Source organism: Anarhichas minor, unplaced genomic scaffold, assembly GCF_050575085.1.
Source record: "Anarhichas minor isolate MPS153535 unplaced genomic scaffold, ASM5057508v1 ptg000003l, whole genome shotgun sequence".
NCBI classification, from domain to species: Eukaryota; Metazoa; Chordata; class Actinopteri; order Perciformes; family Anarhichadidae; genus Anarhichas; species Anarhichas minor.
Window position 1 is genome coordinate 13,522,511 of NW_027466449.1, and position 71,097 is coordinate 13,593,607.

At 43.6% G+C, this 71,097-nt stretch overlaps 4 protein-coding genes across 6 annotated transcripts in view; 3 read left to right on the plus strand and 1 right to left on the minus strand.

Moving 5' to 3' along the window:
• Positions 1-4,025: 4,025 nt before the first annotated feature.
• Positions 4,026-18,071, plus strand: LOC142957304 (IQ motif and SEC7 domain-containing protein 1-like). Its single transcript, XM_076099028.1, is given in 15 exon segments — positions 4,026-8,520; positions 8,681-8,984; positions 9,109-9,426; positions 9,699-10,756; positions 10,866-11,027; positions 11,297-11,419; positions 11,555-11,721; positions 12,541-12,680; positions 12,762-12,887; positions 12,987-13,086; positions 13,405-13,566; positions 13,746-13,925; positions 14,165-14,214; positions 14,518-15,582; positions 15,585-18,071. Coding segments are annotated over 15 exon segments (4,299 nt in total). The 5' UTR covers positions 4,026-8,470; the 3' UTR covers positions 15,879-18,071.
• An 854-nt stretch (positions 18,072-18,925) lies between these two features.
• On the plus strand, positions 18,926-37,214 carry kdm5c (lysine demethylase 5C). 2 transcript variants are annotated; one of them, XM_076099008.1, is made up of 29 exons: positions 18,926-19,279; positions 20,940-21,087; positions 22,050-22,127; positions 22,236-22,358; positions 22,458-22,628; positions 22,859-22,993; positions 25,262-25,318; positions 27,625-27,748; positions 28,039-28,313; positions 28,407-28,565; positions 29,184-29,303; positions 29,401-29,559; positions 30,569-30,750; positions 30,907-31,069; positions 31,162-31,281; positions 31,390-31,584; positions 31,711-31,892; positions 31,998-32,122; positions 32,222-32,369; positions 32,444-32,534; positions 32,617-32,999; positions 33,117-33,255; positions 33,372-33,551; positions 33,818-33,946; positions 34,040-34,792; positions 34,946-34,988; positions 35,078-35,277; positions 35,874-36,056; positions 36,142-37,214. In XM_076099008.1, the coding sequence occupies exons 2-29, from the start codon at positions 20,944-20,946 to the stop codon at positions 36,148-36,150; spliced, it is 4,770 nt and encodes a 1,589-aa protein (XP_075955123.1). In that variant the 5' UTR covers positions 18,926-19,279; positions 20,940-20,943; the 3' UTR covers positions 36,151-37,214. The 2 variants fall into 2 exon arrangements, with proteins under 2 accessions (XP_075955123.1, XP_075955131.1); XM_076099016.1 differs by lacking the exon at positions 25,262-25,318.
• Positions 37,215-38,975: 1,761 nt separating this feature from the next.
• On the minus strand, positions 38,976-52,736 carry LOC142950114 (PDZ domain-containing protein 4-like). The gene is made up of 8 exons (XM_076092016.1): positions 52,677-52,736; positions 45,292-45,345; positions 43,804-44,114; positions 43,555-43,642; positions 43,369-43,467; positions 43,222-43,284; positions 42,753-42,854; positions 38,976-40,979 (listed from the first exon to the last, which is right to left on the minus strand). Exons 1-8 carry the CDS (start codon positions 52,734-52,736, stop codon positions 38,976-38,978), a joined length of 2,781 nt encoding a protein of 926 aa, XP_075948131.1.
• Positions 52,737-65,055: 12,319 nt separating this feature from the next.
• The window catches only part of LOC142957312 (protein-serine O-palmitoleoyltransferase porcupine-like), a 12,382-nt gene continuing 6,340 nt past the window's right edge, over positions 65,056-71,097 (plus strand). Inside the window, exons 1-7 of one of the 2 annotated variants that reach the window (XM_076099050.1) lie at positions 65,060-65,427; positions 65,524-65,611; positions 65,858-66,008; positions 66,133-69,651; positions 70,363-70,505; positions 70,630-70,822; positions 70,966-71,009. In XM_076099050.1, the coding sequence (XP_075955165.1) occupies positions 70,370-70,505; positions 70,630-70,822; positions 70,966-71,009 (373 nt within the window). In that variant the 5' untranslated portion in view covers positions 65,060-65,427; positions 65,524-65,611; positions 65,858-66,008; positions 66,133-69,651; positions 70,363-70,369. Of the gene's footprint in view, positions 65,428-65,523; positions 65,612-65,857; positions 66,009-66,132; positions 70,506-70,629; positions 70,823-70,965; positions 71,010-71,097 lie in introns of both variants that reach the window. The other variant, XM_076099041.1, reaches the window with a different exon arrangement.

Below are 71,097 nucleotides of genomic sequence, written 5' to 3' on the forward strand. Positions count from 1 at the left end.
GCCTTCATGATTACATCCTTAAACGCTCTCGTTCTTACCTCTCTTCTTCCCCTCTGTTTAGAAATCCTTGAACTTTTGCTGACAGCTCTGTTTCGTGTGCCAGACTTGTCTTCTTTGAGTCAATCCAGTCAAACATGAAGTGTATTTCAGTTTATGAACAGTAGGTTTAAAGGATAAGGCTGGTGATATTCTGTACTTTTGTGATTTTTAGCAAATCCCATGAAAAGGTCAAAAACAAACAGTGTGTTAAGTCTTTCTCTCAATATTTCCAACTTCCCTGTCAGTGGTTCTCAGGCCTGAGCCCATTTGTTTCTTTGCGTTAGTGAGTATTTAAATGAGCAGGAGGGTGTATGTAGGTTTGACTGAAAATAAACCATAGTGCCCATGTTCATGGTGATGAAGCAACATGTCACCCAGTGGAACAGTGAGTCTAATTGATTCGCTTTTAATAGCTCTTGGACAACAATAGAGCTCTATGGCACACAGACAAAAAATGAGCTGCATGAAACTTCGGCTACGAAGGCAACACTTCGTTGGTTTGTCTTTTCATTGACAATGAGAACATTAGGTCTTTTATTCAACCATTGTTTTGCAAGTGAATACCACATTCTGAAATTCAGTTCTCAGTCTTCCGCAGCTGGCAATGAAACAAGCTGGTTTACTACAGTGACCTGCTGAAGTGTTTCACTCACTTCCTGTCTCGCTCTCTCTGCTGCCGCGTCTAGCCTCCGAGTGTCTCCGTGCTAAAATGACCACGACTGCATGTCCTTGACAGCAGCTGGCTCCAGTGAGAAACCAGCCATTTACATGCTAATCCCAACCACTGCTCACTCTTCAGCTGCAGTTGGAGCATCTCTAATTCCTGCCGGAGTAGAGGGCTAGCAGAGAGGCTTTTGTGTTATATGTGCACTTTTGCGTGCATTATAGAAAGTGGTTTCGATGAACCCTGCAGTAGACCGGTACGGAGCTGTTATATAATCTCTCAGAGTGGTTGGAAGTTTCTCGTTTAAGAACTCTGGCTCTGAGCATTTTTGTTCAGTTCGCTCTTAAACCTTCAACTCTACTCTCCATCCTACAAGACACCTGCAATATCTGCCGGGAGTTGATTTCAACTAAACCTGTGGTGTTTGTGACGGTGTGTCTCTGGAAGATGTTTGTCACCTTGCTGTCACACATCTACCTCTCTTTCTAAATGTGCTCTTCATTGTACTACCATTGACGCTGTATGATTTGTCCCTATCAATGTGCAGCTTCAAATCAGTGCTCTCTCTCTCTCTCTCTCTCTCTCTCTCTCTTACTTGTTCTCTCTCTCTCTCTTTCTGCTTTGCCGCTGACTGTTTGTGTGTCTCTGCTTTCTCCATGTCTCTATTTGCGTGTCGTCCGTCTCTGGTCCTTCCTGTCAAGTGTCCGGCCGCTGTCTATCTCAGGGCAGCCCGTCTCGGCTCCCACCACTCCCACGGTGGCGGGCGGCGCCGCCCACGCCGCTCTGTTCCCCACCAGTCTGACTGTTCACAGCTTCGTGAGTCTCCATCAGTACTGCTGCCCCTCCACTGAACAAAGCTTACAGCAGGAGGACAGGTAAGGGCCACCGCAGGGCCTGAGTACAGTGAGTACGGCACAGTAAAAAAACAAACAAACACCCAGTCAACCATCAGACGCCTTGCAATTCACCTACAACAACCTCCAGTTCTCTCACGCAGTCACCATCACTTTCTGTACATTTCATCCTTTCCTGCTTTTACCTTTCTACCCACCCCCCTCCTTTCAATCCTAACTAAGCGCCAGTCTCCTACCACTCCCAGGTGTGAGTAATATCTAGGCTTGAAAAACACATAGCTGCCTCACAGAGAGCGGCATGATTGCAGTCGTCTTCAATAAGCTGCGAGACCGAGGTGGACTGAGTCATAAGTGAACCTGGCGAATTCTCACAATCCTTTCTCTCCTTCCCCTCATTTATCCCCCACCTGATGCCGTTTCTCAGACACATCAGCGCATGACGCTCCAACACTGCCACCTAATGGCATTATACAGCTGTGATGTGCACACATTCGGTGTATGGTAAACACCATGTTTTTGAATAAAGATGCCAGTTATGTCACTGTTTTAGCGAAAAAAGTGCAGCCTGCTTTAGGCTTTTCTAGTTCCCAGCTGTTTTTGCTTTCTGCTTTCTTTCTTCTTCTTTTTTAGATGTCTCATGCTTGTTTTTCACTCTGTCCTCCTCTTTCCTTCTCTCTCTCCCTCTGCCTTGTCCGTCTGCCTTCCCGGTGTTCCTTTCTGTGTTTTGTCTCGTCCCGCGTTGCTTTCCAAGAGAGGAGGGTGAGGATGAGGGTTCCCATCAGTTCTGTTGTTCTGCCTCAGGCTGCAGCAGCCCGTCCTCTCGCTGAGCCGAGGTGCGACTGACCGCGCAACGACTCGCTCGCCCGTTTACCTGTGAAAAGACTATCACAGTTTAATGCTGCCAGAAAAAATGGAGAGACCTCACTGTGAACCCGAAAAAGGCAAAGTCTCGCTGCATTTTAGCGGGACATGATAGAAATGCATGCAACGTGTAGTCTTTGTGACAGTTGTGCTATCGTTGGTTTATTCATGTATCATCTGGTTTGTGCATTCATTACCATTTTAAGGAATCTCGATGTTGTCTTCTCTCTGTATTCTTGGCAGTTTGTTTCTTTTCTTGCAGCCATAACAAGCTGTCGGAACGCATCACCATCGTCTGCTCATTACCGTCGCACTCATGCTTATCTCAAAAACCACTCGTTGAGTCATGTCAGTTCGGGTGTGCTCAGTATTCACCGATTCATATCCTCGCACATAGTTTAAATTCCTGTCACCACCCATTATGAAATGCCATAGAAGCTGGCCTCCTGTGTGATGTAAAGACATTAGCTGTGTGCAGTTTGTATGACATGTTACTTTGATTGTTCCTACACGTCTGATAATTACTGTCTCATCTACAATCATGTTTATTCATGAAGAGATTTATCTTGTTGCTTTAATTCTTGAGCAAAATAAAAAACCTCTAGTTCCTGAGGACACTTCATGTCTGTCTTTTAAAATGGAATTTAAATAATTGTTGCTGTAATTGCTCTGTGTTGTTTCAGCCACGCTGGAATGTTTGCTCGTACACACCCACCTGACTCATCTCCACCTCGAGCACCACACATTCCACAGGCCAAAATTGATTATCAAAAATTCTATTTCCATTTATGTATTGGTTGTTTTCTGCGCATAATCCTTGAACGTTAAGCTTTCCCCCTCATAACACACAGTATGTACCCCCTTTTGTTTAATAGCGTTATTGCTATTTGTTTTTAGCCAAAAGTGCTTCAACTTTCTCAATGTAGAAGTGTGTGTGTGGGGGGGGGGGCAGGGGGCGGGGTGATATGTAATTCCAAAGTAAATCACAAAACCTTTTGTACTCGTTGTTTCTCAGGACATTTATTGACTGTGTCTCCAGCAATATGAACCACCGAACCACAAAAAGCATAATTGACTTACAACTAGAGTTTATAAGACTTGTTAATATTTTATATTGCAGAAAATTATCATTTGACAATAGTTTCGAGGTTAACCACAAGCAAAAGATTAAAAAAACAATCTTATATTTCTCAATCCTCTTTTTTTCAATAAATGAATGCACTTCTTCTGTGTGTCTCTTCGTCTATTCCTGTTGCCGTGACATGTTTTTTTTTTTTTTTGGGGGGGGGGGGGGGGGATGTTATGTAATAAAAGTGACTGTGCTTGTGTCAGTGATCTGGTGCAGAGGGAGGGTGGAGGGGAAAAGCTGGCAGAGGGACGTTCGTAGCTGTCAAAAGACTGTCAAGAATGTAGCCTGTACAGCTTTGCAGGGCGAACAAGAGCCAATGCGAAAGTGTGCGTGTGTGTATGAAAGAGTGCAAGAGAGTGAGACAGTCAGAGAGCGAAAGAGAGAGAGAGGTTGTGTTTGTGTTTCGTTATTACGCTTCTCCAGTTAGAGTGGGACCTTTCTCTGACAGTAGCAGCATGGTAAGAAATCAGCTTTTTTTTACTCCCACTTTTATTTCACTTGTAAAACTGTCACAAAAGAGCAGTTAGTTTGGCACCGGCGACAGATGACGGTGCTTGCTACACTGCTGTGTTTGTTTGGTGGCCCACGCTGCAGTGATGTAGTGCCTGTGATATGTGGTTCGTGCTGTAGATCGCCAGTCTGTGTGCTGAGCATAGGTCGATTGCAACTGAATCATCACAGACAGTAATAAGTGAGGTAAACTTATTTTTGATATGTAATTTAAAAGATAAATAGTGTCTGTTGAGTGCTGATGATTATTCAGGGTAGTTTGTACAACGTGGCATGTGTTTTTAAAAGAAGGAAACAACGCATTAAATGGAAGGAGCGGTGCCTGTGTGACAGAGTGTACATGCCATTCACATGACGGATCACATACCTTTCAAAGTGGATAATCTGCCAGACTGTCATGGATGTCACTCAAATGAATGTACAAAACGTACACAAGTAGAGCATAACTGGTTCCTTGGTTAGAATAGGAGGATTTGTCAACTACAATGGAAGTCTGCAGTCAGCAGTTTGATACGTGAGCATCAGGCCAAATCAGCTGTACCAAAGCTGGAAGTGAATCTATCACAAAAAGGTCAAAATAAAGCATTGGAACCAGTCTGAATATTGTGGCTCTTATCACTGAGAAAGGATAAGTCATTTTCCAGTGTACATTACTTTGTGTACCCGCCTGTTTATATAAGACTTATCTCTTCATTCTTTCTTCCTTCGTGTGCCAGAGATTATCTGATAAGAGTGTGCTTACAAAACACTGCTGATTTTTTCAGATACATAACTCTGCAGCCCTGCAAACAATACAGGTGTACAAGGACTTTTTATCTCTTAATCCACTAACTGGATTCAACATGAAGTGCCATCGTCCACCGACAAACCCAGAGAAGCCATGTTTGAGCTTTGAACTGGAGGGTCACAGAAAGAAATGAAGTGTGTGTGTGTGTGTGTGTGTGTGTGTGTGTGTGTGTGCGTGTGCGTGTGTGTGTGATGGGAAGCTCACAGCTTGAGACAGTGAAGTGGCAGAAGAGTGTTGGCGGTGGAGGAATGCGCCGATCTGACCCATGAATGATTTGATTGTTTCCTTTCAGTTTGGCCATTTGAAAGAATGGGATCACATGTGACAAAGAGAACACAGATTGTTTTCCGGGAGTGGATTTATTTTCATGGTGAAAAACATCACTAACACTGTTTTTTTTTTTTTTGTCTTTGTTTTAATCTCTTCAAGTCTTGACCCTGATGGTCAATATTGTCACATCACCAAAGTAGTTAGGGTAGATCTCGCTGTCGGCCCTTCTGCTCCATTATTTATTCACAGTCCACATTTGTGTCGTATGGGGTTTCCTATATTGGCTGGTAAAGCTTGGGAACAAATGGCAAAATTGACACAAAAGTTGGTAGATAAAGAGATTAGACAGGATATGAGATAGCTGCTCTGAGTCAGTGCCCAAGTGGAAATGAGTCAACAGACCGATGGATGCAGTTATTGGCCTCACCGCGGCAGGCGGCATGAGAGGTTAATCCCCCAGTCTCCTTGTCCTGCTGCGGGTTCGATGGCACAGCCAGACCGACTGCCGCTCTTTCATACACACACATACACGCACCGTCACGCGCATCAATATTATATGAGCGAGGGACAGGAGGCAGGGGACTGCATGGAGTTGACATTGTACTTCACACACTCCACTCACTTTTCAATTTCTCTGCAGCTCGTCAATTCGTGCCCTCGTCTTTTATTCTCATAACACCGCCAGCGATAACTTCCCTGTTTATTAGATTTCAACCATCTGTTTCGGCTCCAATTAAATGGTTGGCGGTATTGGAGCTCTGGGCTGGTCTTCGTGAGCGAGCCTCTGGAGAGGACCTCTCTCTCTGGCACTGTAACAGGAATACAGGTTTTCTTCCATAAGTAATGAGGTGCAGATGCCAGCTGCGATATGGTCACACTCATGTTTTTATACAGCAAACTTTTTTACTCGTATATATCATCCTCACCTCGCCTCTCACTTTGCAAAAGCAAATGATAGTCTTGTTTAATGCGTGCATGCTTGGAGGTGGGTTGCGAGGCCTCGCACGAGGGGGGAAAAGAAAATCAATGGAGAATTAATTTATTTTATTTCAGATACTTCACCAAACTTGGAGAGTTTTAATCGGCATCTCTGAACTTGACGATCTTCCTCCTAAAGCTCAGAGGAAGAAATAAAAAAATGCATATAGACTGCGGAGATGAAAACCACTGATTTCTTCAGAGGTTGTAGAACCAGTATTTTGACATTCCGTCTTCATGAGATGTGAACAGATGACGGCAGGCGCTTATAAGGATTATTATGGAGGTATAAAATCAATCCAAGGAACAGCTGTGAATATTCAGAGACAAACTCATGCGACCCAGCTTGTGACTCCCTAATGTCGCGTTGCATGTATTCTAGGTTTCTGTGACTCAGTTGAATGAAAATACCATCTGCTCCTGCTGATGTGGAAGTTACAGTGAAGCTGAGTCCCTGCTTGTGGTTACCTGTTGGCACTGCACAGAGGCTAGTTTCCATTCCTTAATAGGAGCAGTTTTAAGCAGCTCTGACGATGACATCATTTTCTATTCACAGTTTAGAGAAAATCGGTACAAAGAGTAGATGAACTCAGGCTTCCATTTTCAAAAGACGAACACGTTGAGACAACGCGTTCTTTTATCCGTTTACAAGAAGTATTATGCAGACTGTCATTCACAACCTGTGGAGCATCTTCATCACCCACCTCAGTGGTGATAACAGTCAACACATTGTCATGGCAACTACGCTTCTCATCCTAACAACTGCCTCGCCGCCCACAAAGGTCCCGCAGCAACCGTCACCAAGCAACCCCCTCCCGCTTCTCAGTTTCTCTATTTAAGGAGCAGAGGAGGAGGAATGATAAACGACGCTGCACAGAGAGCGAGAGAGGAAGAAAAAACGCATTTTCAAGAGGAAATGAATGCTGTGCCCAGTAACGTGTTGCTCATTATTAATTTGCTCAAAATGGAAACAAAGCAAAGTCAATTGTTAATGTGATGAATTCCCTGCAAACAGTATATATACATATGTGTTGTTGCTGTTGATTTTTTGCAACTTAATTGTTGTTATATGTGCTTTCCTGCAGATGTCAGAATTGTATCTTTTTTTATTACTGGGCTTTTGCATGACTCTTTTGTGTTATGCAACAAAATGGAGTTGTCCTCCATGGTGCTGTTAGACTCAACAATAATTCAGCCCGGTCATGTGTGGCTTGGAGGCACAGGATGTCCTGCTGAAATGCCTTTCATTGTACAACATGTTGCCCTCCGTCCACTCCAAGGAGTCTTGGTAAAGGTACACTGACATGTGGTATGCTTGTGTTTCAGCATCACATAAAGGATCAAATCTAACAAATTTGAAATACCGACAAGTTATTTCCTTCTTTCATGAGAAGCTTTTTTTTTTCTACATGTCCTTTTTTTTAGCCGGCTAAACACTAACACAGGAAGTCCGGTGGAATAGCAGCAACACAATGAGGGAGGGAGGGAGGGAGGACATGAGCTGACCCACTCAAACCCGAAATGGTTACAGTCACCAAGGCATCTATTTCATTTTCACCCTTTTTGTCATCTGCATTAATGTGCAATAGAAAGCCCAATGCAAGTTTCCATGTGATGAATGTAATGCTCCCACACATCCCTGACCCTGGCTCTGCACTCTCTGCCTTGTTATGGGATGGCTAACAGAAGGGGGCGTGGCTAAACAAGGAGGATATGTAGGCAGGAGCATGTGACTGTAGTTGTCCTCCCAAACACACACTCACAAATTGACTTAGCGTGGATTTTGTCTGCAGCAAACGTGAACAACAGGACACTGGAGGCTCCCTGGACTTTATTGAATCCTGAAACGTTTTGGGTTTTATTGCTTTGGTGACTGCAAATAGGATTGTTTCCACTTGAATTGTGATTTGCTGTGTGACAGACTGGGTGAGAATGAATCTGGGAGGTGATGTGCTTTGACGCGTGTTTTGTCTCACAATATTTCACGTGAAGTGACGCGAAGTGGCGCGTAACAACCTGGTTTTTCCTGTCAGTATGGTGTTGCTGGTATGTGGCAGTGGAGGACTGTGTTTTAGTGGTTGATGACTCCTCTAGGCATGCTATCACTGTTGTGTGTCAGACATACACTGAGAGACCGACAAGAGACTGAAAGAGGGAACAAGAAAGTGAGAAGCAGACGAGGGCAGCGCATGAGCACGAGTAGGCTTGGCTAAACGTTGTAGTATATTAACTCGTCCTCTTGACTCAATAAAGGAAGGAGATAGAGGGCAGAGACCTTTATGCTTGTTGGGTCATCAACTCACAATGCAGATAGTTAATGTTGTCAGATCTCTGGCAGCTTTGGCACCGCTGAAATAATAGGAATTTACAAGTTCACCATGAGTTCCACCAAGAGATGGTTAGCTCCTCGCCGCTCTAAACTTTACATGTAAGTCCTTATATGTAAACTCTTAAGTTATATTCTTTGTAATTCAGTGACGCTGAACTTACTCAATCCTTCAATTTGCACTTTAAAATGTTTGGTGTGACATTTTGTCAAGCTACTCACGACTCATCGTAAAAAGCTCCTGCTCATTTTTCTCCTGCAGTGTGGAAGGGGACTCCCAGTGTCCAGAGACGGGCGCTCGCAAAGACATCCAGACACCATTCAGCCAGAAACCTTTCTTGCGCGGCTCGGAGCGCTACACTGACAGCAGAACCAGCAGCGCACCCGCCGGATCCAGGGACCCTTCATGCGTGTCTGCCTCCAGTTCAGCCAGCCTGGCCTGGGCTCTGCGTACACGCCACCAACCTGCGAGCCTGGCCCTCCGCAAGCAAGAGGAGGAGGAGAACAAGAGATGCAAGACCCTTTCAGACAGCTATGAGCTCTCAACGGATCTGCAGGATAAGAAGGTACCAATGCTGGATGTTCGTGTTCTTTGGCGTTTCCTAGAAGCCACTAGCACTAGCAAACGTGATATAGATGACGGATTCCTTTCAGTTACCTGTGTTCTTCTTTTCTCCCACCTTTTGCCAGGTGGAGATGCTGGAGAGAAAGTACGGTGGCTCCTTTGTAAGTCGCAGAGCAGCGAGGACCATTCAGACGGCCTTCAGACAGTATCGCATGAACAAGAACTTTGAGCGCCTCCGAAGCTCTGCGTCAGAGAGCCGCATGACACGCCGCATCATCCTGTCCAACATGAGACTGCAGTATTCCTTCGATGAGCGACAGCCTCAGCAGCAGGCCCAGACGCAGACGAACTTCACCCACAACGTGGCCATAGGGCCTCCTCATTCCCCCAACCCAGACCGCCCGGGAGACTACACGCGCTTAGAGGACTCCTTCTCCAAACAGGTGACCGTGTTCATGTTTTTATAGGCTATAACTCTTTATGACATGAAAGTCTCAAAGGTCTTCACGGTGACCAAAAGAAACACACAAAGTAGATTAGCTAAACTTTAAAAAAAACTCATCAAACAACAGGACAAAGCAAAATAAAAGACAAATCTTGGCACCACACGCCTTTGACCCGCAAAGCATGCTCTAGAAACTGAATTGTATGTTTAAGATGTGTAACAACTTACTTTCTGACATGAGGGATGCTGAACTCGTTGTGTCCCCTGCAGGTAAAGTCCTTAGCTGACTCCATAGACGATGCCCTTACCTGCCGCGCGGGTCGCGATGACTCCCAGGAGGGCAGCAGGGAGGGTGGAGGCCTCAGTGAAGACTTTGGGGAGTGTGTTTGGAGCAGCAGCACCAACCCCTCCTCCCAAAGAGGTTTGGGAGAACGAGCCAGGGGAGCTGGCGGGGGACTCAGTATGCATGGCGACAGCACCGCCACCTCCTACAGTGACGTCACCCTTTACATGGATGATGGCATGCCGTCGTCCCCACTGTCCCTGGATCGGGCGCCCAGCAGCACAGATACAGAGTACTGGGGCCCCGGTGGCGGTGTTGGAGGGCGTGAGGACAGCAGGGACACTGAGGGAGGGGGCAGCAGTAACAGTCGGCGCAGCACCCCGTGCACCGAGTGCAGGGACTATCGTCTAAGAGGCGCACATCTGCCTCTCCTCACCATTGAGCCGCCGAGTGACAGCTCCGTGGACATGAGCGACCGCTCAGATCGTGGCTCTCTGACCAGACAGCTGGTCTACGAGCAGGAGCCTGGGGTCGGGGCTTGCTCCCCTCAGGGAACCCTCAAACACTCCCCCACCACAGGTACCCGCCCTTCCTCCACAGCAGCTGCCCAGGGTCAGACCCGGGCCCCCGCCCGACCCATACCCACACACATCCCTCACCAAGTGGCGGCACACCACCACCATCACCACCACCCTATCCACCACCACCAGTACCCTGACACGCCGCCGTCGTCGTCGTCCTCCCCCCAGCAGCCCCCCACCACCCCTCTGTCCTCCTCCTCCTCCACAGCTCTGCCTTCCGACGGTCTGGAGCAGCCGTGCTGCTCGGACGGGGACAACGACTCGCTCAACTCCACCACCAACTCCAACGAGACGGTCAACTGCAGCTCCGGCTCCTCGTCTCAGGACAGCCTGCGGGAGCCTCTGCCACCTCTGGGAAAGCAGACCTACCAGAGAGAAAGCCGCCACAGCTGGGACTCCCCGCCCTTCAACAGCGACGTGGTGCAGAGACGCCAGTACCGCATAGGTCTCAACCTCTTCAACAAGTAAGATGCTTGTACTATTAATACTCAAAATGCCTATTAGAGACCATTTTCAAGGTGATAATACAACTGGCGAAGTTGCAGTGAAAACGTTATTTTTCATTGACGATAGGAAGCCAGAGAAGGGGATCCAGTACCTGATAGAGAGAGGTTTCGTATCGGACACTCCAGTTGGGATCGCTCGCTTCATCCTGGAGAGGAAGGGCCTCAGCAGGCAGATGATTGGAGAGTTCCTGGGAAACCGACAGAAACAATTCAACAAAGATGTCTTAGAGTGAGTGTGGGAGTACGGAAGAGGTCATCAGCAGGGATTTTTTTTGACAATTCAGATGAATGTTTAATCCAAACACAGATCAGCATAAGTGCACACCACATTTCGCCTCACATATTTCATACCAAGTCTAAATGGATGCAACCTTGAGGCAAACCCAATGCCCTCCCCCCACACACACACACACAGATGCAGACGTGGCATGTGGCATATGTGCCATTATGAATGTTCCAGGAGAGGTTAGACTGTGACCTCTGCTGTGTGTGTTTCAGCTGCGTGGTGGATGAGATGGACTTCTCAGGAATGGACCTGGATGATGCTCTCAGGAAGTTCCAGGCTCAGATCAAAGTTCAAGGAGAAGCCCAGAAAGTGGAACGGCTCATAGAAGCTTTTAGGTTTGTATGTGTTGAATACAGGGTGTTTAAAATAGAGAAAGGCCTGAGTGATAGTCAGCTAAAGACACACTGAAAACTGTGGCTGTGATATCAAAATGTGAATGTTTGAACATGCTGTTTCTGTCTCTTATGCAGCCAGAGATACTGTGTCTGTAATCCAACGCTGGTTCGGCAGTTCCAGAACCCAGACACCATCTTCATCTTAGCCTTCGCCATCATCCTCCTCAACACAGATATGTACAGTCCCAACGTCAAAGCTGAGAGGAAGATGAAACTAGAGGATTTCATCAAGAATTTGAGAGGTGCTACAGGACAGAAATAAGTCACACACTTGATTTACATATTAGGCTGTTTTAATGATCTGTTTCTATCATGTTGTCTGTATGGATGTTGGTATGCATTAGATTAGTAAGGAGAAGTGTTTGTCCAGCTGAGATCAAATAGATTGTTTTCCCACTACATACATATCTGCTCGGTAAACCACTTGTCCTGTGTCTCCTGTGAGAAGAAATCTGAAACCAAAAGGGAGAAATTTATATTATATATTTTTTTCATGATGGCGCCCTTTAGATTTTGCATGAATTCGACCGAATCGGTATCCATCTACGTAGATGGGGACCTTATTTTAATACAGCCAATCAAATCTGGCATATAGTAGTAACGTCAGTGATCTATCAAAGGCCAAGCAGACGGTTACACTGAGCCAGACAGCAGCCTGCTCCGCAAAACCTGAACAATAATAACCCACATTAGTTTTCCTGCAGCGGTCGTTGTTCCTGCTCACATTCACTGTGGAAAAGTGCTCTGCTAATGTCAATTTGCAGGCTTAGATAGCCGATCAACTGCTCAGCAGCAGCGCATTAAACAACATGATCGGTCTGGTGTGGTGCTTGCTCTTTAATAGCAATAACAACACGCTGTCCAGCCATGAAAAAAACGTTTTTCCTCTTTTTAATAATAAAAGCAACTATTAACAATACATCTGGTTGCCGATTGTGTGTGAAAACTATAAAAATCACAACAGTTTTTACATCAGATACACTATCATTTTGTGATTTGTGCAGTGCAGTTGCGATAAACATCGTTTCCTAAAACCCTCCCTATCATTGTCTCCACCCAAGGCGTAGACAATGGTCAGGATATACCCAGGGACCTGCTGGTTGGGATCTATCAGCGGATACAGAAGTGGGAGCTACGGACCAACGATGACCACGTGTCCCAAGTGCAAGCAGTGGAGAGAGTCATTGTGGGCAAGAAGCCTGTGAGCAAAATACAGGGCTTTGTAATATGTTGCCACTACTTGTTAAAAGTTTATTCATTTGTACTGTATTTTTCTATATAGGTGCTGTCCCTTCCCCATCGTAGGCTGGTATGTTGCTGCCAGCTCTATGAGGTCCCCGACCCCAACAGGCCGCAGAGGACCGGGGTGCACCAACGGGAGGTTTTCCTCTTTAATGACCTTCTGGTGGTAAGACTCGCATGCATCACTTTTTAACACATGGCAGATAAGACATCTATTTAATTCGAAAGAGCCTCTAAAATATATCCCATCTATCCATCTCATCAGGTGACCAAAATCTTCCAGAAGAAGAAAACCTCAGTGACTTATAGTTTCAGACAATCGTTCCCTTTGGTGGAGATGCAAGTGCACATGTTCCAGAACTCTTGTAAGAACCCATTTTTCCTTTTGCACATTTCAACTATTCTTTATTTCCCTCTATGATTATTATTATTGAAGCGGCAATCCTTAACATTTCAGTTCTGGGTGATTTTGCATTTCTATTTGAGTGGAAACAATGGAATTGTCGCAGTAGCATTCTGGAGTCAATAATATTTGAATATTGCAATACTCAATCCAATAATTTCTATCACCGGTGTGTTGCCTCCCCCGGTGATAGACAGTGACTTAACAGACATTTATTTAAATGAAAATCTTCAAAACTGCCACTTTAAGTGTTTTATTGTTCTGTGTTTGCATCTCTTAGACTACCCACATGGTATCCGCCTGACCTCAGCAGCCCTGGGTGGGGAGAGGAAGGTTTTTATCATCTTTATGGCACCCAGTCAGCAAGACCGCACCCGCTTTGTTAGCGACCTCAGGGAGAGTATTGCTGAAGTGCAAGAGATGGAGAAATATAGAGTGGAATGTAAGTACCCCATCTGCTGGTCATTACTGTGAACTATAACTTTAGTGGGAATGATGATTTGTACAGCTTTCTACATCAAGAAATGGAGTGCTGGTGGCATTGCTATATGGCTTATCCTTCTCTGCATCGTGTCTCCTTCTCATTTTTAATTCCCCTGTGCCCTTTGTGTTTATTTACAGCGGAGCTGGAGAAACAGAAAGGTGTGATGCGGCCCAGCTTGCTGACTGGCGGCGTAGGTGTGAAGAGCGATGTTGTGAATGGCACTCTGGGAAGGACAAGTTTTGATGACAACTGCTCCGTGGGTGAGGGTCTCAAACGCACGGCGCTCAGCTCATCTCTCAGGGACCTATCGGATGCAGGTGAGGCAACAGCACATCAGAGATGGCGTTTAATTCCGTTTCCTTTCTGTCTGCTGGGTTGAATTGGGTAGCGCAGCTTTTACATGATTCTTTTTTTAATCCACCGCTACATACTGTTCCTCTTTCTCACTGACGTTAAGACACAGCTTATGCAATTCCTATCTTTTGCCAAAACACATGTGAGCAAACTTTCCAATCTTCGGCTCTTTGCTAACCTGACTCTTCCTGGTGGGGTGCAGGGAAACGTGGTCGCAGGAACAGTGTTGGTTCTCTGGACAGTACCATGGAAGTAAGTCTCAAAGACTAGATGTTGTCCTGTAACACGTCCCCTTACCGGTGCTTCGTCTTCCCGAGCACGCTCAGTTTGTGTACGGTGTGCATATAGATGGTGTGCGTGTGTACTTGCATGTGTCCACATGTCTGACCTGCACTGACACCCTTTGCATGGCTGTGTGTGTTCAGTCCTGCCCAAGCATGTCCTTCACCTCCAGATACAAAGGTGTCCTGTGTGTGATGATGTAAGTGGAAACAGAGGCATTAGTGCCATGCTTCAGGGATGTTTCTAAAACATGATGATGCTTTATTCTCCCAGGGCTCCATCATTAGCAGCCCACAGCCTCACCAGCGCTATACAGTGCCAGGCGTGGTGCCCGGCTGCTACGCAACAGAAGACTTTCGGCCTCACCGCCCCATCCTGAGCCCCGGATCGGGGGTGGGGGGTGGGCCGGGGCAGCAACACACCACTGCTGGGACAGGAATTGGGGGAGTCTCCAGCAGTGTAGAGAGAGCAGGAGCGGGGAGCGGGCCTGGGGGGAGCAGCAACAACAACAACAGCGGCTCCTTCCTGGGGTCCCTATTCGGCAGCAAACGTGCCAAACCACCAGGGCCCCTTATTCCACCGGGGCCACCCTACCCCGCACCTGTACCCCCACCGACTACGGGAGGTCCCCCTCCTCACTCCCCATCATCGCTGTGCCAGCTGGATGGGGGGCCTTCCAAGATCCAGGCACTGCACGCACAGTACTGTCACATGGGCACCGTGCAGCCCCCACCACCTTACTACCATCACCATCGCTACCACGTCCAAACTGTCCCGCCTCCTTTGCAAGGAATGCCCCCTCATTCTATACAGAGAGGCCCGCTACCCTGTCGTCCACCGCTTGGCCCCACACATTTCCAGCACCCACAGCTGGCCCATCTCTCCCAGCTCTCCCAGCATGGGCTTCCAGTTCGTTACGCCAACATGGTGGTGGGATGTCCCCCCCCCCTTTCTCCTCTCTCCCAACACTCCCAGAACCCGCAGTTTGCCCTGTACCACGCGCAGCCTACACACTCTATCAGAGGGGGCGGCGTCCCTGGCACCAAACTTCCACTAACCATGTCTCACTCCCACCCGCACCCACACGCACACTCCCAAACCCACCCCGGACACGTGCTAACGCCACACCCAGCCAGCCACTCCACCCATCAAACACACTTCATATTCGGCACTCTGCCCCACAACCTACCGTCCGCCTCCGTCAATGCGCATCACGCTACGTCCGCCGCCCCGTATCAGCCCCAGTACCCTCTTCTTTCTTCTATCCCCCCTCCCCCACCACATTCCCCTTTACCCCCCCCTTTGTCCCCCCTTACCCCTCTTACACCTCTCTCCCCTCTCCCCCCCCACCACCCCGGGCTGCCTCAGCAGGGGCCGCAGTTGACTGGTGCCGGAGCGACAGGTACAGGGGGCAGCTCCAAGTCCAAGCCTATCAACCGGATAAGTACCGTGGTGTGAGCAGGATGTGGGGCCCCAGGGGTCAGAGGTCAGATTATAGAGTGGAGGAGGTTGGCAGAACTAGGCCTAGGACCAAGTCTGCCAGGACAGAAAGTAACAGCAGCAGCGCTAGTGACAAGAAGAAACGCAGTTTGCTTCGTCTCTGTTACTTTCATCTCCGTTTCCCACATATGTAGGTGGAAATACAGAGCACAGCTAGAATGCATACATCTTTGAAACCTGCACACAGAAACAAACACACACACACACACACATGCACATCCAAATGAATAAACACTCCAAACAAAATATCAAAAAAGTATATAGCCATATAATTTAAGATGAAACTAAATCTATATCTAGATATATTGCCTCAGTTTTGATTATTTGAAGTATAGTTGAGGCTGTAAGAGACTATTTATATGTACAGTACCAAGATGTGATGATGTGACACTGGAAAAAAAGCAAACAGAAACCACATATATCCAGCTGCTTACATGGGGATGTAAATAAAGACAAAAGCACCAAATGCATTCCAGCGGAGTTTGACGTTAAAAACAGCAGAGAGTTGCAAAAAAAATGTCTCTTGACTTTGCAATAATTTACTTGGCTTCACGATGTGTCTGTCCACTTTTGCAGGTTCCGCTTTGCTGACAGGCAGATTTTTTTTTTTTCTAAAGACCTCAGATATGTTGCTTTGTCTTAAATTTCTAAAACCAATGCACGGTTTCCTGACAGTCTTTTGCTTAATGGTCTTTTACATGTCAACAGGAGCCACCCGGCTTTATAATGCATTCCTTGTGGGGTATGGGAAATTAATGATACAATCAATAATATATTTTGAATGTTTCTGAAGCTTCTTGCCGTTTTATCGATATTATAATATATCTGCTATGAGTATGATGAATATTGTACAATATTTGTTTTGATCAGTGATTAATTATATCAGCAGATGTTTGTACATGGTAATAGAGAGTATATGCACATATAAATCCCCTCAGTTTGCCAAAACCACCAGAGGCTGTTCCAATATTTGAAGTGTGATATATTTCCATAGTACCATCACAGTTCATCTTTTTAATAAGTATTATTGGTTGTGAAAAAAATGAATGAGATTTAGTTTTGTTCAAATTAATTTGAACACAAACGATGTTCCTCCTTTTCTGTTTTGTTTGATGTGAGCAAACAGGGGCATATGTTCTCAAATGGGGTGACTAACAAAACTTGAATTTAAAGAATGGATCTGAGTTCATGTTTCATTTTTTATATATATTAATGAGGCTCCCAGTATTGGAAAAAGGCTTGAATATGGAAATAAAAAAAAATAAAAAACGTTTTGGACGATGCCATTCCCTCATAATTATAAAGGGCATCGATACTCACTTTCTCACAGTCATCAGATTTAGTCATTTTGTGTTTTTTTTTATGTTTTGAAGAAGCACGCTTTTACATGTTTTGTGGTTTTGCACACGTGATGTCTTAAGTCAGAAATGGCCTTCTTCTTATCCTCCCTCTTCTGCCACTTTTAGAAATCTCCTGTTACATTTTCTGATGCCATGGCATCCCGCTGAGGGCTTCTTGTTTAAAAACTTAACAAGTCGAGAATGTGAAATAGCCTACAGGTACATAATGTATTTCCCCTTGTGCAAGTGTTACCCATTTTGCTACTGCAATTTTTGAGGATGTAATGAGCACTGATGTCATTTACCTTCAGTGCCATTGATTGCCAAGGGAAAACTACATATAATCTGATTTGAATGGGTCATGATGGGAATTGGAATGAGGACAAAGTACAGAAGTCAATGTCACAAACTACTGAAAGAGATGGCAAAGTTGAAGATCCTCAACAAAAGGATTTTAAGGAGGTTTGGAGATGGTCAAGAATGTCAGATGAAGATTTTATAAGTATATGTTGGCTAGCCTTTTCTTTTTATTGTGTCCTTTTATGACTCGTCTTGCATGACTATACCTGCCCTTATTGAATAGATTGTACTATATAAATCTGAATGTACATATTATAGGCTTCTATACATATGCTTCTTATCATAACTATGGGATGAACTACTCCCATTCCGTATTCAGGTGTGTGCATGTGAGTGCCACCAAGTCTGTACATATAAAAGAGGGGCGGGGATAGGAGATGTTGGCCACAAGGAATGTTGACTTCTTTTTCTTTTCTAATTATTTCTGACTGAAGGTGAGAATGAGTTGCCATGACATAAATTAAAGCCTAAAAGAAGTTTATATGTTGGTGCAGTTATTGATATCATTTAAAACAAATGATTTCATTTTTTTTTTTCTTTGTGTATGTATTATGTGTACTGAAAGAATAGAGAATTGAGATGTGAATATTTATTGCTTCTGATAAATTAAAGTGTCCTTGCAGTGAATTGGTCTCGGTGTACTTTTTCTATAACTTAACATCTGTTTCAACCATTCATTTGATCAAAGTAATAAACGATTTATAACATTATTACATTACATTACATAACCACACAAGATAAAGAGAAGTATAACTACAAGATCTATATAAGATGTAGGCTGCTTTGCATATCAACTCTTCTCAGAAGCCATTTTGTTACGATTGCAAATGTTGCATAATACCAGAAAACAACCCACAATCTCTTATTTAACTAGCTATCTTATTGCATTTGGATGGATAACTACAAAACTGATGCACATTGTCGATAAGCCATGCAGTATTAATAAATAATTCAGAACAATGAGTGGTAAAAAGTACTCATGGACTCAAATACACTGTGTGCTGATTTTTATTTAGGGGCTAGATGAATTTCCATTTAATGCAATTCATAGAGAGAGAAAAGTGTGATTTTTACTTGATTTTGACAGCTAGTTAAATATAAATGCAGAAAACATGCAACCTGTACTTTATGCTAACACTATATAACGACATATATATATATATTATATCACTCCACCTCGGCCAGTGCTGCGGGCACACGCCTGCAATAAGACAATACAGTACGAAAAAGCGTCACGTTTTCTTTTTATACAATGGTGTAATTCATATAACATGATGTATTTCAATTTTTTTTGTTACAATTATTTATTTTACATTTTTATTTGTGATGAGAGTATTGCATGGTGGCACAGTTAATTTGACTTAGGCAACGACTCTACAGCCGGTCCCGGTACAGTTACATGACTTGAATTGGCGTACGTGGGTACTACTTTCAGGGAGTAAACGTGAGGGACGTGATGTGAAGATTCTGAGGTTGTGCTTCGGTCGTGAGAAAAAAAGCTAAGATGGCGTCTCATCAAGAAAGATAGGATGGCTTGAAGAGAGTGATGATGTTGGTCGGGAAATGATTGATAACGACATAATTGATGAAGTTTAGACCCTCGCTTACTATTAAACGAACTGCTGCCATCCATGTTTTGAACCCGTGTGTTAGACAGAGCGGAGTATATGGAGAACTGAGGCTGGAAAAACGGTCAACTTTGCTAGCAGCGTCAAGCTAGCCAACTGGACCGAGCACAGCTGGCCAACGTTAGCTAACCACCAGTCATCACAACAACAGAGGAAGGAGAACGGCCACCGGCCCTATCACACCCCGGGACATCGAGGTGTCTTCGGGTCAGTTACGGGAATGCAACGACACGTTGTCGTGTAAAGGGGGTCAACAAATAACTGCATGTGGACATAGATAATGTTACATGTATATAAATAACGTTAACTCTCTGGTTGATAGCACAGTGTGGTTGAGTGTGGAGGCTAGGTTAGCTTGTCTGCGTTTACATTGAGTTTTGCCACAGCCGTTTAGTCAACGTTAGCTAACTATGCTAGTTAGCGTAACCTAAAGCCGTGGGAGGCGATGGGACTGGGCTGCGAAAAAGTGGAGGCCTTGATGCTAACGTTAGCTGGAAGTTGCGTTTATCGCCTCTGATAGCTGAACAATAGACATAAATAGACTCCATGAATGACACCTAGCTAACCCACTATAAGTAATTGAATTGGATACATTTTCGTTTTTCTTAATTATTTTGCTAAGGCCGTCGCTGGAAGGTAAGGTCTTAACGTCAGTTCTCCCAAGTTTAGTAGCTAGTAGTTCGCTAACAGTTGCCAGTTAAGAAATGTGTATTATTGAGTAATGTTAATCAGATGGATATTGACATTTAAATGTCACCATTTGGCTTTATGCAGTTGAGTGACTTTTTATTTATTGTCATGTGTCTCTTTGGAGCGTGTTAATTAATGTGGCCCAACCTACTTGCGGGCAGTGATGCCTTCATGGCCTCCTCTATACCTTTTTGGGTTCATGGCCTCCACGCCATTGTTTGTCTGAAGGCCTTTGCAGAATCAGATGGATGACACACATGTCACTGAAATCCCAGAATCAAGTTGATGATAATGATTTTTATGCAAGTAATGCCCCAGGAAAGAATTTAATAAAATACTATTATAGGAAGACTCATGTGCAAACACGTTATACAAAGCAATGTTTATTTTTCAAGTGCAAACTGAACCACTTGAGGGAGAAAAAAAATCTATTCTGTATTTATATAATTTGATTGTTGCTCAGTTCTGCGATTGATAAAACAGTACTTACAACGTTTGCCCCTTTCCACCCTGGGCCCTGAGCATGGCGTTTGTTTTGTTGTGTTGGGGGAGGGGTTTTCACAAGGACCACAGGGATAAAAGAAATCCTCATCCTGAGATTAACCATGTCTCTTGTTATTTGCTAGCATGTAAAGTTTTGTGGGAAATAATGCACTACGAAACATGCAGAGGAACTAGTGGCCATATATTTAAAGCTGACAACAGTACAATGCCATGCTAGACCAGGAAATAGTATGAGCAAGAGTAAACAAATACAATTGTGTCGTAGCTGTATGATAGGCTTTTTATTTTCTCATACACTAATCTGTTGTACTCATCATTGAATTAAGATAACATGTTAACTTTAAATTACCTTTGTAAAATGTGTTTCCGTTGACATTCATTTGGGAACATTTATTGAAAAACATGCTTTTTGTAAATGTATCTTCTGAAGTATCCTCAAATATCAGTTTCATTCAAATCTGTGTTTTTACAGCACTCTGAACTTCCCTCGGGAATCTGGAGCTCATTAAGTCATGAAGAAACTGTAGATCAATTCAGAAAACAACAAATGCAACATATGCATGGCTTCAGGGTTTTAGGCTACTATCTACAAATGAAAAACAAGAGTTGCATACATAAACTGCTTATTATAGTCCATTGACTCATTTTGTATTGTCTGTCTTCCTGTTTTCAGGGCAATGGAAGGAGAAGAGTTTGTACCTCCTCCGGAGTGTCCAGTGTTTGAACCATCATGGGAGGAGTTTCAGGACCCCCTGGGCTACATTGCCAAGATTCGTCCAATTGCAGAGAAGTCTGGAATCTGCAAAATTCGACCTCCACCAGTAAATATTTGCTAATGCTTGGATCATGTTGAAGAAATGACATGCTCACTGGGTTCGATGTGTAACATTTGTAGCATGCACTGGGTTGAAAGTGTTTGAGTACTAAGTAAACGGTACGTGGACTCGCTGTTTTAGTCGATAGACGATGACAACGTTATGTGCATCATCAACAACAAAGAGCAGCGTGTTTAATATGAGATCAAATGACTGATTCCTATGGATGTTTGTGTCGTTTGAAAGGCATTATCAAAGATGGTGATTCAGCAGGGTTTAATTAGTAGAATATTCATACACGAAGTAGCTATAAAAACAATAAAGCGGGTTTAGGAAGTCATTTTCTTTCTACATACTCTGCCAGAACAAGATTTATATTTATGATTAGTCTCATTTATGTTCCACAAATTACATTTATTGCTTCTCTCACAACACTATGATTAGCTGTCATTTGTAAAAAATGTAATTAGGAAATAATTACATTATCAGAGTTTCATTACAGATTAAAACATTTTAACAAGATGTTTTTGCAGCAGAGGATAGAGAGGTTTACTGGAGGAAAACTGCAAATGGTGTGTAAATTAACACCACAGCACTGCTTATCTTTAGTGCTTGGTGGACATAATCATACATATGGTAGTTCTACTAACTGACGGTGCAGTTTCTTTAGCAATGATCGTTTCTTCTGAATTTATTGGTGAGGAGGAAGGCTTTTCATTGCTGATAGTGTGAACATCAGTTGTTCTTTAGTAGGCCGCCTTGGTTATCCGTCCTGGTTAAAGCTGGGCCAAGTTCTTGAGCCTTTAAGCCAAAGTAAAACCAGGGTTAAGCCCAAACTAAGGACCCTAATTTATTTATATCCCACGTCCATATTCATTTGGTATTTTTAGTGAGCTCCTTAAATGTTAGACGTCACCATCAAAGCATAAATTACACAAGTTTAATTGCATGTCTTTGCTCCCAAATAGGACTGGCAACCGCCGTTTTCAGTGGAGCTGGATACATTCCGGTTCACACCCCGCATCCAGAGGCTTAATGAGTTGGAGGTAAGTTTCTCTCCTTTCCCTTGCATTGTACATTGTTGATAGATAATTGAAGCTGACAATGGAATTGGCCATAGTACTCATGGTGGTCCCTCATGCATCTCATTTTAGGCGGAGACCAGAGTGAAACTTAATTATTTGGACCGCATCGCCAGGTTTTGGGAGGTCCAGGCATCCTCCTTGAAAATCCCACATATTGAAAGGCGCATCCTTGATCTCTTCAGCCTGTCAAGGGTAGATATTACATGAATTGTTTGTACTGTAAAAGTACGTTTGAAGCTAGATGTTTTTGTTGCTTCGATATGATTTTCTGAACTTGCTTTTCTGTTCCAGATCGTGACCGATGAAGGAGGTTTTGAGATGGTCTGTAAGGAACGGCGCTGGGCTCGTGTGGCCCAGAGGCTTGGCTACCCTCCAGGCAAGAATATCGGTTCTCTGCTGCGCTCGCACTACGAGAGGATCGTCTACCCCTTTGAAGTGTTCCACTCTGGTGCCAGCATGCCGGTAACACTCTACACATTCCCGTCTGTCCTTTTTGTGTTACCAGGAGTGATGAGTTAATAGATACCCCTGAAAACTAGTCCATCTGTGAAGAGGAGCTAAGTAACTACTTGATGTGTTGTACACATTGTTTTGATCAGAATCAAAAGACTTAGTACGGTACATCATATATATATATATATATTTTTTTTTTTTACGGGTTTTCATATAAACTCTTTTTATTTCGTTTCTAGCATTGCAAACCAAAGCACTATGATGGTGAGGAGGTGGATAAAGAGTACAAGCCACACTCCATCCCCCTGCGACAGTCTGTGCAACCATCCAAAACAAGCAGTTACGGACGCAGAGCAAACCGCTGCCAACCTGACGTGAGTGACAGTTTCTATTCCGACTTGTCATTCAATAAATTTGCATACATCTGTGACCACTAACCCTATACTGAACTGTACTTTGGTCACTTAAATATGCTTTTTGGATCACATTTCCGCATGCACACCGCTGCCTCAAAATCATTCAGAAATAAATAACATTGTTGTTTATTCAGCTGCTTTTCAATACCACGGGTTTGGGTCATTGTGCAATGACTTTGTTTAAGTAATGGCACAAAGTGTGAATTTCAACCTGGGAATGTATTTGAAGATGTAATATCGAGTCACATTGTTGGTTGCTGTTTTTGAACACAGCATTCAAAAGTTGCTCCAACTCGACGAGCGAGCGAGAAAGAGAGAGAGCGCAGCGTTGGTCAAACAAGATAGAGAGTGAATGAAGAGGGAACGTGAAAGCCGTGAATCAGAAGAATAAAACATAATTCTCATGTCGGTTACGTCCTAAAGCCCCAAAAAAACATTTCCACACCTCTTCAGAATCCTTGTGGGAATGTGGCGGATTTTGAATGAATGCAGCCCAAGGCACACTTCATCTGGCTGAGGCCTGTCTGTGCTCTGTGCCTATACACAGTCTGATATATATACAGTATTACCAAACACCAGAGAGGCTGACCTACACACAGAAGCACATCAAAACGTATAGCGAGGTAACAACCCGTTCTCAGACGCTAAAGAGTGCCACGTATCTTGAGCCTCGCTACGCCGAGGGGGCGGGACAAAGCGGCAGTGTTTGGCCTGGGAATGAGAGCGGGCTGCACAGCCTGCTTATTGGTTGGGGTTCACACCCCCACGTGGGGTCTAAATGCTCTTTGCTAGTGATCAGAAGAGTCCCGAACACGGCAAAATAAGAAGACAAGAGAAAATACAGACAGAGGGCAGAGTCTCTGCAGATACAGACACCGCCACACACTTCTACTGGGTCATAAGTGATGATTAAGAGGGACTATTTTTCTATTGGTCTATACATTGTTGAATAGTAAAGTGTTGCATATTATTCCTTTTAACAACCAGGTAATCGGGCTGTCCTGACCTACGATGATGTTATCAAGGATGGTTTCCAACAGAACTTAAACCATCAAAGCCCTTACAAATAATATCTGTATGTTTCATAGTAATATCAGACTTGTAACCACAGTTTAATTTGAACATACATTGAAGTTCCACTAATGAATGTTCAAACTACTGTGTGTTTATATGTTGTAATTGAGAGAAATCTGCAGATTGTTTTCCAGGACTTTAAACACTCGGTCTACAATAGATATATGCTTCCGATACAGCAAACATAGAAGGCTGGCAGCTCTTATCATGTTTGCTAACATTGTAAAGCGTTATTAGCATCTAATAGTTTAACGACAGAGTCATTACAGGCAAACAATAAGTCAAGCCGACCACCTACTCCAGTGTTTGTTGGATGACAATCTTCTTGAGTGTCCCATGCTGTCGTGTTATTAACTTTTGCAGTGCTTATCCATGAGCCCGTGCGCATCGGTTTCAGTGGCAGTGTCTGGAAGATGTGACTCGGAGCGCACCCCTGCTCGCTTACTCTCCATCCCGCCATGCTGCTTTGCTTAACTCTGCTCTTCTGGCTCTCTGTTCCATTGCTTTGTGTTCTGCTTTGTTCACCCACTTCCTTCCATCTCACTGGCAGACACACAATTGTTTATTTCATCAGCCTCATGTTAACACAACTTTTTTTGTTTTTGTTTTGTGTTTCATTAATACAACCATTGCACAGTTCAACTTCTGGACTGGCCATCATTCTGTTTTCTCATGCTTGTTACATGTAAACCTCCCCCCTCCCCCCATGTTGTTAAAGCCTGTACGGCCTACACATTCTGTATATGAATGCACAATCACTTTATAGAGAATAACTTCTTAGTAATGGACTGAGATAACAGAAGTATGGTTGGCTCAAATAGGCTGCTTTTTATAATAGTTCAGCTTGTATTAAGAAAATGCTGAACTGTATCCACGTTTATCAGTTAACATGCTGGTCCATTGGGCTGCAAACTGAAACAAACACACCTTAGATTATGCAATCACATCCAAAGAATTACTCAACATCCCAAAATATACTTCATGTTGAATTTGAAAGAAATATTTCAGCATCTAGATCCACATCATTTCTCATAATGTCTCCCAGTGACAACTAGTGGCTCTTGTGTTTTCCAGGATCTCTCCCTTCCTCTCGCATCTCCTTTGTTTCCTCCTGTCTTAGTTTATCGTTGCTGTTGTTGTCTCCCCTTGCAGGGTCCAGAGGATCTGGCCCCCCATCCTCTCACCACTGGCTCTCAACTCATCTCTGCGGTACTGCCTCTCGAGCACATGAGCTCAACTTCCGCCCCGCTCTCTTCCTGCCTCTTTTCCTAAACCACCTCACCCGCTCTGAAGTTGCTTTTTAACTAACCACTGAAACGTTTTCATTAACATGCGACCACACTTCTCAACCCATGATAGGGTCACATGACTATTGCATCCTTTTTAAAAAGCCATAGAAAACTGTGGTATTACAATGACGGGGAATGCAAGTTATTAAATCACCATTATCTCCCAGATCTAGACCAGACGATGAACACAGAGAGAAAGATATCCCTGGCCGCTTTCTACAGTTTTTAATTAATGTTGGACAAAGGTGTTTTGGATCTCTCTGCCAAAAACTAATGTGTTAAATGTCCTAAATTGCACACACATTCAGTTCAACCTCAATAGCCAAACACACTTTTTTTTTTTTTTTTTAAGAGTTGTGGGGCGGATGCTCTTTCTCTCTTTCACCCATGCTCTGTCTCTGTGGTTGCACTTGGCTTGAAATGCTTTGTGGCTCTGTGTGCCTCCTGCTGCTTTGCCTTACAGTCTACTCGCTGTAGCAGCTACCAGTGTGGCTGCAGGCGTTCTCACACAACCTAGTAGCTTTAATTTGATTGGGTTTGACTTGCAGAGGACCATAATCTGAGGATAGACTGTAAGATATTGGAGTCTTAAATCACTGAAGCATCCAAGTCTTTCCAGGTTTACTTGTTCGATTGTCCTCCACCATCGAGCCCTGCTGATCTGATTTGTTGTCTACTGCCTCCGATCCCTGTCCTACTTATATAGTCTACACAGAAATTATACAAGAATGTATGGGCAGCCAAAGTTACATTTGGAAGAGGGTGCAACTGCACACGAGTGGTGAAGTCCAAAACCCACGGGCTTCTTTCATAATCTTTCTTGGGGAACAAAGTCTTGAATGATCTCTTTTGTGGCATTGTTTCCAGTTTTTGTGCCTCGAATGGCACGAACAAAATTGTCATGACATGCATACATTCTTGTTGTTGTGGGAATACAGGTTGCATTCTGAGTGCACACAGACTGATTTCTAAGTGCAAGTAGAAGCCAAACCTCTCGGATTAGATCTGAACTGCATGTTTGAAATAACAAGCTCTGAGTTGGAACCTTTTTTTTGTGCTTTTTAGATCTGCTGATTACTGAAAGTGACGTTAAGACCTTCGGTGTTTGTCTACATTGCTGAATACACGTGTCGTGTTTACTGTTTGCAATCATATGGCAGAGTAGAACTAAAGGTAGCGCAAAAATAATTTAATAGAAGGGAGGGAGTCTAAAATGACAAATAATTCACAACTGTTACGTGTAACTATTATTGCGTTTTAGCGATGTTTGCAAACAGAAACCCTGAAATATTTTGAAGGAGCTTTAAACTTTTCACAGTTGTTTTCACCGTATGTCTCCACACATCCAAAGGCTGCAAGAAAACAAGGTCTATGGCTGTTTATTATAAAAAAATAAAAGGTCCTCTTGGGATGAGAACAGGTCAGAATACGCCTTCATTAGTAGAAAGTGAGAAGAGGAAATGTGGTGATCTCTAAGAATGCAGCGGTGTCGAAGCTGAAGTCAAGAACACTTAAGTTGTCGGAGAGAAATCCAAGTCAGCAGTTTTTGAGATCAACTTCAGGCAAATCCAAGACCATGTTAAAAAAACAAACAAAACAAAAAACACACATTCAATACTTTTAATACTCTGTCTGTTGAGTCAGGCGTGATGATGAAATGTGATTGGAACAGGAAACAACTCTGATCCACAAGCTAACTATTTAAGGATTACATCTTTCCACACAATTTGTATATAAGACTACATGTCTGAAGTGAGGACACTGCAGAGAAACACATAAATGGGAAATAAACATGACGTGCCTTTTGGGTAATATGAATGATAAATGTCGAGACTACAGCTACTCATAATCAGATAATGTAACTCGTCCAACTTAAGCAAAAAAACAACTCATTAACCAGTGGATATTCAACTTTTTCAAAATACTTAAATTTACTTAAAATATTATATGCTTAGAAGATTTGATAATTAGAAAACTCTGACTTTATGATTGCAACTTCTGGTGATTGCGTGTTGTGGTGGTGAGTCTTAACGTTTAAGCTTTCACTGTGATCGCTGCTAACTTTTCCTTAACTTCTAACCGAGCATAATCCCTCCTTGTGACGGCATTGCTGTGCTCTCATGTTTGTTCTGCGTTTGGCCTCGATCCTCGCTCGGTTCTGTGTGCTTCTGGGAGCGGTTGTCGTGTGTCTACGCCTTCATGACGGAAATGTACTTTGATCCACAGCCTGAACCGACAGAGGAAGACATCGAGAAGAACCCCGAACTGAAGAAGCTTCAGATCTACGGCGCAGGGCCGAAGATGATGGGACTCGGACTCCAGGCAAGGTACAAAGGCATCAGGAAGAAAGGTAAGTCCCGGGACCACAACCTAAACTTCAACACCTTTTTAGACCCATTTAGTAAAAGCTACAAGGTAAACGTAATGTTGAGATACCTGGAAGTTTGGAGGCAACACTGCATCACAACAATTATTTTTGAATCAACTAAAGCAACAACTTAAGACCGAGACAAGTCCTCAATTATTGGCTCAGTTTAATAACTTGTGGGCGTTGGAGAGCTTGTCTTTGGTTTGGATACAATCAAGCTGCCAACTTGGAGCCCTGTACTCAAAACACTCCTTTTATTTTTTTATTTTTAGATGAACTGCCTCAAACTGTTACCATCAAGGACAGCGTGTCTCCGCCTCCTGGTGATACCTCGGTCAAAGCGGAGCCACCGGAGCCTCAAGAGAAGCCGAGTGACGGCGGTACATCGAGCCCCCAACCGCCTCCTCCGACCATCACAGTGAAGACAGAAGTGAAGAAGGAAGAACCACAGGTAGAGGGTGGTAAAGAGGAGGGGGACAATGTTACAGATGGACCGTGTACCAAAATGACCATGAGGCTCAGACGCAACCTCGGCAACCCGCAGTGTGTAAGTAGACCAAATGATGTGAACTGCAACACGACTGATTAACAGAGGCACACAACGGCGAGGTAGTAATTCTAGTTTGTCACTTTTTCAAAGGTGGATTCTTTCGTGTGTCGGATGTGTGGTCGGGGAGACGATGACGAGAAACTGTTGCTGTGTGACGGCTGCGATGATAACTACCACACCTACTGTCTGCTGCCCCCGCTCACAGATCCGCCCAAAGGCAACTGGCGTTGCCCGAAGTGTTTGGCAGAGGTAAGTAAAGATGTTCTGTGTGACTGTAACGCACCATCAGTGCTTATCAAAATGCTTATTAGTTTTAATTATAGTTTAGTCATTGTTTTTCATAGTTATGGTCTAGACTCTAGTGTTAGTCGACGACAACTCAGAACGTTTTAGTCCAGTATTAGTCGCAGAAAAGTCGTTGCATTTAAGTCAACTTTTAGTTAAATTCGGTTCTCTCTTAATTTTGTCAGCTTTTTTTAAATTTTTTAATTTAATCTTGTGCCAATTGTCTTTCTTTCATTATATTGAATATTTCAGTAAATCTAGTCGAGCCAAAACAATATTTTTTCAATTTTATTCACATTTATTCCACATTAAATGTTATTTTATTGTTATCTGATGAAACACAATGATTAAGAATGGATTCTATCATCCTTTGAAAGATATAGCATGTTCACTATCGTCACTGTTGGTGTTATTGACGTTGTTGTCATCGTCTTAGTCACAGAAGAAAAGCTTGTTGACGAACACATGTCATGTTTTTAATTAACGTAATAATCACTGTATGCCATGTTTTGTTGCGTTTCTTCTATAACCCACAAGGCGAGTCTTTGTTTATGATTCTCTCACTTTCTAACTTTTTTTTAGGAGTGCAAGAAACCTTCAGAAGCATTTGGCTTCGAACAGGCCACACGAGAGTACACGCTGCAGAGTTTTGGGGAAATGGCCGATGCTTTCAAAGCGGATTACTTCAACATGCCTGTTCATGTGAGCGCAGCCACACAAGACATCACCTCTTCACTGTGAAGCACATCTCTGATGGCGCGACTAATCTCTAGCCTCTGTGTTGTTGTTGTCGGTGTAGATGGTTCCCACTGAGCTGGTGGAGAGAGAGTTCTGGAGGTTAGTCAGTAGCATCGAGGAAGACGTGGTTGTTGAGTACGGAGCGGACATCCACTCCAAAGAGTTCGGCAGCGGCTTCCCGATGAACAATGGCAAGAAGGAGCTCACAAAGGAAGAGGAGGTATGCTCATTGATGTTTCTGTGAAGTATTAGCTTGAAGGCTCATCAACGTTAAAGTGATGTGTCATGAAATCCATCTGGGCCGTTTCAGAAGGCTGGTTTTGTGGAAACTCTGAGATGAGGGAAACTCTTCAATTCTAGGTCTGTCTGTCTCTTCTCTCTTTCAGAGCCAGACACATTGTTTTATTTCCTCTGACACAAACGATTTCCACATAAAAGTGTTTATTGAAGGTTTACTCTATGTCAAAGTCTAAATCCTGGTGGGTTAAATTTGTTACTTTATGCCCTCACAATCAAATATACGCCGCATTATGTCGCTCTCGGCTCATAATAAAACCTCAGCGTGTCCTTTTTTATACCACCGAAATGTTTATCTCAGTTTAAATCGTAAAAATCGGTGTGAAGCTTTAGACTCGTATGACTCATGATGCGATTTGTTGCACTTATGGAACATAATTCCTACAATATAGGCGATATGTTTATTTCTTAGTGAGCCGGATTGTGTTGCACCCAAAAAAGGAGCGTTTTAGGCTGCATATAGTCTAAATGTGTTTTAACAGCATTTCAGTGATTGTGTTTAAATTTGCCACATTAGTTTAAGTATCTTAAGTAAAGCCACTGAATGCTGTTGAGTCACGATACAATGAGATGTCTCAAATTTAAAAGTGACAATTTGAACCTTGAAATCTATAATCGATGAATGATCGATATAATTTGCTGGCCCCTGTGTTTTGTCCCCGTCAGATTCAAATTTACCAAATATATTTAAAATGTTGCTTAACTCTATTATGTTGATTTAACATACTCCGAGTTGATTAAGCAATCTATTATTGGCTGTTCTGGAATAGAAAACTCAGTGTTTCCCTTTAGAAAAAGTTTGATTTTACAATGTTTTCAAAAAAGTAATGGTGTAGTTTAGATGGTACCTGTATTCGGGTTGTTTCCAAACCGTTTCATAATCCTAGTCCAGTGCTTATTCTCAGTGCACACTGTTTCCTCTGTCTGCTCAGGAATACGCCCGCAGCGGCTGGAACTTGAACGTGATGCCCGTGCTGGAGCAGTCGCTCCTGTGCCACATTAACGGAGACATCTCTGGGATGAAGGTGCCCTGGCTGTATGTCGGCATGGTGTTCTCAGCTTTCTGCTGGCACATCGAGGATCACTGGAGCTACTCCATCAACTACCTGCACTGGTACAGAATCCTTTGTGTGTATTGTTGTGGGTTTGGGGTTTTATCAGTTACAGCTTTTAACGTAGAGAATATATGTTGCCTGGAACGGTAATTTGAGAGAAATACTATAACGTTCCCTCTCTGTTCTTTACTCTCGTGCCAAACTATCATCTCTAGGGGTGAACCCAAGACGTGGTACGGGGTTCCCTCTGTGGCAGCTGAGCGACTTGAGGGGGTGATGAAGAAGCTGACGCCAGAGCTGTTTGAGTGTCAACCTGACCTCCTGCACCAGCTGGTCACCATCATGAACCCAAATATCCTCATGTCTCACGGCGTACCGGTCAGTCTCGCATAAACACACGTGCACTCAGCAGAAACATGGTCGGGTCAAACGTTTTTCTTTGACTGACCTCAGCGTTTTGTGATTGGCAGGTTGTTCGTACCAACCAGTGTGCTGGCGAGTTTGTCATCACCTTCCCCAGAGCCTACCACAGTGGCTTCAATCAGGGATACAACTTTGCTGAAGCCGTTAACTTCTGCACTGCGGACTGGGTACGTCTGCTTACGCTGTCTCAAGTTGTCATTTCACATCGTTCACATCGTTCACATCGTTCACACAGTGCTGCGTAATCAACATCCCTCTTCTCTCTCCCCTCTCAGCTGCCCGCTGGCCGGTCCTGTATTGAGCACTACCGGCGTCTAACGAGGTATTGTGTGTTCTCCCACGAAGAGCTCACCTGTAAGATGGCTACCAGCCCAGAGAAGCTAGACCTCAACCTGGCTGCAGCGACGCACCGGGAAATGTTCATTATTGTTCAGGAGGAGAGGAAGTTGCGAAAGGGTCTCATGGAAAGGGTGAGACACAGAAATGGATCCTAGAGAGTGTTTGTTTCCCTATTTATTCACTTAACATGTGTAAGTGAATAAATTATACTACATGACATCTGATTGTCTAATAACATCTGTGTGTTGAACCTGCAGGGCATCACTGAAGCAGAGCGGGAGGCATTTGAGCTGCTGCCCGACGACGAAAGACAGTGTGACAATTGTAAGACGACGTGCTTCCTCTCGGCTCTGGCCTGCTCAAACTGTCCCGAGAGACTGGTGTGTCTCTATCACACTCAGGATCTGTGCAACTGCCCCACTGAAAAACTCTACCTCAGGTATTTATCTCTCGTGTAGCTGTGAGTGTGAGCGCATATGTTTTTCAGTGAGCCGCGATCCACTGAGTGACAACAGTCTTTCTAATTTGATCTCTTCACTTTCAGATACAGATATACCCTCGATGAGCTGTTAGCCATGTTGCATCGATTAAAGGTTCGCTCTGAGTCCTTTGACTCCTGGGCCAACCGAGTGAAAGAGGCACTTGAGCAGGAAGAAGGAAACAAGACAGGTGGGAAATCAACATAAATGTATCCCTTAAAACTTTGTTTCAAAATAATATTATGATCTTAAAACAAAGCGCTAAGACCAAACGGTTATTGATTTGCAGGAATTGACGACCTGGAGATGCTGAAGACGGAAGCGGCGGAAAAAAAGTTTCCCGACAACGAACTTCTGCGGAAACTCAACACTGTTCTTAAAGACATAGAACGCTGCCAGCGGACCAGTACTGAGCTCCTCAGTAACTCAAAGACCGGGTAAGATAGTGTAAATGTTGAGTAGACGTTCTAACTGTTACAGTTGCATGCACTTACTGATTGCTGTCCTTTAGTGAAAGTAAGATGACTTCGGCAGAGCTGAAGTCCTTGGTAGAGAAGATGCAGAACCTGCCCTGTGTGATCGCCCAGCTGGAGGAAGTGCAGGTGAGACGTCACTCTGAGTAAACTAGCTTGTATTTTTGTTTCGTACACTTGCGCTTTAACTCTGTGCCGTCTGATTTTCAAGGTGGTTCTGCGGACAGTGGAGGATTTCCAGAGCCGGGCTCAATTGCTGGCCAACGACAGGGACTGGAGGAGGGACTCCTCGCCACCTGAACAGTTGCAGACTTTGTTGGAGCAGGGGGCCGAGCTGCTTGTTGTGGTGCCGGAGTGCAGTTTACTCCAGGGTCTAAAGGAGCAGGGCCATTGGCTGGCAGAAGTGAGGCGCACACTGGGTACAGAAGGAGGGGAAAGGCAGGAGGTGATGTTGGATGTTCTGAGAAACCTGATGGAGGCAGGCTGCAACGTACCCCAGAGTGTGTCTGTGGAGACGGCCATGGCAGAGCTACAGGAGCTGCTCACCATCGCGGAGCGCTGGGAGGAGAAAGCTCAGATCTGCCTCGAGCAAAGGTACGACCAACCAGTCACACCTTACACTTTTGTCTTTCACCCGCCACGGGGGTTGTCATCCCTTTGCAACTAGTTTATCCTGGTGCAATGATGTCAACATTTCTTTTGTTCTTTCAGGCAAAAGCATCCTCTCTCCACTCTGGAGGCAATAGTAAATGAGGCCCAGCTAATTCCAGTCAAGCTGCCCAACATTCTCGCTCTCCAGGACTGTCTCACTCGAGCACGCGCCTGGGTAACGGACCTCGAGGAGATCCAGGTAGCAAAAACAATCTTTGTTATTCTACCCCCTCTGTAATGGTGTGATTTGTAATTACATTGACATTTTCAGAACATGCTGCACCTTCATGTTGTAACGTTGTTCCTTTGGTGCAGAATGGGGAGCATTACCCGTGCCTGGATGACCTGGAGGGCCTGGTGGCTATTGGAAGAGACTTGCCGGTCTTCATGGAGGAGTTAAGACAGCTGGAACTGCAGGTAGCCAGCGCTCATTCCTGGAGGGACAAGGCCACCAAGACCTTCCTGAAGAAGAGCAGTCAGCACAGTCTGCTAGAGGTGAGCAATGCCAATGAAATGAATAATTACTGTATGCTAAAATTGTACTTGAAGGGAAAATTTGCCACCTTTTTTTTATTTGGATGTCCAATCAGAGCTGATGGTAAATGCAGCCCACTGATGACATCAGTTCCTTTTTTCTGAATACACTACCCACCGTAGCTTTAAATAGACAGTATTTCTGTCAACATAGAGCAAAGAGTTGTCTGTATAGAGCTAGGCAGCCTTCATAAGAGCATGCGTTAAACTGCAGTGTGGCCCTGCAGGTGTTGTGTCCGTGTGCAAAAAGGAGAGAGAGGCAAGATGAGCTGGAGCCGCTGGACGAGCCTTTAGATGATTCTGACACCAACACTCTGGGCCTCTCTGCTCAGGACCTGAGGGACCCTGCCGCTATTGTGAGTTTATTAAACATGTTATTGTTCATTTTGAATCTCTCTAACATAGTAAATACTAGTTTTGTGAACTTGTCGTGTGTGCCTTGTCTCTAGGTGATGGCATTCAAAGAAGGGGAGCACCAGGAAAAGGAGGCACTGCTACGATTACAGAAATTGAACATGTGCAAATCTGGACTTAACGCCGCAAGTTGCAAAGAAAACAAGGAGAACGGGAGGTGGGAGGACGCCATGGAGACGGACACATCCAGCCACTCGGAGGACTCTGTAAAGGAGAACGGTAACCACACCTGCACCGCCCCTCCTCAGTCGGTGTGCGTGTGCACCGGTCAGTCTCGTGCGCCTCAACTCCGCTGTCACCTGTGTAAGGACTGGTTCCACGGGGGCTGTGTTCCCTCTCCCGCCCTGCTCCCCTCCTCCGGACCGCCGGTGAACCCCCTCTGCTGGTGGGACTGGGACTCGCGCTTCTTGTGCCCGCGGTGCCAGCGGTCACGGCGCCCGCGCCTGGAGACCATCCTGGCGCTGCTCGTCGCCCTGCAGAGGCTGCCGGTGCGTCTGCCCGAAGGAGAAGCGCTGCAGTGTCTCACAGAGAGGGCCATCACCTGGCAGGGCCGAGCCAAGGAGGCCCTGGAGACACCGGAGCTGCAGCAGGCACTCCAGCGGCTGCAAGAACTTAAAGAGACTCTCCATTGTGAAACCGAGAAAAAGGAAAACGTGGAAAAGGACACAAAGGGGAGCTCGGTGATCGTTTTATCGGACTCCGAGGGAGGGGAAGTAGAGGAAGGAGTCATTGATCTCACGGACGAGAATTCACCTAAAAAGAACACCAAGGAAAGCAACGGCACTCAGGTTAACACCTCATTCTGACTCTCTTTATGATATTAAACCAAATATAGACTGCTCACTGTAAACTGTGCAACTGACTCAAATACACTGAATTGCTTCTTTCTCATCGTACTGTATCCAACCTGCCTGTTCAATACAATGCTTGTTTGCCCACAGGCTGGATGTGAAAATGGCATCAGCAAGAAGTCAAATATTACAGGTAAGAGGGTGTTTTCATTTTCAAGTAAATGTCAAAAGTTGAGACGGCAGCGCCTCACAACGTTTCCCTTCTGCTCTCGTCCCGCTCAGGCGTGGGCTCTCTGCTGCCCCTGCTGCCTCTGCTCAGAGGCCAGGTGGTGGAGCTCCTACCAGCCACCAAAGTCCAGCTGGAGGAGCTGCAGCTGGAAGGAGATCTGCTGGAGGTGTCCTTGGACCAGATGCTCAACATCCACAGAGTTCTGCAAGCTGCTTCTGTTCCACAAAGAGAAACACTGCGCACACTCATTCAGGTCAGGAGAACAAACTTTGACCTTTTTAAGAGGAAAATATGCTGCATTGTGATAGACTTCGATACTGAGATATGAAATGACCTATATTCGTGGTAGTATATTTTTGCTGTGTCGCCCGGCCCTATTTATATTCAGTGTTATTCACCTAAATGCTTAAGTTTATCCTTTAAAGCACAGCCGACATGTTGAATGCATTTCCTTCCTGGCAAAGCAGACTTTTCTTCAAGGTCTAAAACCTGCATTGTTTACAACCACGTTTGCTTGCTGTAGCAGTCTTCTTCTTCTTCTGTGCTTTTGTTGGTACATTACTGCCACTTGTAGATCAGTGGAGTAGTGTGAAACCATTGCCATACATGTCTCATGTCACAGATGATGTAAAAGTATGAAAGAGTTTGTACTTTTTACTAGCGTTCGTATCATTTGTGTCGTTACAAACGCTCCTCTGTTGCATCAAGAATGAAAGTCTGAATGATTGAACCTTTTAGCAGGTTTTATTTTAGGAGGAAACAGTAAAATGGGCTGCTGTGTTTATTGCCTTGTTGCATTTTTGTTGATGTCTGCAGCTTCCTCTCTAATATTCTTGTCCTGTCTCTCAGATTGAGCTTGAGGAGCAGAGGCGAACTAACCGCGGACGAGCCAAGGACTCCAAACGAAAGAGAAAGGGCCACAGAGGAGGCAGCGGGGACGGGGCCGGAGAGCGGTCGCTGGACGCCTCCGAGTCAAAGAAAACCTGTCCCCTCAGCCCCTCCCCTCGGTTACCTGTCCAGACCAATCCAGAGGTAACTGCCCCCTTTTTAGCTGTTGTAGTTTTAAAGCTTAAGCTTTATTTGAGATAAAACATGTTTTGCTTTTCTCCATTGACAGATTTTGTGATATAGCCAACGCTGGATCTCTGTTTAGACGGATTAGTCGGAGGAATGCCAGAAGACAAGTTCTAGAAAGATGCAGGACATCCCCATCCCTGTCCCCTACGTTCCTCCTCCTCCTCCCTCATTCACACATGCAGGCACTAACGGAGCAATGACTCTTCTTCTACACTCCACCGTCTCATCCTAAACTCAGCCATATCTCACCAGTCTTGATTTTTTATTTTATTTTTTCTCAGACTCGCTGTCTTACCCAACCCTTTACTCTCGACCTTCCCTGGACTCATTTTTCCTGTGAACATATTAAGACTGTGTTGGACCGATGTGGGACGTACCGCAATAGGAGTGTCTTTGGTCTAGAGTTGTCTCTGAGGTCAGTCAGTATGCTACGTTTTCCCAACTGTATTAAAGTTAGTTCAACCGAAGCCCGTCTCGGCACCGGCAGTTGCCGTTTTCCTTCACTTGAGCCCACTCGTTGAAGTTGGATAAGCTATGGGGGCGTATTTAGGCCGTTCTGTTTGGGCATGGATCCTGAAGCTGAGGTACAGCGAAGGTTTTGACTGCTGATCTCGGACAACAGCACCGCGGTCACACTTGTATTTTTTTAGTTGTATTGACTCTTGTGTTTGATGCTGTTTTGAGGGGACACGCATTTTGAATAAAAGTACGTTTTGGGAAGTGTTAAAAACAGGCATTAATGTTTTTGGTGCTACTTTCCCAAAATGGATATCTGTACCTCTTGGCTTTGTCTTTCTCCTCCCTTTCCTCCCCTTGATGCCTTTTTTAAAATTTATTTTTTTTTAAGCGACCCCTCCCTTTTGGCTCAATACTTTATTCCTTTAAGTCTCACCTCCTTTTCTCCCTCCCTCGTTCTCTCTTTGCAAATTAAGGTAACTTCACTGTAACTCACTTGTCACAACTTATTTTGTTTCCTGGGTTCAAATATTATTATTATTATTGATATTGCAGACACACAGTTGTCGTGGGTTCGTGTATAAACTTTTCATTTTAATGTTGCCTTTGTTTCTTTTCACTCTTGTTAGAAAAATAAAGGTTTAGAATTGTTTAGGACATGTTGACTCATTATTTCTAGTCTTGAAATGCTTCAGTCCTGAGATCAGTAACGGTTTCATTCCAGCAATTGGACACCACCAAAGTGAGTTTCATGATCACAGCATTTATTTAGAAAAGCGATCACTGGAAAATGGCTGACACAAAACGGCTGACACAAAACGTCACAATATTGAACAAGTACACCATGTTTTCATCAACTATGCTAGCGTTTAAAGCAAGTTAGAAAGACACACACAACTACAGTATGTTAAAGGCTTTCAGTTTTCAAACAAACATTTCTGCCTCAATATCAAACATGCATGTAAGCCAAATACAAATCAGCTTTGTTCACAGGGTTTTCTGAACACATTCTTGGTAGTTATTGTCGTTCTAGGTACTTTAACTGGATCATCATCCAGAGGCTGGTTCTGAGAGCACATCATCGGCAAAAATCTCAGACTCTTGAGAACGGAAAATCCAGAGTTGAAGTAGCTGTAGACCCAATTAACAGGCAGAGAAGAATAATCTTAATTTGCAGTGAAATAGCCTTGTTCACAGTCAACATTGAAATGAATTATATTTGCATACTGACCAAAACTCATTGGTCCGGAAAAAGCATTTTGCACTTTTGAAATGGCAAAAAGTATTTTGATATTTTATTCATTTAAATAGCAAATGGGCCTTTTTGAATAACACATCAAATGTTTTCTGTGCTTTATACAGCACAGTGTGCCCTTCTAAGGAAAGAAAACGGTAGGCATGTCAGTTGCTCTGTGCTTCAGTGATTACCTTCTCAGCTAAAGCAGTTAGCAGCTAAAGCAGTTTTTTTTTTTATCGCTTTGAAAATTGTGCTATACAGTCAAGTCTGCCTGACAGGAAGGCACCGCTCAGTTCCTCTTTATCATAAAGCATCTGTGGTCTGACAATTAGGTTGCATTTCCTGTATCACAACGAAGGAGCATTGATACATGAACACTACAAGAATGAAAAAAAAATGTTTTAACTACAATAACTGGCACACAATAAAAATGTCCGTCAACAAAGAAAACTTCATGGACACTAAATATACAGTTTTATGGCACAGAAGTGACTTTTTCTCATCCTGTTTTCACAGCTGCTTGGTTCTAAGCCGCACTTTTAGTTTTCCTCTTTCTGTTCTTCATAAAAATGTAGAGGCCTGCAAAGATGACTTTTGTGCAAAGCTCCTCTAATGTACAGCAGGTGGTGCTATCTCTCCTTTATGGAAGAAGGCAGATCTCGTGTGGTGACTCATTTCTAAATGTGCTCCCTCTGAATATGTTTCAAATGGTCTGTAAGTCTGCCCACTTGTCCACCTACACGCGCTTCTTTCCTGTCTTGTGCATTGACTGCGCGACGTCCGGGTTTTAAATGTGACAGGTTTCTGTGAAAGGTAGAAGAATGGCACTTTATTAAAGCATCATGAAAATGTCTGAAAATTGTTTTCCTGACAAGTTAAGGTCCATTCAACCAGACAAAATGAAAAGAGGGATTCAGTGTATATCAAATATGCTGTAGTATAATTGTAAAATGTGTCACTTTTGTAATTCTTCATTTGCATATGGAATGCATTTCTGAAATGTAGCTTTGATTTGACACAATTGTAAATAATTCTCCAATCTAAACATGTTGAGTCCCTGCAGACAAATATGTGTGCCAAGGTGTAGGCCTACTGAAGCAGCATGTGTTGATCTTATAGGCCCCGTCGAAACACTTTGGCACCGTCTAATCTCTCCCTAACTCTCTGCCTCCCGTCTTATCTCAGACTGTGGTGACGGACAGCAGAGGGTTATAGACTTTCTTCCCATCTGCAGACCTGGACCCATGGGCCAGCAGCTCCTGTATCGTGATCCAGTTGTCCAGGATTCTGCGACTCCGCTTCTTCACGCTCCTGCGGTGGCACAGCTCCAGGATGGAGGTGGGCTCCTGCTGCTGAGTCGTGCCCTGCTGTCCTCCTCCCTGCTCCCTCTCGCGCTCTCTCAAACAGTCGAGGCGGCTCTGCATCATGAACTCCCTGCGCCGCCGCTGCTCTCGGGCCTTCAGCAGCTGCTGCTTGCGCTCCTCTTTGCTCCAGTAACGGCCCATCTTCATTTCGCTCACGGCGTCGTCGTCCGTGGTCATGCCACTGCGCTCCTCTCGGATCTTCATGGCGCGCGCCTTCAGGAGGCGATCCCTCACGGGCCGCTTGGCCACGTAGCGAGAGCCGTCGCTGCGGATCTTCACCTTCCACTCCATACGAGGGGAGGCCGGCAGCATTGGAGGGGACAAGGGCACAGCTCCTGGGGCCTGAGCGACGTCTTTACACGTGCTACCCAAGCTCATTGGGCTGGCGTCGCCCCAGGTCTCTATGCTGCCCTCTCTGGGTCCACCGAGCCGCTCCGAGGTGGAGGGAGACCTCAGCTGCATGCAGCTCAGGTAGTGCTGAGGTGGCTTTGTGTCCATCTGACGACGAGACAGGTAAGGGCTGTTCTCTGCACTGTATCCGCCAGACCTCTCAGCAGTCCCATTGGCTTTGGGGCTACTTCTCACCTCTCCATCTGAGCCCCGCCTGGTTCCTCTGTCCCGGGACAGGGACCTGACCTTAGCTCCGGGGCTGTATGTCTTAGCTTCGGCTCGTCTCCTGTGGGAGTGGGGCGAGTAGGGTTGGTTGAGGTTTGCTTGTGTGCCGTCGCCCCTTTCGCCCCTGGTTCCTCTCTCTCTCTGCCGAGGGGAGGATGGAAGCTGCGTACCTGCCGAAAGAAGAGGCTCTCCTCCCTCCAGGCTCTGTGTAGAGGGGGAAGGGTGCTGTTCGTTGACCAGAGGGGTGCTCCTGCAACTTTCCCCTCCAGTGTTGTAGGCACTCGTGCTGTCCTTATCCGATCGCTCCCTCTCTGGCAGCTCATTGATGTCTGACAGAGCGTGGTGACAGGACTCCTCACTGACCAACGTACCACTAATGTCCAAGCGTCCAGCCCCTGCACTGGCTCCATTCATGTCCTCGAGGGGCCAAGCCTTCAGACAACGCTCCCTCAGCTGCTGCATCTTCTGCGCCCTCAGGATGTTACGACACTTGAACTCCAAGTGCCGCAGTTCCTCTTCCAGGAGGGCCATTTCGTGCTGCGTCAGGCTCTCGTTCCTGTTCACGTCCAGTGAGACACCTTCCTCTTGGGCCAGCCCCTGACCTCCCAGTGGCATCAGAGCATTGGTGATCTTCTCATAGTAACACTTGATTTCCAGGAGCTCTTTGTACCTCTCGCACTCCTCGTCAGTCAGCCCGGGCATCATCATTCTCACGGGATCGGTGGCGTAAGCCCTCTCCAATCGCTCCACCTGTTCCAGCCCTCCTCCGTTAACGCAGTCCAGCCCTAAGAGGGAGTCGGCGCTGAACTGGAGGTCCTGGGAGTGCAGCAAGAGCGGAGTGTCCCCTTGGCTGGACAAAAACTTGCGCATGCTCCCAGGAGTATTGGTGGCGTTGGTGTTGGAGGCACTAGTGTGGTCGTCTCCCAGGAGGTCGTGTTCTGAAGACTCCTCATAGCGCGTGCTTTCATCTGTGCGGCCCACCCCGCTGTCCAGCTCCTGGCTGTTGCTCAGCACCGTCTTGAGCAAATCAGGTGAATCCCTGTTCATCGAGCGGCCGAGGCTGCCTAGTACACCCCCACCAGCAACGCCGCCTGGTCCGGCACCCAGGACCGAGGTGCCATTCCTCGCTCTGTGGCTGCTGGGTAGATGAACAGCGTTGTCCAGTGTGTCCGGGTCCAACTCATCTTGATCCAGCTGGTTGTCATTCTGGCAGGTAGAGGTGTATCAGGTACAGGTGGTTGCATTTAGTTGATGGCATTGCGGTGGAGGTGTTAAGGTCATTGTTGAAGAGACAAACAAAAGACAGAAGGAAAGTATGCATTACAATGTCAGTGAAGAGACTAAATGTCTAAATGTCTAAATGTCTTAGAACACGCCTGGATGAGATCTTTAACATAGAATATAACAATATTTTTTTATTTTTTAAAGAAGCATAAGCATTCACAGTTTTTTTTTGGCCACTTGGGGGCAGGGAAACAAGCTCCAAACCCACTATTGATATATAATCTTTGAAGTTGATATAATAAAGTTATTAGCCAACCTGTTGGCTATTTACACATAAAGCAGATATGGAGCGTTGTCAGTGTAAACAAATCGATTATATTTGTTATTATATTATTATATATATATTTAATGCTGAGTGCAGCACGTTTCTGAACCGATATAAGAGTAGTGCTCTTGTCTGTCACTAGATGGAGCCGGTGCTCCGTGAGATTTTAACATAATTTCAAAAAGCTTCTGTTGCATTTGGAAATGGAAATCCATTGAGTAATCTGTCTGTAGAGGAAGACAAACACTCATAGCTCATGTTTAGACTTCATCTAAGCATCAGCTATCTAATAAGGACACTTGTTTTTCATAGTCAAGTATTCATTATTGGATGATTAATGTCCAACGAGAATGATCCAATCTTTAGAGAAGAATAATACTTAATATTGTAGAACTGTTGTTGTTTCTGAGCTGTTTACTTTGCTGTATTGATTGGCATCAAATGAAATGCAAATACTTGAGCTTGAAAAAGTAAACAGTACTGATTGATCTTGGCTAATTGGTCTGATTGGAATGCGAGTTGCAGTGCAGACTACAGACAAAGTATTGATTATCTTCATTCTTATTCGTCGACAACCCCTTCAGTTCTCTCTCTTTCTCCCTCAAGACAACAGATCACGCTTTAATCTCTGCTTGTGCATTTCCCTCTGATGATTCTCCGTCCTCCCCTCGCTCTCTTGAATCTTAATGTGGGACCATGCCTTCGCAATATCAATCTTGTCAGCCTTTCACAGGTAGTGCTTGTGCTCATCTCTCAATACAAGGACATATTTAAACAGAGGAGAGGCTGTGTGTGTGTGTGTCTTTGACTTTGACCATTTTAACGAGTGCCTTTATAATCCGCCCTTTAGCTTCTTCTGTACAGATGCAGCATATAGGTTTTTGTATTCTCACATATATAATGTGTCCAACTGTTGTTGTTTTTTATATGGTAAGCAATGAAAATCTGTTTGAATGTGTCGACATGTGTCAAGTTGTATGTTTCCAAGTCATTTGGCGGAGGTGTGTTATTGAGGGGCTTTCGGTGTGTGTTACAACGTGTGCTAGGAGAGTGACCTTGAGGGAAACAAAGCGGTGCAACATTTGCACTGTGAGTACAAGCGCTATTTGTCTTTGCCTCTCTCTTCACACTATCTGTGTACTCATCATGCTTTTGCACCTCTTTGCTTTTCTAGCGCCCGTACAGCTTGCTAGTACACAGCACACAGCAGAGCACCGAGCTCTTTGTCGTGTCCCCGATTTCTTTTCTTTCTGTTGTGAATCTCACGACTTAATGATTCCATAGAGCACTACTTACATATATACCCAATCATGTAAAGTAATTTCTTGCTCCATAAAGAGGGAGATAAGAGGGAGAGGATGTATCGTGTTTTCGGTCAGTATTCATACTGAGCCTTGCAGTGATCTCCCCTTAGACTGCAATATCCTCACCTCTATCTCGGGTCGTGCAAGGAGCAGGGAGACATTAGTGCTGTCCTCTCTGGTGAGAATAGCTACTGCCTCCTCTCTGTCCTGGATGTCCACTCCATTTATCTGAGAGAAAGAAAGAGGAGAATTAAAACTGAGCTAATGTCAGAAAAAGAAAGACCCCTCACACCAAGGCTAGATTCAATTAAATTACTGGATTCAGGGAAAATAAATCTCTCTTTAGCTTAATAGCAGGATGATAATGAAATTCAATCTCTCATGAAATGATTTTGAATAATTGTCCCACTAAAAGCAATTTCCTTTAATATGCGAATAAGGCTGGATTAAAAGGGACTTGACTATTGTGGACCAGGGTTATCTTAAACTTTCATGCATTATGTAACTAAAGGAAAAGTAAAAAGCTGTTGCTGTGAAGAGTTATACATCTCTGTAGTATTAATAACAAACCCCAGTACATTTAGTAAACTTGTACCTGTAGTATTCTGTCTCCTTTGCGGATGCGTCCATCTATTGCAGCGATGCTGTTTGGGTTTACCTGGGGGGGAAAAAGGATTTGTTTAGCAGCATAAAGAAATGGGAAAACTTTATTGAAAATTTGATTTCATAATACTCTCTTCACCTCTCCTACATATATTCCCAGGTCCTCCTCATCATCGGTTCTGTAACACACCGTCAGCCCGAGTTTATCCTGTTGACGAGACTTATACAGCTCCACCTCCTGAAGCAGTTGGAGAGAAGTGTGAGGATGTCAGACGGGCATCCACGGGGCAGCTTTTCTGTAACAGTTTGAGTAAAGGTCTCTCACCTCATATTCCAGTTCATCCTGTCTGTCCACTTCATGCTGAGTGATGTCGAAGTAGTCAGTGGGGTCGTAGTATACCGGCTCTATGAAGCTGAGAATGACAATATTCAGAACATAATATTTCAGTAATTGGGGCAGCTTCAAACTTCAAATGTGTGAACAGAATGGCATGGACTAGAACCAAGACGGCAGATGAGCTCTGGTCTGACAGTCGGACATGCTGCAGAGGCCTATTAAACTGCTCCCACTCACAGTTCATTGAACAGATATGGCTCCAGTAACGGCGGCAGTGGAGGGGACGGCGGAGGGTCGGGTGGGGGTGGAGCACCACAGGGATGCTGGTTGCTCTTGCCCAGAGTCAACATATGCTGGAAGCTGATGTCTGTTTGGGTGCAGCTGTCTACACAGTCGGCCATACCCATGGTCACTGGCACTAACCCGCCGGGGGCCCCTGCCAGGCCTGCACGTCTGCGGGCCCCCCGCCTCAGTATGTTGGACAGCACAGGGTCCCGTATGTCCAGGGTGGGGTCCCCAGAAAGGCGGGACAGCTCCTTTCCATTAACCTGGAAATCACAGTCAAGATCAAAATGGTGGAGGAGCAGGAGGAGAAAATGAGAGAAGGAGCTAATTGAATTTACAGAGACTGTTTTGGTAAAGGAGGCTGAGCTTCAACATTCAGTGCTAGACCCAAATTCCAATGAGCTTAAAACAGGTAATAGCCAAGGAGGACTTAACACTGGCATTTCACCTGTTTAATTGGCTCACATTGCAACAGACACATGTCTACAAGTGAAATGCAAGTATGTTGTCCTCCTTGATTTTGAATTCTGGGATGTGCTACACTATCAACGTTTTTAAATATGAATTAAAGGAGAAATGGTGAAGTAATAAAGATAAAAACACGAGGTGTAGCGGAGTGCTTCTCTAAATCTATTTTTAACGCAGAGAAATCACAAGACACAGACAAAGATTTGGAAAGCGGGCAGCAAAGTTAGTGAAACGATCAACTAGATCGATGCTGACCATGATAAAAGGAAGGCAGTGGTGGATAGTACATTTACTCGAGTACTGTACAATTTGAGGTTCTTGTACTTTTTATTGAGCTTTTTTATTTCACGCTGCTTTATACTTTCACTCCACTAAATTTCAGAGGGAAGAATTGTACTTTCTGCTAAAGTTACGTTGCAAATGAAAGGCTCTGCACATACACACGGGTGTTTTCCATCCCCCTAGCTGATTAAACCTCTGGTCAGGTGTGTGTTGAAGCAGTGCATACAAATTCCATGACTTCACCAAACTCTAACGAGGGAGATGAAGTGCAGTCCTTATTAGGCAAGTGAAAACACCTGTTGTGTGTGGGTGGACTATTGGAAAGCAGGGCTTTTACTTGTAACAGTGTTTTTTTTTTACAGCATGGTGTTACTACTTTAACTTAAGTAAAGCATACTTCTTCCACCACTGCAGGAAGGGAGGAAGACAGGATGGACGGATGGACCCACATGGGCAGTATTATCAAACAGGCGAGGTTAGTTCAACAGGAGGGGGAGCTACAGCTACACACAGCTACGGACAGACTGAGGTTGTGTTGTGTTAATAGGAAACTAGAAAGACACTTCAGCAGGCATATAAGTGTCACACGGCTGACCGTGTTTCTACAGGCACACAGACAAAAAGAGATTGATTTATATCTAAAAGGTTTTGACGCCACATCACACAGAGCAGAAAGCTTTATACTGAGACCTTAAATCGACCGTCAGCGTCAAAAGAGCACAACATGTTGTTTATGTGACTCTTCTGTGGAGAGAGGGAAAGAAATCAGGAAAATGGTGGAGTTAGTAAGTACAACTGGGAAAGGTTGGAAAATACCAAGGGTTTCTGGAGAACAAATATTCACATTAACAGCCACAGAGATAAAAATGAGTTTATTTAGTACATTAGTTTTGTGCGCTCCGCTCTTCCTGAACGCTTTTTTACAAAACACTTATCTTTCTTTTCTGTGAATCAAAAGTGGTTCCCCTGCAAATATATTTGAATAAGAAAACGTATTTCTATTCTGGAGAAATTACTTTAATTTTCTCTCTTTTCTGAGGAACGGGAGCCTCACTACAAAGTCTTATATTGTAATTTGTGCTGAATGTCGCGCTTTCAAACATTTGATTTAGAGAAGTAAAACCCTTTTAGCTGAGACATAAAGAACGTTTTCTTAATTCCTTTTCTTTTCAGAGCTCATTGGACATGGCAGTTCATTTAAACATTCCTCATATATACGGGGTAAATAGTTGTCATATAAACGGAAGCGTCACAACATGTGTCGTGACTCTTTAGTGTTGTTAAAAGCCAAATCCTGAGGCGTTTGAAACATCTCCCCTCTATCACACCGCGGCTGGTTCACACAGCAAGAAAGAGGACGAGGGCCATTAATAATGAAAGACTATTGAAAATAAATGTGGACGAGAAATAATCAAAACAGGGATTTGACTTCAGCGTTACTGAACCAAAACATTGCTGGTCAAATCAAGCAGGACTTCCCACAAACAGAAGAAAGAATCATTTAGTATTTATACGTGATTCAGTATTTCTAGCTGTTTTTAGCCATGCTAGCGGTGTGGCTCTATTGATATCAATGTCTGCCCCTCTAACAGCCAAACACTTTGGTCCAGACATGAGATATCTCAAAAATTCCATAGATTGCCATGAAATTTGGTACAGTCATGCATGTTCCCCAGAGGATGAATCCTAATGACTTTGGGGATCCCTTGACTTGTCCACTAGCGCCACCAGCAGGTCAAAATATCTCGTGAAATATCTCAACGTCACCTTGTTGGATTGGCACCACATTTTATTTTAGGTTTGGTAAAGCCCTCTGAGGCAAATTTGTGATTTTGGGCTGTACAAAAGACGTATTTTCTGTTAATGCTAATTAGCAAATATTAGCATGCCAATGCTTCGATAGTGAACATGGTAAGCATTATACCTGTAGCTCAAAGCGCTGCATGGCTGTAGGCTGTTGGTTGAATTTTAATAGAATTCAAATTAAATTAACACATTTTGAAATGCACTCATGAAGACAAATTCAATCCTCCTGATTTCATTACAGGAAATGGACGGGAACATGATGATGTTCGTAGGCAGTGACCGAGCCAGACTGCCTTTGTAGAGTGTCATTCACGCTGCACTCAGTCACTGACCTTGGCTGTCTGCGACTGCCGACATCTTTACCGCCCTGCTTCTTCATTCTCCCCCTCCCTCCCTCCCTCCCTCTCTGCTCTTGTCCCCTTCCAGTAATTGCATGTCAAATCAATGTTCCCCTGTGCAGCCAAGCACAAAAACTTTCTTGCCACATTCAGCCCCTGCTCCCTTTGGTTCTCTCCCATACCGCTACACCACCACCGCCACCACCACCCTCTGGTCTATCTTTCCTGCTTTGCCATTGTGTTTCCATGCTCGCATTCATTTCCCTTTCTGTTCTCTTCCTCCATCCCCACCCATATCCACTCCTTCTTCTACTCTCTCCTGTTTTCCCCACATTCTGTTTTCTTTAGCTGCCTCAGCAGTTCTGTCTTCTCTGTCCCTTCCCTACGGAGACGACATCTCACCCTCCTCCCACTCTATTTCAGTCGGTCCATCTCCTTGTGCGTGTTTGTCCTTCCTCGCACTAATGTTCCCTCGTAAATCTTATCGTCTCTCTTAATGAACTTCTTCACTTGGATACAAATAAGAGGCTTCCTCCCTACATGGCCCATTGGTGATGAAGGAATCAACACTGTAGTTTTGCATGTTAGATTAGAGGAAAATCGCACTTTAACATCTTTCACCAAAGGGCATATTTATTTCAGATTTTTCTTTTCGTTTCTCTCCAAACAGCAGGAGGTATCTATTGTTTCTGTGCTTCTGACCACACGGTCCAGCTCTCTAGAATCAGAGAAAGGCTGTTAGGAGCCAGCTCATGAGTGACAGGTATGAATACTGAGGGAGAGGGATGAGAGGGGGATTTCTCATTCATTATCAATGAGAGGTGCTGGGATTGCTTTGAAGATGACTTCATGCAGGGTAATGGTTGTTGTGTGTTATATCTGACTTGATGGAGAATCCACTACACTCTTGCCTGTTCTGTATTATCTCTGGGTTAGTAGGTCATTACTTACATCTGCTATTTATAAGCGACAAAAGCAATGCAAATAATGAACCCTCGGGTGCACACCCATCCCCACACTCCATCTCGATATCTGTTTATTTGTGTTTAAAAAGAATTTAAATTCAGAAAAATAGTGAAGCCTCCACAATTCCCAGTAGGGGGTGGGCGGTGGCGGTATCAGCGGCAGCTGAGGGTGTGGATGGGGGCTGATGCGTCAGACATGAAAGAGATGCGAAGAGTTCAAAGTGTAAAAAAAAGAAAGCAAAGGCAGGAAGACGCTGAAGGAGTGCAGGGGGAGCAAGGTGGAAGGGATGTGAGGGGCATGTAATGATGCAGGAGAAATGTAGAGTACAAGCTTTCAAGGAATTGCCGAGTGAAGGTAAACGACGAGCGAGTCTGGCTCTAGGTTCAGTACTTGTATGTAAACACGCACACAATGGAGGCTCGTGGGAAATTACTAAGTGGTTGATGCATAATTAGTCTTTATCTGAAAGCCCCTTTTAAAGGGCAAATTAACCACGTGTGCTGTACAACAGGCGGAGATGAAAAAAGAGGGACGACTAACTCCAGTAACCCACAATATCCTAAACACGTGTGGAGAAATACACAAACTATCTGTCTTAATCTGAAGTGTCCTTATGGGGAGTCTTTCACAAACCTGGTCCATGTGCATTCCTGTCCCCCCCCCCACAACATATTGAATTCCACTTGTTCGGTAATTGATTTTTCTCATCTCTCATACTTTGAAGGCTGAAGCAGTCGCCTCCTCAGTAAATCAATTTATCTGGAGATGGAGTCGACCGACTCCGGCTATGACCCCTGTTGTTTGATATCACAGAGCTAATTCAAATGAGCAAGCAGAGAGTGGTGCAGTAGGCCTATTATAAACTAACAACAGTGAGAAGATATTGATTTAAAACATTCTTTGAAATGATGGCGATTGAGCTGAGGAACCTCAGCAGCAGTATGACTGTATGAATTTACATACATTATTAATACACTATCAGTGAGAACAAAAGATGAATTGTGGGCAGGCTTTTTTTTTTTTTATTGGTGGTGGCAGAAGTCTGTAAAACATGTCACAGGCTACATGGCCTTACAATAATGCCCTCCACCCTTTCTTTTTTCCGTCACTCCTTTCCTATTAAATGAGACATCCTCTCCATCCTTGTTGTCCCGGGTTCATGTCAGTCACACGCCTGAGAAGTCTGCAGGGGAAAGAGCAGGAACCCGGCAGACGCGTACATATTCCGCACACTAACCTGCACTTCACCTGAGGAAACCGACACATCCCTGACATAAAAAGAAGCTGACACGCCAAGAGGTAACGAGTGGTCTTTCAGGTGATACAATTAACCTGCAGTTTCTTTTTTTTATTATGTTAAACAGAACACACCCCCCCACCCCACCCCAAGTGGTCATCAACTTTAACCTCTCATGTGTCGCCTCCATAACTGAATGCTAGTGTATAAACAAATGAATGTCAATTTTCTATATTTAGGTAACCCGTTATAAAATATTTCCTCATAGGTGAAGTCCTAATTGTTGAAAATACTGTACATGAACAAATGCGTCAACATCTCCTTATATCTGCTTGTAACTACAGCATCATTTGCTATATGAGGGGCATTAATGTAAAGTGTTACTGATGGAATTAATGGACGGGGAAACGATATTGGGGAATATTATATCAAAAGTGAAAAGTACAGCGACAGTACTGGCAGATACTGGAGGGATGGACAACATAACAGGACTACCTGACAGTATGATAATCTATCACTGTAGCCCTGCAATGCCTGACACCTTTGAGAAACCTGCTCAGTGTTTGTTTGGACATTCGTTTGTGGCGCTCTCGTCAAATTATGTTGTCGGGTGTCCCTTTTTATTTTGTCCACCTTCAGTATTTATGCTCCTGTGTGCACATGCATGCGGGTGTGCACCAAACCATGCACCTATTTAGCTAAATTATTGATCCTCATCAGTTTGCCTCTTGCGGCTGTCAGCGTGTTTCTTCGTGTCATTGTGAATAAAAGCACATTAGGTTTGTTTAATGACGCCGGTTGCCATGGAAACAGCCTCCCACTTTCAGTGACGGAGGAGAGAAAAAGGGAGTGGCTGAAGGGCTCAGGGGGGGACAGAGGTTTAGTGTGTGTCTGTGTGTGTGTGTGTGTGTATGTGTGGGGGGGGGGGGGGTCAGGTACTCTGCAAAATGTATGTAAAGGGGAAACTCTTGCTCAAAATGGTTTATGTGCACATGACGTCTACAATTGAGTCCGTTACTCATTAACTGAACAACAATGTGCCTTTTAACTCGGGGCTATAGGAGGCTAAATTGATCAGAAACATGCCAATGGGTGTGAACCAATCACCAGTGTGCAGCGTATGTGTAGCAGAAGCCCAATGTATAATGCATGAGTCTTTTTTATTCCTTTGGCAAGAGAAGCAAGTGTGTTGATAGAGTTACATTTAACAGCCTGGTTTCCAGCCTGATGTAGCTTTAAGCTGTGTAATGCTGTATTTATTGTCTAAAGACAGTTACTCAGTAGACTGCATCTAATTTGAAGGTGTAATTATACACGATAGTTAAGGAAAACAGCTCAAAGCTGAAAACCTCTAAAGGCCATGAAATGTGTGTGTGGGGGGGGGGGGAAATATAATTATGTTTCCTCTTTTTGTTAAATGATTGCACACAGTATACCTCCATCTTTTCTTTGGCATGGTCTTTGGATTAATCAGCCATCTGCACAGCAAGAAATGCTTTGTTTGTAATCATAAATGTAATAACTGAGATTGAATTTTATAGAAAAAAACAGCATGAAGTCTGTGAGTTCCTCTCGGCTGCCTTTTAGTATTCATACTTTTTTTATGTGGTTTAACAGACCTCTGTGTTTTACTGAATATATTCTCAATGCAATGTACTAGTCAGCCTCTGAAAGGCTGTGGCTCCGGTTCAGTACTCCATCTGCGTTTGCTCTCTCTCTCTCTCTCTCATTCATATATATATGTATGTATATATATGTGTATGTATATATATATATGTGTGTATATATATATATATATATGTATGTGTGTATGTATATATACGTATATATATATATATATGTGTATATATACGTATATATATGTGTGTATATATATATATATATATATATATATATATATATATATGTATATATATGTATATATATGTATATATATATATGTATATATATATATATATATATATATATATATATATGTATATATATGTATATATATGTATATATATATATATATATGTATATATATGTATATATATGTATATATATATATGTATATATATATATGTGTATATATATGTATATATATATATGTGTATATATATGTATATATATATATGTATATATATATATGTGTATATATATGTATATATATATATATATATGCTCCTCTGCTCCCTGCTAGCAATGTCGTTTCAGGCTCACCAGACCACAATATATGCAGTCTTGCTGCTCCAACACCTCAAAATATCTGCTCTACCTACACAACCACCATTCACGCAATAGATTTGCATGCAATGTGGCAACTGCTCTGCATGCACCACGTCGTACAACATATCTCCTGCCATCGCTGTTCGCTCCCCTCATCGCCACGCCCGTCTGGAGACCACGTGCAGATACTCTGTCTGACAGAGCTGAAGTGTTTCTGGGATGACAGACGTGTAGGGACACAGTTGACCTCAGGGCAAACGGCAGGAATAAATGAAACGGTCTGACTTTCCCTCCCTCTTTAATTTGACTCTCCCCCCCCCCCCCCGTTTGACTCATTATCCAGCCTCTATTTTGACTCAGTCTCCCTCCATGTTTTTATTTCTCTTGGCATCGCCTCTGGCACCAGATGCAGCCCAGTTAACTGGCCCAGAGCCCGACTCCAGCATGCTACAGAGACCCAGCTGAGGCTTCTGATGCCACAGATACTAAAAGTGTTGCTCTGCATTCCCATGAGTGCTGAGCATTTTTCATGCTTCGTAAGCATGGGACTTATTTTGGTCATCCGCATGTATCGTGGGGTTACTGAGCAGCAGTTTCCTGTGGGCTCTGCACAGCCAGATGAGCTTACTCGCATACAGTCCGCGGTCCCAGCTGGCAGGTGGTGCTGAGGCTGTAACCGTGGCAACCCCTCTCTCCCATAACACTTTAGGCCGGCGTTCACGAGCCATCCATCCTGCTGCCTTCGTGGCTCTGCGGGACTCTACTTTCCCCAGGCCAGCGTATCGCTCTATATCTTGCGCAATTTAGCGCTGCTCTCTCTGATCGTAATCATTGTAATTACAGTGAAGTGTCATTATCATAATTATCGGTGTTATCGTCACTGATTGACTATTTCAGTAGCTTTGCTCAAGAGGTTGCAAAGTGATTTCCACAGCTTTTTTGGGGGCTAATATATATATATATATACTTAAAATCTACACTAAAGGCATACGAGTTCAGCAAAAAGTGAGATGTGTCACATGATCTGGAGCTTATATTAAATCAATCAGTCCTGTTCAATGCAGTTTTAATTCACCTCATGATTTGTATTAATTGCTCACTGTTCTGTCACTATCATGTTTAAGTAAGTGATATGATGGTGCTGTTTTATTTTTACTCATTCACGAATAACCTGATGTTACTATCCTTGACATTTCCATGGATACAAATAACTGCGGTTTATAGATGCTAAATGTATCTTGGATTTTAAAGTGGTTGTTGGGAATATTATATGTGAATTATTCGGGTTGATTGAGTGTCTCAACGTGATGAGGTTCTGTTGATTTTTACTGCAGACATTTGTGTCTGAGCTGTTTGGATTTTAACTCATCCAGCAGCATCGCTGTAAGAAATAACCAAATTAAGACAGAATAACAATGAAAACTTTAAGGACACACAAAGGAATGCTTTTGCTTGAAGACAGAAAAAAAAAAGAGACGGAAACCAGTCAGAGAAAGAAAGAGAAGAGACAGAGTGCTCACCTGGAACATGACCCTGTATTGTTCCTCGGGCTTTTGAACCACGCACATGTTGCACCCCATAGTGACTTTTGACACGGCGCTGGACTGTGCAGGTTCAAAATTGCCCCACTTGACCAGTTCTCACACCAGGACTTTCGCTATCAGGGTCTTTGTCTGTGGCAGTGGGAGAGCCCCACCCTCATCCGCAGGCTTGTGGTATAATGCACTCCTCCTCCTCAGAGTAACACACAACACATCCCTGCCGGGGACAGATCCACAGTTTATTTGGCTGTCTTCTCCTCTTGTCGTTCAAAATTCAAGTGTTATAATCCAAAGTAAATTCAAAGGTGGCGATTGTTTCAGAGCTCCAACACCACCTGTTTGTATCTGTCTCCATCGCAGGTAAAATGTTGCTTAAGTAAATGTGCTTGTTGTAGATCGTCCAGTTTCAGTGTTATCTTGGATCTGGAGGAAGGCGGTTTGTAAGAGTCCTGCTGGTTTTGTGCTTATGTAGATTAGGCAGTTGTTTCAGTCAAATCAATGCTGATCCAGTGACTTGTCAAAAGTGATCATAAGGTATATATGCTGGACCATGCCTGGTCTGTTCTTCAGTGTTGAAAACTGCTGTATAGAGCAGCTTTTTTTCCAGCTGAACTCCCTCACGCTGCTCCTGAGTTTTTTCACTTGCAGCACGAGACAACCAAACGGCATCACGTTCAGCAATGCTCTTTGAACAAGTTAGATACAAACAATACAGCTATCAAAGAACTCACCTCAGTCCTGTTTTTTCTCTCCTCCCTCCCACATCGAGCATATCACTTGCTAAACCCTCTGCTTTCCAGGATTGCTGAGAGTGGCTGCTAAGATAACGTCTCCTCCTGAAAGCCCTATCGGGACAGCCCTGCTCTCGTCCACCACTCAAGTTAGCAAATACCTTGAGCAATTCTTTAAGGGGTAGGTTGAGTGGTGCAAAGTGGTGTCCATTACACCCTTAGGCAGGATCTTTAAGCCCTTGCTGTTCAGCTAAGATAAGGTGTATGCCAGGGATACAAGCCCAAAGAGCATGCACACCTGCACACGCATCAAGACAGGCAACAACACACGGCTCTTTCAACTACAAGCTCACAAACTGACAAATTTCCTGTAACTGTCAAGCAGAACTGCCATCAACGGAGAAGTCATTTTCATAATGCCTCTCCGAATAATACGAGACATGTATGGAACTGTGGGATTGTTATCGTAGACTGCAGCAGAAACACATCGTGTTTATCAGATATCATGACAAGTAGTGGACCATTGATTCTCTACACTATCGCACACTCAGCACTCTGGCAGACTGCTCTAGGGTGAGATCTGAATGACGGATTATAATTAAATTACTGACCTCTTCAGCGCAGATGAGACAAGACTCTGTCCTGACTGTGCAGTCAAATCAATATCAAACCAACTCATGGATCAATTGGATTTTGTGCTTGCAAGGTAATCAAAATTGTTTATCACAAGTACTATCGGTTTGTCTTTTACATATCCAATGATTTCATTTATTTAGGCAGGTCATTTTTATCAGCCTGTGGACATACAAACACATTCTCTCATGCTTCGATATTCAAATTGCAGAAACGATTAGCCTCAGTCAAGGATAACCTGAATTAGAAGGGTAACAGAATCTCAATATAACTTTCTCAATTGCCTTCCTGTCCCCTTCCTTTGCCCTCTGGGTCCCATCATGCTGGTTATAGCTTTATCCTTAATCCTCCAGTGAGACTTGAGAGTCTTGTCTCAAAGGTCCATTGCCGGTGTGCTGCCGGCTACACGGTGTTAGAGCTGCTAATCCTCATTCAAGGCTCCACTACACCTGTATCCTTTCCAGAGGCAGTGTAATCCCAAAGTCTGCTCCGAACCCAAACTCACCAATTCACACTCAGTCACACTAACATACGCATGCACACAGGGAGGAACTTAGGGAAGAGAGAACCTGATAGTCTAGAGAGCAGACGCTAATCAAGCTACAGCGAGGTGTCAGACGTGCTCAGCAGGCAGGTGTGCTCCAGCTGTCCCCTCGTCTCTCCGTCTCCATCTCTTGACCATCACCATATACCTCTATCTACCCGAGTATCAATCATACATGATTATTGTAGTAGAGTGCCTACAATCATCCTCTGCTTGCCATGCTTTCAGAATAAAATATAACATTAGATATGACAGATGAATTAGAAAAAATGCCTATATTCTTCTATAAAAGCATGTCCTCAATGTGGCACAAATGTACCCATAAAAGTTATCTTCAGTCTGCAGCAGGACAAAAAAAGAGAAGAAAATTCAGGAATGGCAGTGAGTAAGTCCATTTTAATCCTCCCTTTGTCCTCTGGTCACTCTATTTGAAATGTCCACAGGAGGGTATTTGTGTTTAAGAAAAGAAATAAAAACCATGGTGGAGTATTCCAGGTGGTTAGGGTGTTGAGCAGAGTACAGCGCTTGTCTCAGGTCAGTGATAAATCACCATCAGCAGCCCCACAAGATGAGAGAAATCACTAACGGCTGATTGGAGGATACTTCTTGGCTTCTCCCCTTGGGCGCGACGGTAAGTGCACTCCCCCACTGCAGCGGGGGGGGGGGGCACAAAAGGCAGTTGTTCCCCAGCGGTGAAGGAGCCTGCTGATCTGGACACTGCACGACTAAGGCTGAATTCGCATGGATTATACCTTGTATAATTTCTCGCTCTCTTCCTGTCTCTCCTTCACCATCTTTCTCTCCATTTCCAGGGCTGGGCTGTACTGCTCTCTTCTCTAGTCCCCCATAATTCTTACCCACACCTCATTTGCTATACCCTCTCCCCTCCTCCTTACTCCTATTCTCCCCTGCCTCTCTCTGCTTGTCTGCAGGCAAGAGAGCAAGCACTGGAAAGCCTATTCATTTTGTTTGAGCGGGACAGGACGAGATAACCACCAAAGCCACATAAAAGTGAATGAAATATCAAGGTATGCATGCACTGCACTATCAAGACATGCAGACAAGCAGGGAATAGGTTAATTCATCCCAGGCATGTAAGCCATTCTATGTCACCTTGAGCTCTTATGAGATGGTATTAGAAAGAAAAGGATGATTGCACTTGTTCATACCAGTAAAAATGCCCAAAGCAGGTTAGGGAGCCTGTGACTGGCTGTGCATTTAGATGAGGTTCTGCGCTTCCACAAAGAAGGAGGGAAAAGAAATACTGAGTAAACAAGTGAATAACAGGTGTGACAGGATACATTGAAAGATATGGAAGAGAGCCAAGAGAGAAAATGCAAATGACTGTGTGGGAGAGCAGCAAAGAAGCTGGGATGGGGTAGAACAACGGTTTTCTGCAGTAATCGCAATGACCTGCTGAGGATTCGGGGGGGATTGGATATTTGTGAGTAAAAATCCTCTCTCCTTTTCTCCCAATAAAACACACACAATAAGAGCACTCTTTGCTATTTTTTTAATTTAAAAAAATGCTTTACCAGCACATTTACTGCAGTGCCACTACCAAAGACCTCAGGGCTGGAGAAGGGATAGTCCACAGGGCAGAAAGGATTTGAGTCACTGATGCCAATATGCTGAAAGAATTGTATCCACAGTAAGCAACCACACTCAGGGTTGACCTTTCTATTGGGACTGTCATTTTCTACCTCTCAGTTTTCTTTTATTCCATCTTTGTGCGCTTGAACTATATCTGCTACATCAGAGAGTAATTTATCAGCTGCCAAGAAATGAAGAACAACTTCTGTAAGCATGGAGTGCCGTGTCACTTATTATGCCTCTCTCTCTCTCTCTCTCTCTCTCTCTCTCTCATTTTTAACCTCCTTGTGTTGTGATAGTTGCCGTTTGAAATTCATGTTGGCTGTTAGTTCAACAGGCTTACACATGTGATTTAGCTCTCAGAATGCTGCAGAGCCACTAATACTGAATGCACACCACATAGAGTTTACACTTACTCACGCAAACACACCCAGTACGACATCTCTCTTGTCTTGTTATCTGTTGCACTCGTACATCACTCGGCCCCAATCTGTCTGCTTTAGATCTTCATCCCCAACACGAAAGGTCAGTGTGTTATGTGGAAATACTCTGAAATATCAACTGCCCGCTCCACGAGACACAGAAAAGTAGAGGGCATCATATTTAAACGGACAGGTCCGCCTTATGCAGCTCATGTCATGATCTGTTCCCAGCTTAAATACCAGCACTTGTCATCTCACATTATCTACTACTGATTCTTGCACTTCCTTCTTGAACTAACCTGAACAAAGAGCCGGTAGCCTGGAATATGCTGCCCTTCTATTTCTCCACTGAACTCTGGTCTGACAATAGCATACCTCCACAGATCTCAACCCTACACGAGTCATAAATACAAAAGCAGAGCAAAATCGTAAAGACATTCCGTCTTCCTGTAATATTCCACGAGACAATGTGTCACGTTCTGCCAGTTGTGCGTCACCAAAATGCACAAGAGGGAAGCTTCTGTCTCGTAAAAATGTTAATGGAAAATTATTATGTATGCATGAGTAAAATAAATGGTAAGAGCTAAGTTTATAAGGGGGAGTAAAAAGAGAATAGGAGAAGTAAAGGAGCTGGAGAGAGGGCTGAACAGTGGGGAGATTTAAGGAAAAGGAATAAAAATATGAAAAAGGAATAATAGCCTCTGTCTTTCAAGCAAGACCTTCCTTTTCTTTAGAAAGAAGCCGAGCAGGGAGGCTCAGGGCTGATAGCAGCAGAGCAATGGAATACTGGCAGAATTTTAACAGTGTTCTCATTATTTATTTACTGCTCTGAGGAAAAGACTGCCAGTACATAATACACTGCTGCAAGAACCATATTCTGTGTTGTTTTTTTTTGCATATATGTGTGCATGCATCTTTGCGTCTGTGTGACGTGACTGCCATATCATAGTAAGGGTTAGCAGCAGCAGCTTCATTCACATTCTGGAGGAGTCACTGTGTGTGTGTGTGTGAAAGCGATTTCATAGAGGAAAGCGATGAGGGCCAGCCACGTCTAAGCTGCACTGAGATGGCATGAGATGGGGACTTAGATCGACTGTGGAGAGACGGATAAATTAAACCATGGCAGGAAGGGAAGGCCGGTTTGTGGACTGAGAAGAGAGGAGTCTCTACGATCGGCAAATGTGTCTAATTGTGGTTGAGTGGAGAATACTTTGGTCAGCAGAAGAATGGACTTGCTAATTAACTAGCTGAGGAAATAGACTCAAGACAGGAGTCAACACTGACGTACATCAAGAGAATAGTAAATGAAGAAAGTAAAATTATTTTCTGTTTTAACTGTGGTTGCTGTTGGTTTCAAATCAAAAGTCACGAAATGGTTGATAAAGGCGTTCCACAAGGATCGATAGTAGCTCCCCTGCTATTCATTATATACATAAATACTATTTTTGTAGTATGTGCACGGCAATGTTCATATTTATGCTAACTATACCATGTTGTATAATATCTGCTGAGCTTCAAACCAGGCCTTCTCTCTATATGTCAGTCTGTGTTTATCCTATAATCAATTCATTTAAATGTAATCTAGCATTATAAGTAGTAAGGAATTTGGTTAGATTGCAGATTTTCCTACTTACTTCCATACTTAATCTCAAAAACAAAAAAAATTCAATTGGATTCTTACAGCAGGACAGTTTGTTACTCCCTTCAAAACAGACAACACATTAGTATTATATGAAGCTTAAATGACTAATGTATGAAAGTAGAAATCATGCTGTGAAGATTTAGACTTCGAGCATCATGTTTTAAAGAAAGCTCCAGCTATAAAAGGGAGATGTTGTAACACCATGTAAATAGCACAGATTATTTTTTATGAAAGGAGGAGAGAAGAGACATAAACCAGCCGACACACTTGAGAGTTGTTGAGCAGTGAAAATAATTAAATGATCTGTCTATCATAAAAGGCTGACTGGCATGTGGGACATGTAAGTCCTCTTCCACAAATGAATGGCTTTTCATGGCAGTTGGGGAGATGAGGCAGGGACGGGAAAGGGCGTTATTCCCTAATGTCAACCCATCACTGTTCAATCTTCACTCATCACTACATACCCTCTATTCCCAATTCTCATCTCGCTCTGCTACTGTGTCACAACAGACTAAACACGGAGCAGGGACGAGGCGGAAAGAGGGGCAGAGGGCGATAAAGGGGATGTAAGGGGTAAAGGAGGGAGGAAGGTGAAGGGATGGGCTTTGGCCAACACCATCTCACCTGTAAAGAAGGAACAAATGCGAGGCTGAGACCAAAGACATTTCCGAGCATATAATTGGCTTCTGGGCAACCTTAATAGGGAAGCCTGCTGAGTGCTGCTTGAGGCATTTCTGCAATAAAAGAGGAAGAGATGAGCAAAGAAAAGAAATGCACCAACAGTTTGGAAACAGAAGAGGGAATGAAGTGAGGGTGAAGAGAGCATGCGAGGAAGCTGGGTGGAGGAGAAGAGGTAAAGCAGCATGTTGAGAAACAAAGGAAATCACAAAACATGTGCAGTGGGCGTCAAAGTATTTAAGGAGAAAGGTGATTACCATGGTACCATAGGGGAGGAGGAAGGCTTAGTGAGAGTGGCCTAATTAATTTCAGTGCTAATGTAGAGAGCACAAGTCTCCATCTCCTCGCTTCAGGCCCTTTATCAGCCTGCACAATAAAACATGAATTCACATTTAACAGCATGGAGAGAAACCCAGCATCGCATTAACACAACAGGAAGGTGGAAGGAACATTCACATCAGCCAGGTAGAATATTAGATTCATAAAAGCTCAGTGAGAACTAAATTAATTAATTCAACTCATATATCCGATTTTAAATCTGTAATCCTGCTGGCTGGGCGGCAACTCCATGTGATATTCCCCATTGTTGCCAGGCCATTTTCCTACCATGATGCTTCAACCTCACTGACTCTTCAGATCAATAACCACTATATCATTCACCCAGCAATGTATTTAATGATCAATATCAACATCTTTCCCATTCTTGCCCGCAAGGACACATGTGCATGGACACACCTTGATGCATTATAAGGAGAAAATTTACAAAATCCCATTAATTCCACTCCATCCCTCCCTCTCCCCCCTTAGTGATCTCACCTAATGTGATCCCCAATGGCTGTCCGCTGTCTAAATGCCTGCTTTAATAGCCAGAAGCTTTGATATAATTCTGGTCCAGCTCAGAGCTCTGGATTACAGCTGAGCTATCATGTTTCAAGCATCAATCCAATTAAAATTCCCTTTTAATAGCACTTTAGATGCAAGTGCTGCAATGCAACGTGAAAATATAGATGTTTTGTTTGTGCAAACACGCATAAGCCATGCTCAGACACTTGCAGATGTTTCCAAAAGGGGCCCCTCTTTCCGTCACGATAAGCATACAATAAACAAAACGTATCCCAAACAGGTGTTTTAAGACATCTGCAAGCTGTGGCTCTCCTCCTCCCACATACTCCTACTTGTTTGCCCTAGGCTCATCAAAATCAATATATCATTAGTCAGTCTCTACACTTACCCCCCCCCCTGTTCTCCATCCAGAAAAGCTTACCTCCTTCCCACTCTACTCTCACTCTGTCTTCCCCTCACATTTCACACTATTTCATACTGTTTTTCTCGCCTCTCATCCTCACCCCTTTGGCCTCCACCTCCCCACTTTCGTTTCGGCTGTGCTTCTGTCCTTTGTGTATTTCTCTGAGCCCCGCCGCTGATATGGAAGAAAGTGTGAAAGGGGGGGGGGGGGGTTAAAATGGGAGAGGGAGGTGGGGGTTAAAGGTGTAAGGGAGGAATTTGAGCCGTATCAGGTAGAGATGGTGGGTATTGCAGAAACGTGAAGGGGGGTAAGAAAGAGCAGAGCAAAGCAGGGAGGAGATGGGGAGCATGAGGGGGAGGGGAGTCTCGCTGGCTGGCTCTGTGGGTGAAATGAATGTGTAATTGCGTTGTAGTGGCTCAACCCTTCACCAGACAAGTAAGTGATGGCAGGAGCGACAGCCTCAACACTCCCCGGTGGAAGTGGCTGAGCCTGTGGGTTGCTGTGCGTGTTGGGTCAACATAAAATGTTGTCAGCAGTGTACAGGCACCAACAACTCCAAGGAGTAACACGCCCATACCCTAAGTGTCAAACATGGCAAGGGATGAGTGATACATGGGTCAGGAATACTTGAAGCCAGCGTGAATACTGGTCATTTTGATTGGTGAAAGAACAAGTGTACAAACAGGGATTTTGTTCAAAATGTATAGTTGTTAAAAATAGGGCTGGCTTGAATCTCCCCCTCACTGCTTCTTCTATCTCCTCCGCCTTCACCCAATACAGCCACCCATTCACTCACAACCCATCCCCACCCTTACATTTTTTTTTTTTTTTTTTTTTACATTCTCTCCTCAGTCTCCCCTTTATTTTCCTTCCCCCTTCCTCTTCTTCTCCACTTCGAACGACGTGAGGAGGGGTGTAGAAGAGGGTAATTAAAATGGGGAGGCTGTGCAGTGAAATGAAGCCAGTTCAAAGAGACACCTCATCACTAAGAGAGGAAAATATTAATGGAAAAAAATCCACTTGAGTGTGTGCAACAGAAATGGGTAAACAATATATCAGTTCAGATGTTATTTTTTTATTAAAATAAGAGAAATAGCCGACTTTGATGGCCCACATGCCCCTCTCTCGCTCACAAACACAAACAGGGAACAAAGCAGCAGCACATAGCCTTGATTGATGTGCATAGCTCCAGGACAACTAACCAGACCGGTGAGGTAGTGACAGCTCACAGAAAGAAGAGGGGAATCAGATCCCAGTGACTGTATCATGGTAACTGCAGAGATAGGGATTGGCAGAACCAGAGAGGGTGCAGATGGAGGAGTCACCTTGAGGGAGAAGAGGGGCAGGAGGGAGGGAGGGGACACAGTGGCAATGCCAATTTATTTATTTTCAGGCCATAAACTGGTTGATATTAAGAAACTCCCTTGACGAGCAATTCAAATATATCCTGGAGTGGAATGTTGAATTCACGATTGTACAAAAAGATCATAACATGTGAGAGGGAAAATCCTGTAAAAGCTTCACAGGTGTCAGCTTCTGTTTGCATTCACAAAGCGCTGGCAGTCTGATACATGTTGACTACACACAGGAGTCAGTACTCTGGTGTTTCACACACCGGAGGTGCGGATGGAAATGAAATGCTATTGATTTAACTGTCAGACACAGCTTTATAAATTGATTTTCAATGATTATGAGTGCATTCCATGGGAAGTCGAAGTAGCGTTTATCCACAACATTACCATCTGTAAGCTCACCTGAGTGGCTGTTTATCACAGCTACAGATTTAGGTCTGAGCTCTGCGGTGAGATATCTTAGAAGGACGAGGCAACGGGCAAAGTAGGTGGGGAGGGTTCACTGGTTTTATAAAGTAAAATGATATAAAAGTGTTGAAATGAATTGCCAGAGTTTGTTTCAACTTGTTCTTTTAAAAATGTTGTCAGGTGTTGATGTTTTTCTCTGTTATTTTTTAACACTAAATAGGAGACCACCTCCCCTCATTAAACAACAGTGACATCTGTTGGTGGAGTACTGACACAGACTAAAAGGACAAGTATGGCGATAGTCTATATTTCTCTTATTTCAATTAAAAGACCAAAACCAACAATTAATTGATCTGTGTGGCCAAAGCTTAGAATGTCTGTGCCATAAAACCTTACCTCACACATCTATTTATAACAGATCAATGGGCCACACCATAGCAGTGGGTGACATGTTCATTCATTACAATGAAGATGGGCACTACTGCACATGTCAAGGAAGTACATTGTCCCTCCGATTCCAACTTGTAAGAGATGGAAATAATTGGGTTCACAGAACGAATGGGCTGAGTGTGAGATACAGACTAGTGGTTTTAGTATTTTTTATGGGATTTGAGGACAATACGAAAAAATATATATCTTATCCTTTAATTTCACTTAATCTAGGGAAGAATTAAATGAGCAATATTGTTCAAATGTAGTGTGTCTTATTTGTAAAAGCATGCATTGTTGTGGGAGATGCAAACAATAAAACAATCATCATAGGCGTTTTTTAAAAGAAGACATCGTAGTAAACGTTAATGATGGCGCTGTTCTATCCAAGTGTCCCAATAAGCTTCATTAATTTTATTATTTACACTTTTACTGCTGTGACAAATTTAAATAGTCTTCCGTGTAAAATTGCTGGTGCATTAAATGGCACAGCCTGCCGTGTATCCATTAATGTCACAGAACGCATCACAAAGAATCTGACCAGAGTTGTAGAAATGAACAGAGTAAGATTTAAGATTTACAAAATTAAGATTTACAAAATTCTGAGCAGCAAGGAAGGAATAAGAAATCACATCTGCTAATTAATAAACATCTCCTACTTCCTGGATAACTCCTGAACTAAGGACTTGTAGATATTGTTACTTTAAAAAATGTACTGCTACATCATGAAAGAACCAGTGTCTCTAACTTGCTGGATGTATATAATGACCAGTTTTTCAACACATCATTACTGATTAACTCTCAGTCTGTTGCTGTTTGTTGTGCCATCGATTGAGGTCGTGCTTTATTCTGAGTTTTACAATGCATCATTATTTCATGATTACCGCTCCATTAGTTCTCACTGCATTACTTTGTTCCTCCATTCTGAGTAATTCAGGAAGTAATCGTTTGATGTTTGCTAATTTATTCCTGGTTTATTCTTTACTAATTGATTCATAACTATTTACGATTATGTGTTCCTCATTGTAAAGTGGAAGGGCGAGAAGGAGAAAGCTCAAATGTGCTGATGCCAGAAGCTATTGGAATCAACAATAACTAACAAGGGAGCATCCTTGATGTTTCTGAAAAAGGTTTTACTTAATAAATAAATTGAATATGTATAACACTGTTTTAAGCCAAATGAAACTCAAGGACAATTTAGTTTTTTTCCGTTTCTGAGTGAAAACCAGGAGGTATTTGGACTAAGATAAAGCACCAGCTAAGGCATAGTGGGCTACACAAATGCACCTCGGAGCAGAGGAAATATTAATACATGGCAGGAAATTACAAGCAGGAGTGGAGAGCAATATATCTCACACAGTATATGAGCCTCTGTCCTAAATACTGCAAACTCTGTTTTGTTTGTTAATGGTCACAAGACAGAAGCTATTGCAGCTGTTTAACTCTAGGAATGAGTTTTAGTTGTGGCTCTGCAGAGGATATATTTTAATGTTGAAATAAAATGCCCCCAAGACTATAGTTGTGAAGATGCACTTGATTTGCTGCACTGATCATTGGAAATGATGTCTGTACCAGACCAAGGATGCATCACTTCTTGTGAGTGCTGACAAATGAAACACATTGATCCAGTGCTAATGTCAGAACACACACATAAACACTCTGTACATTTCCATTTTAACTAAAAATAATGTATTAAAATACCTCAGAGAGAATGAAAATTATAGTTTAGTTTAGCCATGTGTTCTTATGTCCCACAAAACAATTCTAGTCAACAAATTGTCACATAAAAACATGCTTATTTGTTTGTTACAATGTGTGTAGGTAATGCAGTAACTAAAATTCAACTCAAATTGATTTTCATCACCAATTTTGACTATATAAAACTAGATTTGTTGCAACATGCAAAACGTATTGCTTTGTAAGTAACAATCTAAGCTACAGGCTACAGGAAAGGAAAAACGGACTAGATACAAAGAGGGTCACAAATTCATGTGTGTAAAAACTAACTTTGGTCTTTCTGATACACTCAAATCAAAATATATACTATATATATATATATATACTATCGCTGTGTCTGTGGAGTAATTTATTTTCCTTGATGAACATTTTCAGGTCACAGAATCTAATGGATGACAGAATTCAGTGTCACACCGCCAAGCAAACAGTGGTGGAAAGTAAGTAAATACACTATTAAACTGCACTGTACTTGTAGGCTACTTTACTGTAGTAATTTAATTTCATGCTACTTTCTTCTTTCTGCCCCTCTAAATTTCAGAGACAAATATTGTGCTACTTGCTTCACGACATTTAGTTCACAGCTTTAGTCACTAGTTACTTTGCAGATTCGGATTAATGGCACACAAAAACAATAATCAACAAATAAATTGCCCATTATGATCAGGCTAATTCATGATCACCTAGGGGGTACATACATTTTTTATTTTTATGGTCATATTTTGTACTCAAATAAAGTTAGTTGACTTTCATTTATACGGTATTGCTAATTACTCAAGTAGTCTAAAGATGTGAGTGCTTCTTCCACCCCCGGCCAGCAGGGGTCCTCAGAGCACCGTGTGGTGGCGGTCACAGTGCCAGAAGAGACAGTGTGACACAACAAAACTCTCCTCTACTGCTAGTTTGCTTAAATAAATATCAACAGTCTGTCAGGGCCGGAGTTTTTATCTGGAAAGTAAATTACAATACATATACTTGTTGTCGTTAAACATTAACCATTAAAACAAACCGTCCTGTATTCACAAACTAAAGTATTCACGGTGGTGCGCGCGCGCGTTCAACGGAAGTTGAACTTTGTTGCTTCCGATAACTTCCGTAACAGAAGCTAAACAACTGAGACCAAACAAGTTGTAAAGCAAAAATGTGGGCCTGTTGCGTGTCTGGCTGTAAAAACCATTCCTCAACCAGCAAACTGAAATTTTGTTGCCGTTTCAGGTCAACCGGAGACGTTTGTGGCTCCAAGCAATCCAGCGAGTGAACTGTAGCACCGAGGAGCTCAAAGGAAATGCTCGTGTTTGTGGCGCTCATTTTAACTCACGTAAGATAAACCGTGCTTTCAGGTCTTTAGGTTTAGGTGTAGCTCTGTAGTTGTTGAAGTTGCTTAAAGCCCTATTTGTTTTTTTACATTTTATAGAGGAAGCGTCCATGGACCATGAGAGTCCGGACTTTGTGCCTTCGGTGTTTACATGCGCTAAACAGAACCCCAAGAAAAGAGTGAAACGGTAAGAGATAGAGAATGTTGTTAGCTAGCTAGATAACGTTAGCCATAGTTAGCTAAGTTGTTGTGAGTTTGCGCGCCCCAGTTTGTGTTTCACTCAGGCTAGTAGTAATGTATCTTGCCCCACTAGCTGTTAATGTGCATTCTCTTTCTTGCATTTGAAATGTTTTCTTACTCTACATTAATGAGTATATGCGTGACACATTTATTGTGTATTCGGATCGAATAGCTTCCACATTTTTGTTTAAAGGTTTTACAGTCGTAGAAAAATGCCACGCAGTACAGGTAAAGTGGAAATGGAAGAAAACACAACTCCACCCAGAGTTGATTCTCCTGTGGACCTCCAGCCCTCTGTTTTGATGGAGAAAATACAGACGCCATCAACTCTATCAGTGCCACAGGTAGCAGCCACTACTTTTTTATTTCTGCATTCATGTTATGCTTTTACAGTATGTTTCCTTTTGTTATTGTGTTGTGGTTTAAAAGTTAACTTGAGGGCGGGTCTCTCCTATGTGCGTTTCCTAGGATGGAGAAACTTTGACTACAGAGCCTGAGACTGAAACTACACCCGTCAAATCACAAACAACCTCCAGCCCATACAAGGCATCGCCATCATTTGAAGCTCCAGCGGGCATCCCAAATCTAGAGAAAATAAGTCCCATTTTGCTCCTTAAACGTATATATCGACCAGCAGGTGGATATCAGTGTGCGCAGTGCAATCAGAGCTTCGCCGATGTACCACATCTCATGAAACACAGAAAACTGCATGACGAAGAAATCTCCTTTATCTGTGAAAACTGTGGAAGGCATTTCACAAGTCACGCAGATTTCACTGCGCACCAGTGTGAGTCCGAGCCTTCCTTTCCGTGCAACGTGTGTGATCGTTCTTTCGATACAAGTCATAACCTCAAGCGCCATAAGCTACTGCATGTCAAAGATGGCAGGAAGTGTGGCATCTGTGGCGTCCTGTTCTGTCAACGCCACAATCACGTTTTATTCCTGCCGTTGCCAGCGTCTATAACCGAGTATGAAGAGGATTCCGCCACCACTCGGCCTCGAAATGTAGACCGTAATTTGATGCCAGAAAACCATCTGCCGGTGAAGCCTGAGCCGAGTCAGAATGCTGACCTGGATTGCGATGCGCGGAGCAACATGACTGTTTTGCCCGGACCTTTATCCAAGACCCGTAAGGCCCCATCTGCCTCACGTGCAAGAATCTCATCAAAATTCCACGTACCAGTGTTTCTAAAACCTCCGTCTGCGTCAGGTCTACCGCCACCAGTACCCACGGTCAAGAGGAAGCCTCGGCCCTCGTCTCGGTTTAAGCTACCGCCGCCCAACTATCCTGCATCCTTCGGTCAGCCCCGTCTTCCCCTACATTCAGAACTCCCACCCTCACTAAAGCTCTTTTCACCACTGTACCTTACCTCAGCATTACTTGAGGTGAAAAGAAATTATGAATACATTTTAAGCAAACCAAAAGGTAACAAGATTGTCGTAAAGGAGGAACAATGCCAGCTCCCTCTGATTCCTCCAGATGAGCAAAGCGTCGAAAGAACTGCTTACGACCTGGAGATCTGAAAAGAAATGTGGGTGGAAATCTATCACTTTTAAAAACAAACAGCGAATTAATAATTTACTTTGTCTCACTACAATTTAACCAGAGCAGTCAAACTGGCCCGTTTGCCTCGACTGTAATGTTCTACGTTTTCTTACTACTTTTACGAAGACTTGTGCTCTGGATCACATTCTGTCAAACACACGAGTTTGTCCACACATTAGCTGTCTGTATGAAATGAAGTGATCACATTTTGTTTAGTGTTCCTATAATAAGTGTATGCTGTGAAGGTGTTGCTGCACCCTTATCTTCGATGCCTATTTTCTTTGACAGTTGGGCCTAATCTGGTTCAGCACATCGATGTATTTTAATGACTAAACTCATAAAGCTGCTATTTAGAGTGCTGTCACTTTCTATATTCCTGATGAGAAATGAGTTTTTCCACTGTTTGGTAAATATCACTGTTGTGTACAAAAGAAGAATCTGTAACTTACCTGGATGTTAAAACTGCAGCAGTTGGACTGCAGGCTGTATTAGTTTTTAGGGTAATAATCAGTTAGGTATGTGAGTAAATGCACATTCCTATGAATGATATCGGGAATATCATTATCCAGCACCATATCTGACGTCTGATATCTGTTTTCCCAGCTACCTCAGTGACCGGGAACTGCACAGGAAGTGTTTGTTGTTCATAGCCATATGTTTGCACATGAAGATACGTTTTCCCCCACGATGCAGCAATTCCAGTATTTGGGGTACACACAAGTATTACATTTTTTTGAGTTGGCTTGTTTGTGCTAAAATCTGGACATGGCAGAAAGCAGAGTGTTAATCCAAATTAACATAACATATCCCCTTGCTGCTAATTCTGTTTTTGATCATTGTTAGTTTTAATCGCTACATTCAATGGATGACAATTTTTACAACCATGAATGTTTTCTTTGCCTTGACCACTGTCATAGCTTTGGGGCATTGTAACACTCTATTTACAACAAACAAAACTCTGAATTATGATTCTGTGGCCAAAGATGTCTTCAGATTTGTCCTGCTGGTAGCACTAGAGAGATTGTTAAATCGACCCAAAACTGTCTGCCTGCTTGTCTCGGACTAACCTCTTTATCCGCGTGTCATAGTGCATAGAAATGGCCTCTGTGAGCTGCGATACAATCCCATTTCAAGAAGAAATCCCACAGTACAATAACAATAAGGTGCCTTCATTCGTTGGGCCTTTGTTTGTTTGTGTTTCCCAAAGTACAGCATGTGTTAGAAATAAAGAAAATGAGGCTGCCCAATAGTACAATCCACTTATAACCATCAATCACAAACACTAACTATTAAGTATAATATTTAATGTTTATTTGCACATGTCATCATGACTATTGCTGAGTAAAGTGAAGGAATGTGTTGCTTTTCAAGAGCCAAATTTAAACTTTTAGCCCAGCAGCATTTGGACATAAATGACATTTAAAAATGCAGATTCGATAGAAAAAAACAACAGCAATATAATACACTTTATAAATGACATTTTAAATTGCATCTTTTGTTTTATTAGATATTTTGGCCCTTTACAAAATGTAACTGCAGACCTGTTGGCTTTTTAGAAAGTGACCCTTTGTTAGTGACTTTGTTAACATTTTTAACTGCAGAGTTGATGAATTATTTAGAAATAAAATCCTTTAACCTTTATAAATGAGGCAGAGCACCAACAGACAATGGGATTCTTCACAACCTGTCAAGCCAAACATTGTTCTTGGCTCAGTTATTAATGATCTATATAGCATTAGGATTTTTTAATCTATTCATAAAGCTACTAGTTAGAACATATAACTCCTTCAGCTATGATGACTTGTTGCTTGCATTACATACAATTACAGTGTTTGACTTTTTATTGTTTCGTTGTTTTTTGCGGTAACTTAAAGGCAACACTTTTTGACAGTAAGGACATATGTCATAACTATCGATATCATTTAGACACGATTATAAATAGTTTTGTGTTCTTTGGCAAAAGAATGTTCCCAAAAGAAAAAGTAGGTCAAGTGTATATTGATTTTATTAGTCATACCTACAATTCATCCCTCCAAAACCTTTTGTACCACATCTACGTGCCAGATGCGAGTGCTCAGTCAATCTGCACGCTGTACACATCCTATTGGTCGGGAGGCACCCGGTAATGGTGGGCGATGGTTCTGATTGGCCGCGTCGCCTGTCACTCAAGACGAACGGCATGAACGATTGGCTGGCGTTCCCGGACCTAAGCAGCTGATTGGTTGAAATGTGTCCGACTGGCTGCTTAGATGACAGGCAAGTGGTGCTGATGCTGTGACAATGGGAGTCATCCAGATAAGCACCATCTGGACCGAGTGTGTTTAAAACACAGCGGCAGCACACGCGCGCACGCACACGCACACGCACGCTCACTGTGAAGGGACGGGAAAGCAGCTGAGAAGGAACACGAGGAGTAACCTCCAGCTGCTGCTCCGAAAAGGGTAAGTTGACCCCTGGAAAACAGACTGACATGCCAGGGGCGTCCAGTTAGCTGTTTCCTGACGTGGGGGGCCGGAACCGCTCTTAAGGACGCGGGTAGCATCACATTAAAATCCCGCTGGCTAAGGTGAAGCGAGGGATAGCAATCTTTACGAGCTAAGGACGCTCTGCATTAACCTGCAAGTCGCGCATCGCCGCACATATACTGTTAATGCAGCGGTTGTAGGATTGCAGCTGTGAGTCAACTCGTCACATTGGTCGACTGCATTGCGGAGAGAGCATGCCTTGCAGAATAGCATGTGGATACTGTTCTGCCCTGTCAAGAAGTCTCCTAATTCACCAATACTGAGCTAAATAATTCAGCATGTTAGTGTGCCACGGTGAGGATGTCGAAGGTTTCTTTCTAGTTACAGTGTGATGCATTCGTTACAAGATCAAAATGTGAATTAAAATATAGCAGATGCCAGTAATAGCATTAAGATCATCATTGAAACTTTGACATCTAATGCATGGATTTGCACAGATTTGTAGTGAGATGACGTGCATGCTGGGATTTGAAGTCTGATGGTGGTGTGTGTCTGTTGACAGTGAGTGAATGGTTTAGGCTTGCCTGCGAGTTGCATACGTGTGCTTAAGTGCAGTTGCAGTAAAGACACGGTAGGTTGTAGGCACTGGTAATACAGTAAAAAGATGGCTTCCCTCTGCTTTTTAAGTCTAGTGATGGGAGCGTTCAGCCGGCAGAAGTTTTTCCAAGAGCTGGCTCATGGCTGCCTGCTGCCTACAGCTCAGCAGGGAATGGAGCAAGTGTGGCAGCTGCTGGTTATCTGCCTGCTGTGTCGGCTTCTCTGGATGTTGGGTGAGAGTCTGCTTATTTGGTGCCCAATTTAGGGTTCACTCACTATTCACCTTTCATACAGTATAACCTGCACTACCATAATCACCTGTACTGTCGTCTCTCTTCTGTTGTCTTGCTACGTCAGGCCTCCCTTCTTTTGTGAAGCACCTGGGCACAGTAGCAGGAGGATTCTACACTCTCTACCTGTTCTTTGAGCTTCATATGATCTGGGTGGTCCTCCTCAGCCTCCTCTGCTACCTCTTCCTCTTCCTGTGCCGCCACTCCACCATCCGAGGCACCTTCCTCTCCATCACGGTGCTCATCTATCTGCTGCTGGGGTAAGAGAGTCCTCCTCTGACACCTGACAGCTCAGCAGCACACATCGAGGCTGTGTTTGAAGTGAACGCTGTGCAAAGTCAGTGTTTCATTTGAGGCTAAAACTACATAAAAAATGAAGCTATTCTTATGTCATTTTTATCAGAGAGCTGCACATGATGGACACCACCAACTGGCACAAGATGAGAGGTAGTGTTTTCTGTATAGGCAGCAACATTTGACACATTTCTGACGGATAAAAGCAATACATGTGATCGTTCTAGTTTTACCTTCATAT

Excerpts from the sequence above, each read along its gene's own strand:
- kdm5c (XM_076099008.1), top strand. The coding sequence starts at position 20,944 with ATGGAAGGAGAAGAGTTTGTACCTCCTCCGGAGTGTCCAGTGTTTGAA. Across the intron at positions 22,359-22,457 it reads ATCTCTTCAGCCTGTCAAGG|ATCGTGACCGATGAAGGAGG; the intron begins GTAGATATTACA and ends TTTCTGTTCCAG. Across the intron at positions 32,123-32,221 it reads GGAAGAAGGAAACAAGACAG|GAATTGACGACCTGGAGATG; the intron begins GTGGGAAATCAA and ends ATTGATTTGCAG.
- LOC142950114 (XM_076092016.1), bottom strand. The coding sequence starts at position 52,736 with ATGGGGTGCAACATGTGCGTGGTTCAAAAGCCCGAGGAACAATACAGG. Across the intron at positions 43,285-43,368 it reads TGGGAATATATGTAGGAGAG|GTAAACCCAAACAGCATCGC; the intron begins GTGAAGAGAGTA and ends TTTCCCCCCCAG. Across the intron at positions 40,980-42,752 it reads TTGCACGACCCGAGATAGAG|AATGACAACCAGCTGGATCA; the intron begins GTGAGGATATTG and ends TCTACCTGCCAG.